This window comes from Xenopus laevis, chromosome 3S, assembly GCF_017654675.1.
Source record: "Xenopus laevis strain J_2021 chromosome 3S, Xenopus_laevis_v10.1, whole genome shotgun sequence".
Lineage (NCBI taxonomy): Eukaryota > Metazoa > Chordata > Amphibia > Anura > Pipidae > Xenopus > Xenopus laevis.
Genome location: NC_054376.1, coordinates 15,773,936 through 15,846,024, shown reverse-complemented (window position 1 = coordinate 15,846,024; position 72,089 = coordinate 15,773,936). Strand labels below are relative to the sequence as shown.

Genomic DNA, 72,089 nt, shown 5'->3' with positions numbered 1-72,089 from the left:
TGTGTTCCAAGAGGCAAGCAAATTATACCTCAGCTTTTTCCCCCACTCTTTCGCTACTGGCGAAGAAAAAGTGAGGTTTGTAATGACCCTAGGGTGATCCCCAAATTTGGGCTCTCAGATTACCCCTTTCAGATCCTGCACGTTTTTCCCTTGATACATTCTTTAAAACCATGGCTGTACTTTATGATGACCCGATCCTGCATCTTCTGCCGACTCAGCGATTTGTAAATTGCACCTGGGGAAACGGGATGCGGAGGTATATTGCACCGAATTCCGCCGGTGGGCAGCGGCAACTGGGTGGAACGACATGGCGCTTCACAGCCAGTTCCGTATTGGGCTTTCTGATTCAGTCAAAGACAGCCTAGTTAACTACCCTCTATCTACTGATCTGGATGATCTTATGTCTCTTGCCAACCAAGTAGATAGAAGACAGAGGGAGAGAAGGGGTTAGAAGGGTACTACCTCTCATTTTGGTGTTACAGATGTTAAATCTTTTTTCCAGAATGTGGTTACCAATGTCAAATCTCCTAATCCCTCTGTGCCTTTACCTCAGAAAGAACCCACTGGGCATATCCCATCTATCTCCTGAGGAAAAGGCCTGCAGGCGATCTTTGGGTCTTTGCATTTACTGTGTGGAGAGGGTCATTTTCTGAATCAATGTCCTAAGAGGCCGGGAAACTTCCAAGCCTAAATGGAGAAGGGGAGCTCCATTTGGGTAAAGAAGTTTCCTCTCCCCAGTCTACCTCTAGGATTTTGATACCAGTTAAGTTAACCTGGCTCTGTCAAGGTGTCCGCTTTTGTGGATTCTGGGGCGGAGGGGAATTTTTTGTATGCTGCCTTCGTGGCAAAATTTTGTGTTCCCCTAACCCCTCTAAATCCTCCTATGAGGATATTAGCGGTCGATAAAAAACCTTTAGGGTCAGGTCTGGTGACTAAAAAGACTGAGGTCTTGTCTTTGTGTGCAGATAACTTGCGCTGTGAGGAACTAACCTTTTATATTATTGAGGGTGCTTCCTCTCGTCTAATGTTGGGGTTACCTTGGTTGCAAACACACAGCCCACATATTGACTGGGTAACAGGGGAGGTTCTTCATTGGGGTCTACCTGCATCTTACACAGATTTTGCAGATGTCTTTTCTAATAGAGCCACAGAGACCTTACCTCCACATAGGCAGTATGACTGTCCAATTGACCTCATCCCTGGGTCTAATCCCCCTCGAGGTAGAACTTACCCTCTCTCCTTGCCTGAAGCCCCCTGTTACCCCCTTCCTCTAATTTTCGAGTTATTTGATCAGGTTAGAAATGCCAGTATTTATTCCAAGCTTGATCTTAGAGGTGCATATAACCTCATCCGTATCAGGGAAGGGGATGAGTGGAAAACGGTCTTTAACACCAGGGACGGCCACTATGAATATTTAGTAATGCCGTTTGGTCCAGTGGCCCCCCCTGGAGGGGGGGTAGTGTAATAAAGACTCACCCTGGTGGTCTAGGGGGGGGACCGCAGGGACGCCTGCCGCCCCCTCTGCGGGGACGCCCGCGGCACAAATCTTCTGCGCCTCAGGCGCCGGTACTTTAGGGAGTGCGCGCCTCATTTGGATTTAAAGGCACAGGCGCGTTGATGTATGACGTCAGCGTGCAATGGCGCAAAATTTAAAAGTACTTAAAGGTACATTTTCTTTTCACACATTGCCCGTTATAGGAGTTTGTTCCTGGTGCTTTCTGAGCATTTGCTATCCTGTTTTGAACCTGTTTTGATTCCTGTTGTGACCCCTGCCTGGCTTTTTGACTATTCTGACCTCTGGATCCTGACCCCTGCCTGAATACCGACTACCTCTTCTGCTTAACCCTTCTGATTGACTTCCTGGTTTGACCCTTGCCTGCCTGACTACGCTTATTTTCTGCCTGCCCCGACCTGGCCTGATCTGACTACTCTATTGCCTAACTCCTTGTACTACGACCTTCTGCCCAAAGTCTCTAGCTAACAGTCGTGCCCCTCTGCCTATCCAGAACATCTAGCCTTGCACCTCTCGTTGAAGTCCTGGTGGCATCCAAGTAGCTGAGGGCTCCTCACTACACTACAGGTGAAGCACGAGCCGAGACCAGGGTGCTTGGCATTTGTTCTGGTGTTGGGTGCCGACCGTGACACACAGGTAAACAGATGATATTATGGATATTTGGCTGCTGCTGGAACAAGTACATATATGGAGGCAATAGTGTGTATTTTTTGGCTGATGCTGGCACAGGTACAGATTGGAGGCAATATAAGGGATTGGCTGCTGCTAGCTCAGGTACATGGGGCAATATAGTGGCTGCTGGCACAGGTACACAGATGTACACTGGCCAATATGATGGATTTTTGGCTACTGCTGGAACAGATACAAATTGGGGCAATATGATGGATTATTTTGGTTGCCGCTGGCATAGGTACAGATTGGGGGTAAAAATATGATGGATGTTTTGGCTTATGCTGGCACAGGTAGAGATTGGGGCCTGGGGGCAATCTGCGGGATTGACTGCCATTGGCATAGGTACAAATGGAGGCAATATGATAGGTGCTGGCACAGGTACAGGGGGCTATATGACTGGTAAGGTGGGAAATGGTAATGCAGGAATGGGTGGGGGGGCACTGATTGAAGCCCTAGTCTAGGGTGCAAAAATACATTGGCCCAGCCCTGCCTCCCTGTGTGTGCCATTCTCTGCTTGCCCAGTGCTGCTTGTGTGTGCCATTCTCTGCTTGCCCAGTGCTGCTTGTGTGTGCCATTCTCTGCTTGCCCAGTGCTGCAGCTGCTCTTTGCCAGTCCTAAATAAATCCCCATTTCCCCCAGCAAGAGTGTCACCGATGCTAGCCTACTGCACAACTCTTTAATTGATATTGTGTCAGCCAATTACATCAGTGACATCATACAAATTTACAACGTTTTTAAAAATTATTTCCTTTTTCTTTGTAATAGTAAAACAATACCTTGTACTCATACCCTGTATTAAGTACGTGAATCCATATTGGTAGCAAAACAATTCTGTTGGATAAGTAAAGTGTTTTCATTTTTATAGTAGACTTAAAAGTATGGTGATCTAAATTACAGAGAGATCTTTTATCTACGGAACCCCAGGTCCCAAGAATTCCAGATAACAGACACTATACCTGTATAAAATATATATTGTCTGTGAAATAAATAATTATTCCAGCATAAACCTACTTTTATTTAACCAAGTTATATAGTCCCTGATCCCTTACCATGGAGTTGCTGGTATTACACTTAATAATTCATTCCGCATATATAGTGATTATTTGTTATTCCTTCTACAGCTCATTATCCACAGGAATTTATGTTGGCACAATCCATTATCTCATGAACTGCATTCTATTTTCTACTCCCTCTTCTCTCCCCCACATCTATGTGTTACTTTAACCTAAGAGCTGCTGCAATAACCATTTATTGCCTTTGCAACCTATAATAAAGGTAACCCACCCCCTACTTAGGCAGTTTGGTAAAATACATAGATCTTTTAATTAAAGTTTAATCCTGTAGCATGCCAGAAGGGGTTAACAAGGCCATCCCACGCCTTGCCTAGCCCCTGGGGACCCCTTGATATTGGAGTGCAGGCTGCAGAGAAAAGAAAGCAGTTCTCTGTATGGAAATGAGAAGGGAGCACAGCACGTGGAGCGTGGGAGGAGAACACTGAGAGAGTTTGGAGTTGGGGAGAGGGAAGATAGAAAGGGGGGGCACAGGGAATACAGCAATCTCTCTCTCTGTATCAGTATGGCAGGAAATGGATTACAGCTTTTGTGTGACAGAAGGACAATGAGAAATAAATCTGAAGCAGGGGGAGTTGGGGACTCATTGCAGAGAGAGAAGTGTTAGATGCACAGCAATGTGCAGAGCTGCCTGTGTGAGTAGGTGTTGGGGGAGTGATGGTGCGTGGGCGTTTAACACTGACAGCTTGTGTTATCACCTATGTGTATGTATACAAGCACCACTAGGTGCAACTAGAAGATGTATGCATGCTGTGTGTGCACAGAATTCCTAAAAGCGCTCCCTTAACCCTGCACAGGTACAGTTAGATCTGTACACTTGCCTTTAGTTTGGCTAGCGCCATGCATACGATAATTTTGCAGTCTGGAATCAAACATTACATTGTCCACAAAAGAATTGTGTTTGCATAAAGAAAAAAAATAATAATAAGCAATTTCTCAATATACATTACATTCATGATTTTTTTTATTGAAATTTCTACTAAAATAGTAGGGGTAATTTATCAGGTGCTGAGCTGCGTGCAGAAACTTATTACAACTGCCATGTTGTCTACACTTTGCACCGTGCCCTGCATTTTAAAAATGCAAAAGTCCATTATAGTGCAGGGCAAGGTACAACGTTCCCCCAATGACTGCCTCCTGACCCTACCCATCTCCTAACTTAAGAGCCCTGTACTTGGCCTAAAGTAAGTGGTTGTGCAGTGCTGCCTTGTACTTGCCATGATTGGATTGGCACACCGGGATACTGGAAAAAATCCTGGTGGGCCCTGTCACCAGCCCCCTTACCATGCGTACCACTCTGAAATGCACTGCAATGCTTAGTGAGTAGCAGAACGGGAGTTGGGTACCCGGTGGGCTCTGGGTACCCCAGTCTGACTGCACAGCTCACATTGGATTTTATATCTGGTGTGAGGTGCAAAGTGCAGTCAGACCCTGGACACAAGGGGGCAAATTTACATAGTTAGTTACATAGTTACATAGTTAAATTGGGTTGAAAAAAGACAAAATCCATCAAGTTCAACCCTTCCAAATGAAAACCCAGCATCCATACACACACCCCTCCCTACTTTTAATTAAAATTCTATATACCCATACCTATACTAACTATAGAGTTTAGTATCACAATAGCCTTTGATATTATGTCTGTCCAAAAAATCATCCAAGCCATTCTTAAAGGCATTAACTGAATCAGCCATCACAACATCACCCGGCAGTGCATTCCACAACCTCACTGTCCTGACTGTGAAGAACCCTCTACGTTGCTTCAAATGAAAGTTCTTTTCTTCTAGTCTAAAGGGGTGGCCTTTGGTACGGTGATCCTCTTTATGGGTAAAAAGGTCCCCTGCCATTTGTCTATAATGTCCTCTAATGTACTTGTAAAGTGTAATCATGTCCCCACGCAAGCGCCTTTTTTCCAGAGAAAACAACCCCAACCTTGACAGTCTACCCTCATAATTTAAGTCTTCTGTCCCTCTAACCAATTTAGTTGCACGTCTCTGCACTCTCTCCAGCTCATTTATATCCCTTAAGGACTGGAGTCCAAAACTGAACTGCATACTCCAGATGAGGCCTTACCAGGGACCTATAAAGAGGCATAATTATGTTTTCATCCCTTGAGTTGATGCCCTTTTTTATGCAAGACAGAACTTTATTTGCTTTAGTAGCCACAGAATGACACTGCCTAGAATTAGACAACATGTTATCTACAAAGACCCCTAGATCCTTTTCATTTAAGGAAACTCCCAACACATTGCCATTTAGTGTATAACTTGCATTTATATTATTTTTGCCAAAGTGCATAACCTTGCATTTATCAACATTGAACCTCATTTTCCAGTTTGCTGCCCAGTTTTCCAGTTTAGACAAATCACTTTGCAAAGTGGCAGCATCCTGCATGGAACCTATAGTTCTGCACAATTTAGTATCATCTGCAAAAATAGAAACAGTACTTTCAATGCCCACCTCCAGGTCATTAATAAACAAGTTGAAAAGCAAGGGACCTAGTACAGAGCCCTGCGGTACTCCACTAACAACACTGGTCCAATTAGAAAATTTCCATTTACCACCACTCTTTGTAGTCTATCTTTTAGCCAGTTCTCTATCCAGGTACAAATACTATGTTCCAGGCCAACATTCCTTAATTTAACCAGTAACCTTTTGTGTGGCACTGTATCAAATGCTTTAGCAAAGTCTAAGTAAATCACATCCACTGCCATCCCAGAATCGAGGTCTCTACTTACATTCTCGTAAAAAGAAATTAAGTTAGTCTGGCAAGATCTATTACGCATAAAACCATGCTGGCACAAACTCATAGTATTATGATTTGCTATGAAGTCCAGTATCTTATCCTTTATTAACCCTTCGAAAAGCTTTCCTACCACTGATGTCAGACTAACTGGCCTATAGTTTTGAGGCTGAGAACGGGATCCTTTTTTGAATAGAGGCACCACATTAGCAATTCGCCAGTCTCTCGGCACTATGCCAGATCTCAATGAATCCTGAAAAATTAAGTAAAGAGGTTTGGCAATCACAGAGCTAAGCTCGCTAATTACCCTGGGATGAATACCATCTGGCCCTGGACCTTTGTTAATCTTAACATGTTCAAGTCTCTTTTGAATTTCTTCATGTGTGAACCATGCATCATTAGTTGTATTACTAGAATTGGGACTGTTAAGAAGGAAACCTTCACTTACTGGTTCCTCATTTGTGTAGACAGATGAAAAATATGAGTTCAGAATCTGTGCTTTTATTTTGTTTTCATCAACCAGCTGACCCCCCTCTGATAGTAAGGGTCCCACCCCTTCCTGCTTCATTTTTTTACTATTAACATATTTAAAAAATAATTTTGGATTTTTTTTACTGCTTGCTGCAATATCCTTTTCCATATCAATTTTAGCTGGCCTTATAGCTTCTATGCATGATTTATTGGCCTCCTTGTACCTTATAAATGTTTCGGCTGTACCAGCTAACTTGAAAGCCTTAAAAGCACGTCTTTTCTTACCCACCTCAACACCAACGCTTCTATTGAACCAAAAAGGTTTTGCTTTGCAACGGCGTTCCTTGCTTACAAATTCACTAACCTCCATAAATTCGCCAGTGATGGCTTCGCTCACAGCACAACACTTCACCAGGCGTAGATTCGCCAGGACAACGATATTTCACTAAAATCGGAAGTTGCGCCCAGTGAAGTTGTGCTAGCGTTACTGCGCTAAGCGGAGCGAAGTTGTACTACTGTTGCCTAATTTTCATACGGTGGGAAGTTAAAGTTCAATGGCACATATGCAGCAAATACATAACAATACACAAGCCCAGGAAACCTTAATAAAAGAAAATACAGTTGTTATATTGCCCTACACATGAGCCCAGTGTATAGTTTATGTGTCATATGTTAGGAAATGTATGGGGGAAGCCAGTTACCCCAAAAAAAAATCCGCTATTTTTCAGCCTATCACCCTGAAAAAGGAAAAGACGCCAGCGTTTTTTGGGACTTAGAAACATTTTCAACTATTTTTGGAGGAACTCTTATCTACTCTATTGCACTTCACCTGGCCTGAGGTAGCAAAGGCAAGTCTGGCGCAAGAGGTAGAGTTCAGTAAAATCCGCATCTTAGTGAATTTGCATAGTTACGTCCATTCGCCAGAGCGCAAATTCACCAGGCGTTAGGGAGCGAAGTAACGCTAGAGTCTATCTCCTTCGCTAACAAAGTTACGCCAGTGACCATTAGTAAATCGGCGAAGTACCAAAATGACATCACGCTGGTGAATTTTTGCCTGAGTTAGTCACTTTGCCCTTTAGTAAATTTGCCCCAAGTGCTCTTTGAATGATAATTAAGGGTTTTTAAAAAAATTTTTTAGATAGATCTACTGCTCCCCGCTGACCAGCATCTTACTTACCCCATCTCAAAAAGCAATCAAATTTGTCTAAAATTACCTAAATGACCCAGCTATGAGGTAGGTCTTGGAACTCTGACTCTATTTGTATACACTAAAGAAAAGAACTGATTTAGCACATTTGCCTTTTCAGTATCTGTTACAACCATGCTGGTACCATTATTTAAAGGAATCACACTCTCAACCAGTATCTTTTTACTATTAATATATTTTAAAAAAAATTTGGGGGTTAGTCTTAGTCTCTGGTGCAATGCACTCCTAATTTTCTACCTTTGCCTTCTGAATCCCCGTTTACATATGGTTATATTGAAGATTAAGTTCCAAGAAACAAGAGGAAAGTGGTCTGTGAAGTCCAGCGATATTCAAATCCACACTTCCCATTAGAAAATAGTAGATACAGAATTCTTTCCCTTGAAATATAAAAGATTTTGTTGTTAATTGTGGTTTACCATATAGTTCAGTCATTTTCATCGGAGCTACATTATTACCACATTATCGGTTTTTCAATTTCCTAAAGGGCATTGGCTGCACAAGTGTCTACAAAAGAGCACACCCTCATTACAACCACTTGTTAGCAAGATGCGCTATAAATTCCCCCTGCTCCCTGATGCCATACACACAGTTACCAAAGGGAAGAACTTGTGGGAGACAGGCAAAAGAAGTGTTAGTGTGTGTGTCTTCTGCCCCCCCCCCTTAAAGTTGCACCCTAGGCATGTGCCTTTTATGCCTGCCCTGGACATAAAACTATTTGTCAAAATTACATATTTTAGCAAAATTCCATCGCTATGGGAATTAATATACTGTCTGCGGAATAGGTTTATATGGCTATATTGACAACAAAATATACAAAGACCAAGGTTCAACTTGGCCAAGGAACTGTGGCACAAAGCACCTTAAACTAAGCTTAGTGCTACTTTATAATGCCACCATGGATATGTGGTTCCTTTATCAGTATCTTAACTACAGTATCCCTCAGCTTTCTCCCAAAAAGTCTTGCCCAAGAAAATCCCAGATTACTGCTCTCAAATAGTAAAATTTGGTATTTTATGTTGTTCATCGTACATTCTTGGACAGCTTGTTTCAAGTTGATCTTCTTCATAGTTAGGCAGGTAGGTTGCAGGAAGGGAACCTCCCACAGTCTGACTACCCTAATATACAGCTTGCAAAAGGGGTGAGCCCAAATAAATAGTGCTGTTGTTCTAAGATTGTACAGACCAATGTTGCATTCTCTTTGTAGCTCCAAATACTTTTTAGCCCCCCTTATTTACTTCATCCAGGTGCTAGGGCCCTCATTCACATTGTCTATAAATGATGGGCAAGCTCTGTGATGATGCTTTAAGACCCTGCCTCTACCTCCCTTGGCGCAATACCTATCCATCTCCCCTCTATAGCTTCGTACCTTTGTCTCTATCACTATTGCTCTCTCCTCTGTTCCTCTGGCTTCCTAAACGCTTCTTCTCTGTCAGAAATAAACTGAACCTAGTAAAGCTGCAACTAGTTGGGTAAATTCTGCAGAGGTATCTCCAACCATATTACTAAAGAGTTAACCTTCTTTATATTTCCTAATCTTGATTAGAGGAAGATACTTCTTCACATAGAGATATGTGACATTCAGTACTATATAATTAACCACCTACGGTACAGTAATATGACATGTAATCTTATCGGATTTCTTATAAAAGGCTGATTAGCACTCACTCTGGGATTCATGACACAAACGTCTGATATAGATGAGGTTCAGAAGGGCATCATTTATTCCACAATAAAAGACTGACTATGTTTGAGGTCCTTTTTGAGTGCATGTATACAAGACTGCTATTAGTGTAGTGAAAAGGGGACCTTTATATGGGTCCAGTGTGATTGTAAAAGCCCTCCAGTAGTTTAATTTCATTGCCCACCAGTAGACACAATTGGGGTTTCCAGCTTATGGCATTGGTGAGGATATCCATTCAGATCTGCAGTTAGATGAATTGGGGCATATTTAATGCATTTCTTATTCCAGTCAACGAAAGGCAATACCCTATATACTCCTACTGCCAAAAATGCCATGGATAACCAGGACTTGGGTTCTGAGTGAATGGGAATGCGGAGAGGTCTAACTAGATGTGGTCAGGTTAATTAATGCTTGGTGGTGTTAACAACAAGTGTAGATACTAGAAGGAATTTTTTTGTTCTACAAAGTAGGACTTTTGCTACAATAAATATTCATTTTTATGCACATGCAAATGGGTTCATTGTGGCTCATGCACTGCGGCCCCAGGGTATAAATACCTTGGATGATTTAAGGAATGTCTTGGGGGAGGGTATTGTAAGTAATGTATCAGTGTTTGCAGATGACACAAAACTATCCAGCCCAATTTATTCCATCCAGGACGTGGCATCTTTGTAACACGATCTTGACAAACTGGCAATCTGGGCAGCTAAGTGGCAAATGAGATTCAGTGTTGAGAAATGTCATGCACCTGGGATGTAAAAATATCCAAGCCACTTATACCCTTAATGGGACTGCACTAGGCAAATCCATTATGGAAAAGGACCTTGGAGTCCTTGTAGATAATAAACTTGATTGTAGCAAGCAATGCAGTCAGCAGCATCAAGGGCAAATAAGGTATTGAGCTGTATTAAAAGAGGAATTGATTCCCAAGAGAAGGTGGTCATTCTTCCACTGTATAGAGCACTGGTAAGGCCCCATCTAGAACATGCTGTACAATTTTGGTCTCCAGTGCTCAAACAGGACATTGTTGAATTACAGAGGATATAGAGAAGGGCAACTAAGCTGGTAAAAGGTATGGAAAATCTTAGCTATGAGGAAAGACTGGCCAAATTGGGGCTGTTCACACTGGAGAAGAGGCGCTTAAGGAGTGATATGATAACTATGTATAAATATATAAGGGGATCATATAATAATCTCTCTAATGCTTTATTTACTAGCTGACACAAGGTCACCCATTCCAATTAGAAGAAAGGAGGTTCTGCCTAAATATTTGGAAGGGGTTTTTTTACAATGAGAGCTGTTAAGATGTGGAATTCTCTCCCTGAATCAGTGGAACAGGCTGATGCATTAGATTGCTTTAAGTTTGTTGGATGGCTTTTTAGCAAGTGAAGGAATACAGAATTATGGGAGATAGCTCATAGTACAAGTTGATACAGGGACTAGTCCAATTGTCATTTTGGAGTCAGGAAGGAATTTTTTCCCCCTCTGGGGCAAATTGGAGAGGCTGCAAATGGGGTTTTTTGCCTTCCTCTGGATCAACTAGCAGTTAGGCAGGTTAAAATATAGTCAAAAGGTTGAACTTGATAGACGTGTGTCTTTTTTCAAACTAACTTACTATGTTACATACGCATCTGCTCCTGCCCTGTGAACTCTGACAGACAAGGGAAAGTTGTGCTCACCACTAATACATTAGTCGGGGACTCTTGTATTTGTCTGTGAACTCTGACACCAGTTGGTTCAGGTGTGTCACGTGTGTTAATGTGAACATAAGTACCAAAACATAAGCAAGCAAACATGTGGTCCCTTTGTTGACTTTAGCATAACAGCTATATCTTACAGGGATTCTGACACAATTTTTATGGTTTCACTTTTATTTCTTGTTTACATTGCAAATAATTCACTCTACCATTTCAAATTTTAATCTTGAACCAACAAATGTATTTTTTATAGCTGTAATATTGGGGTGGAGGCAGCCAACTCAATGCATTGTGCCTGATTCTGAGCGTTGAGAAGGGGCCAGCACTGCTCTGACACAGCTATTGTTTCTCCCGTTCCAATTGTATTTACCATGGCCTAGGTCATGCTCTGAGAGCTATGACCTTGGGTGCTATGAGAATAGCACCCAAGCAGGAAAAGGCAGGGTTAGTGAGCACCTTTAGCAATGCAAAGAAATCCTTTTGCAGAGTTGTCATGTAGCTGCTATCTGGTTAGCTGCCCATTGTTCTTTTTCTAGGCTACTGATGGGCTTCTGGAGAGGAAAGGGATTTGCAGTTTAGCATTAAAGAGGGACTGAAGTTTATCAGAGCACAAGTCACATGCCCATGGCTCCCAGGAAACTTACAATATGTCTAGCCCCATGTCCGACTTCAAAATTAAATATTAAAAAATCCGGATTTCAGTGCAGAAGTCTGCTGGAGCTGCACAATTAACTGATGAATTTTGAAAAAAAAAACATGTTTTCTTAAAACAGTGACAAAGCTTCCTTCTATCTGCCTAGTGTGGGCGCTAGTGGATCCATCACTTATTATGAGATGCCTCCAGTACATCATTATACAGTACCATGAGCGAGATACATAGCAATTGGCACCTTTCTGTACAGATGGATTACCACTTTATCTTGCGTGTCCTTTCAGCCATAGTGAAACCATTTTGCAGGTGTTACCCTTCAGGGATCTCAAACCCTAATTAGTTCCATGTTCATCTTGGCATGTGGTGACCAGCTCCTAGCAATCTCACTGCCTTGTCAGCCACTATCAAATTTGCCCCATCAAACTTATATATAGTGGTCAATGTGGTGATTGTTTGCAGAATCACCTCTGCAGCTGCTAAAATATAGTTCAGTTTGGAAACCTGAGATGCTTCGTACAAAGGGGTAACACTCCACTTGTGCAGCACAGCTTAGTCCCACACAGCATGGACTCTTGACTAAGCTTCCCTTAACCAGCAGTCTGTATCTACACATTGGCAGAATGGCAGGAGGACAACCACTAGTGACAGACAATCATAACCACAGCAAATAAAAATCATAAAACAAAGATATGTTGTGAGGGCAAGGTCTATCCTACACAGTGGCATCGACTGGAAGCTCGTACTTCTGTAATTCTACAATGCTTATCTGTTATCTACTGTGTAAACCTTTGCCTTTTCTCCTTTTTGAATGGCTGTCCCTATGGCTAAACAGCAGTTTGTTTACAATATATAAACTATAGTAATCACAGTTTTTACCAGTGCAGGGCAACAGTACAATATATTTTAATTACTTTAAATCACTCATTTTTTTGGTGACACTGTTCCTTCCTTGATGGTCTAACTAGAGTTTTCAGCACTGTGTTGCTGGGAGCTCATGTGCCAGAAGGGGTTGGGGCAGGGGGCCCGGCTCCACTGCCTGCACGCGGGTCTCGTTACATTACTGCCCTTCTTGTTGTGCCTGAAGTTGCTTTCTGCAGCTAGGTTTATTATCCACTTGTACTTCCAGGTTCTTCTCCATCAAGGACTTGACTAACCTTGTCCAATTAAGCCTATAAGTGGCTGCATATTATTATATCCAGAATGCATAACATTACCGTTACAAACATGAAACCTCATCTGTCACTTACACGCCTGGATTGACAGCTTGTCCAGATTCACCTGCAAAGATGACTTAATTGGCTTTTTGTGATAAGCAAACTCAAATGTATTATTTACCAGTGCCCTCTCACATGTGATTAATGAAAAAATGTAATAACATTGAAAACATTGAACCAATTTATATCATTTAAAACCACCCTTACACATGCAAACAGAGTTACCAAGATCAACATACCTTAATTTTAAAAGCAAATGTTTAAATAAAACGATTCCTACTTACTTCATCATAAACAACAATTACATTTGTTTGACATGATCTAACCTTCATAGAATCATGCTAATTACTGTTCATAATGACATTCTCTAGAACATAATCTTAAATAGGAGACCTCATCCAATGGTGTAACTAGATGTTACTGGACCCCACAGCAAAATCAACTGAGGGCCCCGGAATATTGAACAGTTGACTTATTCTTCCAAGATATATTGAAGTAGCTAAGTAATAAGGGCTTCATTGGACCCCATAACTTATTGTCCCCTGCAACCACAGTGTCTGCTTCCTCTGTAGTTATGCCTCTGACCTTCACAAATATCTTGCCCAGAACAAATGTCAGTTTTGTGGGTCAATAATTGTCAGGTTGATATCAATTTATTTTTAAGGAAATGCAGTTTTTCCTCATTCAAAGCATACCAGCTGGGAGTCTAAGGAATTTTTAAAACAATCTAACTAAGCTCTCAGAGGTCTACTTAGGACCCAGGCATTTGTTCACATTAATTTCACTTCAATACGTAAGTACATTATCTTGTATTAGCCAATGACAAATTGTTTGAGCTGAGCTCTTTGGAGCTTTACAGAGTGGGTCCTGTAACTCTGACTCCTCTATTGTATAACTGAGAAAAAGAACTCATCAAGCACATTTGTTTTTTCCACTGTAACCAAAGTATCTCTATTCCACCTGGCATCTTTTGAAATATGATATACTTAAAAGACTTTTTGGGATTAGTCTTCTGCTGTCTAGTAGCTTTTCTTCTAGTGTGTTTTTGCGACATACTCCATCTCGTACCTTCACCTCTGTGTACCTTTCAAGAGTCAGCAAGTCCTCAGTATGCAAAGCACCTCTGATCCAGAGGCCTATGCACACCAACTGACCCATTCTTTCCCTGCTATGCACAATGCCAAATGCCTTTATGAGATGAAGAACTCAAGGCTATCCTATTTTTGATTTTTCACTTATGTTTTTTTTTTTGTGAAGTTCTTCTTTTTGTCTCTCACATTTCATGCCCTTTAAAGAGTCAGTGATTGCTGAGCATTCAAAGTGACTTTCTTCCAGAGTGAGTGTTGGGCCACTGTTTGTCTGGCATATCCAATCCTTTTGTGAGCTTTGTATGCATTGGATCAAGGCAGGTAGAGAACCAAGAGCATGCTAAATGTCTATTTGGGCTATGATCTGGAAGTCACATTTTCTGTGGCCACAGTAAAAGAGCAGTTTTGGTATTAGGAGTAGGTTAGAAGTACATGTACATCATGAAAGAATCCACTGTAGAGAATATCAAGAATATTACATGTATAAAGGTTTATTTAGAGATACATTGTACATGTTTCAGTTTTCAGATAAGGTTTCATGCCCAGTAGCCCAAACCCACATTGGAATGACCAGAAGGTCCACTGGGTTAATATTTAAAGTGAAAACTAGAAGGGAGTAGACTGGCTAGAAGGATGTTTGCAGTAAGAGAGTGTATTCAGCCAACATAAAGTATACGAGTTCAATAGTACCAAAATAGGCTGGATAACAAAATGAATAACATAATGGCTCAGGAGTTCAAAGTAAGGGAAACAAGAACATGGAGCTTTGGAAAACAGGAACATAAACTGGTTAATATCTGCACGGGAGAGAGTCCAGAAGCAGGATCAGACTGGAACTTGAAAATCAATAATGTAGACCGGGTGTCCAGCAGTTATGGAGACCTATGAACTGGCTAGGAGAGAAGCCAGTTCAGGGTTAAAAAAGGGGCCCTCAGCTGGGAGCTAATTAGGGATAGGCTGCAACTGCCAGTTAATGCAGAGCAGCTGGGAATAATTGACAATGTCAGGGCTAGCCATAGGAACCTCAGAACAGGGTAAGTCTATGCCTCTAATTTGAATAGTGAAGACGTAAGGCAACAGGTTGCAACACGCACGTTCCCTGGTTCAAACCCAGCAGAGGGATGATACCTTACATAAATCTTCTGTATAATTAAATGCTTCTTATCATTCCCATATTTGGCAAAAGTTTATCTAGGTGTTCACTGCAGAGCTGGAACTAGGGGTTGGAAGAGTAGGCACGTGCCTAGGGCGCAAAGCTGGGGGGATGCCAGGCACATGTCCTCTCTTTCTATCGCTGTACAGAGAGGTCACACTCAGGCCCTTCAGTGCTGGTTCCGCTTGGTGCTTAAAAGCCTAAGGGATACGGCACCCCCAAAATATCAAGTGGTAAAGCAAAAAAGGCTAGCACACACAGCGTGGTCATACCCCTGGTGCGTTTATTGCGTCACAACGTTTCGGGGGCGTTCCCACTCTTTCTATTACCCCTTGTCCAGTCGCCTCTCTCTGCTCTGAAGCCAGCTGTGAGGGAGTGCAGCAGCTTCTATTTGCACACCGGTGCCTATCCGGCATATGTGTGCTAGCGCCTATCCGGCCTGGCACGGCGCTGATTCACTGGCCTTTAAAAAAGAGATCTTATTCCTTTATTTCCTATTTTCCTGCAGTTCCTGACAAATTCATTCTATTTGTATCATGGACTTTTCCAAAATAAGTTTATTACAGAGCTAGGTTCAAGAATATTTTTTTTTTTTAGATCTTGCCGGGCACAAAATAATATATCTCTTTTTTTAAACTAGTTACCATAGAAAGTACCACATCAACTAGGGAGAGTCCCAACAGTTTCTAATGAAAACAACAGAATGAGTTTATCAAACATTTATTGCTTGATACACGTTGGCATCTGTTCTGCTTCACTGTGACAGCTCAGGATACCCCACGCTGAGGTACGATGCTGTGCAGATAATTGTGATGTTTGCAGGAGTTATAGAATCAGCAATGTCACAAAATACAGAGTTCTCCTACCAGGTGTTTCATACAGAACAAAACAGGGCACTGTCTGAACTACAGGTAAATGCTGATGGAAAAAAGAGTTCTGGGTAAACCAAATACAACTTGTTGTTAATAAAACAAATTACTTATTTACTGAGGTTAAGTGTAAAGTCCAAAATAATTGTGCCCACTAAAAGTCACAGTGGAATTGTGTAAGCCATGTTGGAACACAGGCATTAACTGTAGGAAATTAGCCCTGATATTGTGAGACTTTAACTCCATCCTCTGGGGTCTCAGGTTCCATTCCAGCTCATAAACTGTAAACTACGTAAGATTATGTCACCCGCAGCTCCTGTGGGTTTACCCTGGGTACCCCTGTGTTTTTTTCGCTCCACACTCCAGAATTATACACATACATTAACTGTGATAGAGTGCTAGCTCCACTGGTATGGAGTATGATGTAAACTGATGAGCTATAGGGTCTCCTGCAAAGTGCAGAATGCAATTTTTAACTGTGATGCAGCATATTTTCCCAGAATTGTTAAGGCAGTGTGAGCACCTAGCACCCAAGCACCTCCCCACAGTTGGTATAAACCTCCAGTGGCTCATACCCCACCTCACCTCTGTAACCCACACTAACTCCCGGGAGGCTGCCCTACACCAACCTCCAGCTGCTTGCAACACCCCCACCAGCCCACAGCCCTTCAACCATCCACCACTAGCTCCAATACAATCCTTTCTTCTATATAAACAACTGGTTAACATTTGGTTTTGCAGTCACTGATCACAATCTGTAGACATCTTAAACAATCTGTAACAAAGCAGCGGCAAACAGTCAGTAGCCAAAACATATCAGAGCATCTCCTCAAAGAGGATCACCTGGAAGACCTAGAGTTGGGTTTACGTCAACCATGGATTTTTTCAAATTATTTTGGTCCATGTTAGCTTGATTAGAGGTGTGATATTATTGTCTAGTATTATCCAGTCCTGTAATATATTCATTATTTCATAATAGTTTTTTGTCATAAAATAAAATCAATTTTATTAACTTTCTAGAATGTGTTCTAGGGATAAGATCATCAATTAGTCCCAACAGACAGACCTTTGGGGACTTAACTCCTAGCAGTGAAAGTTGTTCAGCTAGATACTCCACCACTGCAGACCAGTAATTGGATATATGTATATAGTCCCATATCATATAAACAAAGCCGGAGTCAGTAGTTTAGAGCAGACTACAAGTATCATTTTGCATAATTGGGAAAGCAATTTTTTTGGGGCAAAGATTCCATAATATGATTTCCCAGCAGGTTGTTCCAAGACTTTGGAATAACACTGTAAATTGGGTCCTAAATGCGTGTAGATGTCAAAAAAGATGCAGCTCATCACTCCCTTTCCTGTCCCTGAGGGTATCAAATTGTAGAAAGGTAACATCCTGTAGTAAATCACTAAGCCACAGTCTTTAAACTGTGGGAGCATGGAGTTCCTCCACAATGGGAGGTATGTCTTATGTTGAGGTGTGTCTATATGTATGTTGGAATGGCTTGCTTCTGGAGCTTGTTGGTGATCTTGCACCTTATTGAGCAAAGCAAGTGATATGGTACTCCCTGCAAGTTGCAAGATAATGCAGCGTCAGACTGGGGGGTCCTGGGTCTACCGGGGCTGCAACCTCTAGGGCAGCCACACACCTCCCGGGCCTGCACACAGTGATGACGCAACCCCCCACCCTTACTCCCTCTCACCTACCTTGAATTTTTCTTTAGTGTCTGCAATCTTGGGATGCAAGGGGGGGAGCACATTTAGTCTCAGGTGAGGAGTAGGTTAGGGTCAGCGGGGACCATGAGGGCCAAGCCCCTTTTTTTCCTGGCATTCCGTCGCCCAGTCCGACCATGGGAGAATGTGTGCAACAAAGGATGCTCAATTTTGTATCTAAACAAACACTTTGCAATTGCAATTTGATTTGTAAATGAGCCCTGTAGTCTCTGCTAAACAAAGTCAAATATGTTGGCTTTATAAATACTCACACAATCATGTCGTTCTGCAGCTCACACTTACAGTCATGCAGTTGGGCAGGATGCTTACAATCATAATACTCTGATGCACTCACTCGGCATTATTCTTTAACAGTACTGTCCTCATCATTCAGGAGCATTAAGTCATTTCACATAACAACTGACACTGGCATTCAAATTCTAAACTGGCTCCCACCTCAATCAGTCAAGGTGCATGCACACTTCATAATTCAGTGCAGTGATCAGACACCTCACTCCCACATGTAGCCAGCAGAGGGTAGACTGTATCATCTCCGTTAGAAAATTTAAGCATAAGGCTATAAGTATGTGCCACAGCACAGGCTGCAATACTTTTTTTTAGGAAAGGCTCTTCTGGGGCCTATTTCTAGGATCTGGCTGGCTGATTCATAACTTCATAGCCAGCAGTGTAACCAAGCAGCAAAATGATCAGTGAAAATAAAATGGAGTATTACATTTTAATGCACTAGGTGAGCCCCTTTTAGCCAAATGCTGTAACACATTATAAACAGTTCCAGTATATCAAGGGAAAGATGGAGTAATTCTCCCACCAAAGTTACATTATAGAAATTTTAGCATTTGAACACTGGGCAATTATGATGAAACCAGAGAATTCTACATATGACCTAGGTCCTGACTGTATATCTGTAAATATCATACTTTCTTTTTTTTATTTTACTGAGGGATTCTTACAGGACCAACAGCTCCTTTTATAATTGTGCTCAATGCCCCCCTTCTTGTTTCACAAATTGCCAACCAGTTTCATTGACTGTAGTGGGAGCAAAGGCCCTCTAATGGCATGCAGCAATCTTAAAACACAAAGATGGAGTAAACTTTTCAATGTGGCTATAAACCCTAACTACGGAAATTGTGTTCCACCTTGTTCATTTTCATCTTTTTGACGCACTTGACTACAGCCAATCCGAATGCTCCGTAGGACTTCTGCTACTGCTATGACTGCAATTCCTAGCCCATGTGGGTCCTTCGCAAATGAATGGATTTTAAATAGAAGTCCTGTGTATAATTCAGATCATTATGCTACTGTGTAGCATTAGAATACATTTTCAGGCATTCCCTTGTCAAACTACCTTGAACATGTACCCTGTGCAGGCCCAGATCTATGATTTTGGATCTGCGACTGCTTCTTGCACCCGCATACAGTTTACCAGCTAAGGAGGCCCCCTCTGTTACAAGGAAAACAAACTAATACTCACTTAACATGTAATTCTCCACTAACTAATGCAAATTTCAAAAGTAAAAGTAGTAACCTCAGCTATATGCTGGCAAATGCACAGAGTTTGTCAGGTAAAATGAGAGACCTAGAATTAATTGCATGCCCTAAAAATTTATGATATAATTGGTACCATTGATACCTGGTGGGATGAAACATGTGACTGGACTGTGATTAAAAAAAAAGGACAGAGGGATTAAAAAGGGTGGAGGAGTGTGTTTGTATTTAAAGCCTGAATTAAAGATATGCACTAAAGAAATAACCATAGCTGGCACTGATGAGGGTGTAGAATCCCTCTGGGTAGAGATTTTGACTGGGCAAAAGTTTACAAAGAGAATTATCATTGGTGTATGCTATAAACCACCTTGTATAAGTGTCGAGTATGAAGCAGGGGCGTAACTATAGAGGAAGCAGACCCTGCGGCTGCAGGGGGGCCCAGGAGGTATAGGGGCCCCACGAGGCCCTAATTCATATACAATTTTAATAAATATTGGAGAAACAAGTCAACCTCTAAACATTTTGGGGGCCTAAAAAATAATTTGCTGTGGGGCCCAGTAATATCTAGTTACGCCACTGGTATGAAGCCCAACTACTCTTGCAGATACAAGCGGCTTCACAGCTGGGTCAAGTTGTTGCTATGGATGACTTCAATTATCCAGACATTGACTGGGGTAATGGGGTTGCCAAGACAGAAAAAGGTTTGTAAATATGCTGAATGACAACTTTTTATTCCAGTTCATTCAAAAACCTACTAGAAATAACTCTCTTTTGGACCTTGTAATAACTAATAATACTGAACTCATCTCTAACATTTGTGTGGGTGAGCATTTAAGGAATAGTGATCATAACATGGTCTCCTTTGAGATTATTTCGCAGAAGCAATTCTATAAGGGAGTAACTAAAACACTAAGGGGCCTATTCACTAAAGGTCGATAAAGAGTGTTATTTATAGCATGCCTTAAAAACTTTATCACTTCTTATATTTTCAGAATTAACGATCGATTCACTAAAAGTTCACTTGTCTAACTTAAGAAGTGATATTTTAACATTCATTTTAGCTGAATCGTGTGCGGTATTTTATAGCATGCGTTATTTTGTGCGATATTTTGTGCGATATTTTAAGGCATATGATATTGTCACACGTTATTAGTGCAATCTATAGCACCTAAGACATTCGGGGTGCCACTGGCAGAGTAGAAGTCTCATTTTACAGTATTCTAGTCATTCACTTCCCTGGGAAACAATATAATTCCATGACACAGAACGCAGTGCATTCTGGATCTGCCCAAGGTATCATGAAAATTTGTTAGTGGCTATAGATAAGGCTCCAATTGCTACCCTACAGCTCCTCACTACATCTCCCTCTATTAATCCATCTGATGTTGTTTAGTAACGCCTACTCCTGGGAGATGTTACATTTCACAGTAATTATCGCACTATTTTATGCTTTTATCGCTATAAATATCGTGATACGGTTAGATTACCGTAGAATTAGATTATGTTAGATTCGATTATGCAGAATTAACGATTGCGATATGTCGATTAACATATGCAAAAATACTTTGAAGAAACGTTCCTTAAAAACGCGTCTTAAATAACGCACATAACTGTGCGTTAAGGAATATTGACCTTACAGTATAAGGGCATCTATGCAAAATATTAAGTGGGAAATGCTTTACACAGGGTTAAACACAGAACAAAAATGGGACTTTAAATATTGCTTAATAAATATATACGTCAGTATAAACCCCTTGTAAGCAAGGAATGCCGTTGCAAAGCAAAACCTTTTTGGTTCAGTAGAAGCGTTGGTGTTGAGGTGGCTAAGAAAAGATGTGCTTTTAAGGCTTTCAAGTTAGCTGGGGCAGCCAAATCATTTATAAGGTACAAGGAGGCCAATAAATCATTCAAACAAGCTATAAGGCAAGCTAAAATTGATATGGAAAAGGATATTGCAGCAAGCATTAAAAAGAATCCAACATTTTTTTAATAGTAAGAAAATAAAGCAGGAAGGGGTGGGACCTTTAATATCAGAGGCGGGGGGGTCAGCTTGTTGATGAAAACAAAAAAAAAGTGCAGAGTCTGAACTCGTATTTTTCATCTTTCTACACAAATGAGGAACCAGTTTATGAAGGTTTCCTTCTTAATAGTCCCAATTCTAGTAATACAACTAATGATGCATGGTTCACACATAAGGAAATTCAAAAGAGACTAGAACATGTTAAGATAAACAAAGGTCAGGGGCCAGATGGTATTCATCCCAGGGTACTTAGCTCTGTGATTGCCAAACCGCTTTACTTAATTTTTCAGGATTCATTGAGATGTGGCATAGTGCAGAGAGACTGGCGAATTGCTAATGTGGTGCCGCTATTCAAAGAAGGATCTTCAGCCTCAAAACTATAGGCCAGTTAGTCTGACATCAGTGGTAGGAAAGCTTTTCGAAGGTTTAATAAAGGATAAGATACTGGACTTCATAGCAAATCATAATACTATGAGCGTGTGCCAGCATGCTTTTATGCATAATATATCTTGCCAGACTAACTTAATTTCTTTTTATGAGAAGGTAAGCAAGGACCTCAATTCTGGGATGGCAGTGGATGTGATTTACTTAGACTTTGCTAAGGTATTTGATAAAGTGCCACTCAGAAGGTTACTGGTTAAATTAAGGAATGTTGGCCTGGAACATAGTATTTGTACCTGGATAGAGAACTGTCTTAAAGATAGACTACAGAGAGTGGTGGTAAATGAAACATTATATATTTGGACAAGTGTTGTTAGTGGAGTACCACAGGGCTCTGTACTATGTCCCTTGCTTTTCAACTTGTTTTTTAATGACCTGGAGACATTGAAAGTACTGTTTCTATTTTTGCAGATGATACTAAATTGTGCAGAACTATATGTTCCATGTAGGATGCTGCCACTTTGCAGAGTGATTAGTCTAAGTTGGGAATGAGGTTCAATGTTGATAAATTCAAGGTTTAACACTTTGGCAAATATAATATAAATGCAAGTTATACATTAAATGGGAGTGTGTTGGGAGTTTCCTTAAATGAGAATGATCTAGGAGTTTTTGTAGATAACAAGTTGTCTAATTCTGGGCAGTGTCATTCTGTGGCTACTAAATCAAATAATGCTCTTTCTTGCATAAAAAAGGGCATTAATTCAAGGGATGAAAAGATAATTATGCCTCTTTATAGGTTCCTGGTAAGGCCTCACCTGGAGTATACAGTGCAGTTTCTCCAGTCCTTAAGAGGGATATAAAGGAGCTAGAGAGAGTGCAGAGACTAAGTGCAACTAAACTGGTTAGAGGGATGGAAGACTTAAATTATGAGGGTAGACTGTCAAGGGTGGGGTTGTTTTCTCTGGAAAAAAAGTTGCTTGAAAGCGGACATGATTACACTTTACAAGTACATTAGAGGACATTATAGACAAATAGCAGGGGACCGTTTTACCCATAAAGAGGATCACCGTACCAGAGGCCTCCCCTTCAGAATAGAAGAAAAGAACTTTCATTTGAAGCAACGTAGGGGGTTCTTCACAGTCAGGACAGTGAGGTTGTGGAATGCACTGCCGGGTGATGTTGTGATGCTGATTCAGTTAATGCCTTTAAGAATGGCTTGGATGATTTCTTGGACAGACATAATATCAAAGGCTATTGTGATACTAAACTCTATAGTTAGTGTAGATATGGGTAAAGTATAAAAGGGTGTGTGTATGGATGCTGGGTTTTCATTTGGAGGGGTTGAACTTGAAGGGTTGAACTTTGTCTTTTTTCAACCCAATTTAACTATGTAACTATGTAACCCTCCCCCCCTGCAAATGTGCACACAGTGCTTCAAAAAGAGTTATGATGCAGCTGGACAGCATGCCGCCCCTACAATCTAGCATTTCAAGTTGCATCCTTAAATTAATTGCTGTTCTTTGTCTGTAAGTCACACTTTTACACACACAAGCACACACACCTATATATATAAATACACACATATACTGTATATATTTATTCTCTTTGTAATGTATTGTAAGGACATTCTCTATGGGACTGAGATTTTATAGGCTAGAGACCATTAAAATAGCAGTCATGCTTTCTTAGCAGTTTGAAAATATGAATTAAGGCAACCTTTCACACTTAATCAGTGAGTTCTCCCACCAAATAGATCAGCATGGTGCTTAACTGTTCAAACAAGCACACAATGATGGATTGACACAGGTATCAGCTTTGATGTGGCTGCTGGTTAAAGAAAAGCCGCTCACAAACCACAATTACGTTCAAATATGGAGCTTGCACTTGCTTAAGGCAAAAGGGAGTTCCCTACTGACCACAGAAGAAAAACATCAATGGAAAAATACAGTTTATAGTTTCTTTTTACTTTAAGGGTGGTGACAAATGGGGAGAGCAACTTTGGGCTACTTCGGAAATCTGAAGCGATCCCACCGGCAATTTATATTCTCGCCAGTGGGAAGGCAGTGTGGGGAGATGAGTCACCTGCAGTTAGGGTTGCCACCTTTTCTGGAAAAAAAATACCGGCCTTCCTATATATTTATCATTTTTCCCTATTAATAACATTGGGATCAACCATCATTTTTACCAGCCAGGTGGCAACCCAACCTGCAGTAGAGGAGATTTGAATTCTACCTGTGCCTGATTATTCAGCTGTTCAGCAGGCTGACTTTGGACACCTTCAATATTGTTTCTCCAATATCCTTGTCTTCTGTCAGCTCTATCAATCTTGCCTTCTAGCGGTGGGCTCGGCTCCTGCCATACATGCTCTGAATATTGTACGACACTTTGAAAGGCATATGCGTTGAGAGGGAGCAAGCCAAGCGGACCAGAGCAGTGGGGAGTGATCAGAATGCGGTGCAATGCAGACCAATCAATACTAGTGGCAGGGGGGTTTGATGTGCAGATCAGTGCAGAGGGGGTCAGATATGAGCGAGCAGCAGGCATGGCACCATTGCCGAACACTGAAACCACCATGGGTATGTCAGTTAAACCACATAATCACAAAAAAATATATGGGCAACCATTTGCACATGACACAGAGATTTCAGTGCTTGGTAATGACAGGATATTTTAGGTGCTTCGCAGTCTGAGTTTTAACATGTGCAACAAAATGCCATGTGTGTCATTGCCCTAAAGCTTAACATCCCCCTTTAATATGGCTGACCATCATCCAACTTGGTTTGGCTATTTCCAGATAACTGAGGGGCCCGCAATGTTATCAGATTGCTCAACAATATTATTATTTTATTAAATATTTTTTTCAGATAATTTGGATTCAGGCATACTAGAAAATGTGGTGTAATAAGATCCAGTATGACCATCACACATTAGATCGGCATTTTACTAGATAGTTGCAGACTAAAACCAGTATATTCAGCTCATATTCAGGAGCAGCAGTATTACTTTTAAGTACAGTTTAAGACTGATGTTGACATATTTTGCACCAAAGATGGAACAACCTGCCACAGCCTTGCCTTGGCCAAGGCAAACATATGCACTCCACTATTCAAAGCATTTGCAGTTTAAGTGGATACTGTTCTTACATTAGATGCTTGTAACAGGGGCAAATATCTCCCATGCATTACCCATTAACGCTTTATGTACCAATGACCTTTTTATGTGGGGGGAAAGCCTTTAGTGAAAGCACAAGATAGAGAGAATTGTAGTCAAGCACGTTCTCTTTATTGTCAAGGCCTTCAGTAGAACAGCAGCACATTCACAGGGCTCAATCTCCCAGCCTTTTGCAGAACATTGCCCGTAACAACACACTGCCAGAGGGGACACACACTCACAGGCCGGCTCAATCTGGATCTAGCCTTTTCTCTTAATCCCTGGCTGGTGGGATTCCTGCTGGGAACAATATGACCACTAACCTCTAGTTGGGGCCATAGCTACCAATGCTAGTTACCTCACGGATTTACACTCACTACTATTACACCACTAGACCTCACACTATCTAGGCTCAGTACCTCTTCCAGGAGATGACTCTACTGCTGCAGTGCCCACTGCTTGTCTTGCTTCCCATGACACATCTCTAAAAATCACTTTCTAAAATCTTCCCTTATATAACCTACTATTCCCCACCCACTGGGGACTTTCCCTCACAACTGTTGTCCTCTAGGTCCCCCTAGTGGCCAACCTAAACATATGTATTAACCATTACAAACATTTATATTTAACCATTAACAGTTTACCCTAATACATCTCACCCTCCTGAAAACCAGACACATCCTCGTGTCTGCCAATTAATCTATTAGTCTACATGTTCAAATGCTTACTAATGCATTATGGCATTATGTGCCATTTTGTTTAGGATAAATGAGTATCATTTCAGATAACCACAGAAGTAAGTGCTAGAGCAGTTTGGGGCACAAAGTCATCTCCTTTGGGGTTTATTTAATAAGCACTTGTGTATGGGTCCTTCCTGTACTCTGCACCTATTAGTTTAAAATCTAAAAACAGGCAACGCTATATTCATGGTGGAAAACATGGCGGTTTGCATCAGTTTTTTTTTCACTTTCCACCCTGCTACAAGTTAATGTGCCTTTATGAGCTTTACTTTATTTATTTAGAGAACTGTATACCTTGGTCCTCATGTGATTGTCTCCTCTTTCATTTCGTAATAAAACAACTGTATATTTGCCATAAAACTGTATATTTGCTTTATGGCATGGATTCTAGATAATTTCTACAAGACACAGAGCAAGGCCAAATTCACTCACTGTATGTGAAAGAATGTTATTTGCTGCACTGCTGCCCATGGAAGTCTTTTACTGATTTGAAAGCAGTCTGAAGAGTTATTGTTTGAAGCCAAGTAAACAAAACAATTGAACTTTTAAAGCAAATAAATAGACTTACAAATATGTTAAAAATTTAATTGTTTCTTTTGAAAAGGAGTATTTGTTTTGTGTCCCTTTAATGGACTTCAAACAAATTAGATGTCAGCATTTCCTGAATGTATACATTTCTAAGTCTGTGGTTTAATGGCTATGAGTGATGTTTGGGATGCTGCACGGGACTACACGAGGCATCTGCAATTGTGTTGTAAGTGCTATTTCTATGACGTACAACTAAATCATCCGGAAATTTAAGTAGAGGAGGTGAAACTCTTTGGTGAAGTACATTTCTAGAAGCCCTACTGACAATTAACGTTTATTAACCCTTCCATAAATAGTCTAAAAGATGATAACACATCCCAAATCCATTAACCTATTTATTTATTTTAGTACAAGAGAAATTAACTCCATATTCCAGCTTTATTGCACATCAATCCTTAATGTCCTTCTCATTATCCTGTGAATTTAATCATACATACTCGCCAAAGGGTTTTTTGCACTGATGATTTGCCCTTTAGACACTAGTCTTAAAAAGCAGGATGATATTTAAAAAAGAGGTTTATAAGAATTTCATCCTGAAAAATTGCATATGGTTTTGGTATTAGAGTCAAAGTTTAAATACGGTTGGACATAAGGCGAGTGTTCAGTTTTCTGAAGAATGACCTCAGCTTGCAAATCTTGCACTTCTTCTTTTTGGGATTCTTTGTGTATTCGCTGCCCTTCCCAATCCAATTTTCTTCTTCATCATCATCCTCGCTAGCCCACGGGCCCCAAGCACCCCCATTAAGTTCAGGATTTCCCCTGGGGTCCTCAGCAGGGTAACGAACTGGAATAGCAGTACGGTTATAATGAGCCAATCGCACAAGAAGCTCCTTAACAACTTCAGGCTTTGAGGAAGACAACTCGTGCCTCTCAAAAGGGTCTGCTGTGATGTTAAAGAGCCAAAGGGACTTCCGGGTTCCATCAGTGTGGCGCTCCAGATTCCACCAGCTGCCAGGAAAATTAGTGAGTGTCTGTGGAGGTATCCAGTCACTGTAACCTGGATCTCCAGTAAGGAGCTTAAAGTCTTTTACTCTGATGGATGCTTGGACTGCTGTGTTCCAGATGCCTTGGCCCTCCTCTATGGAGCCTGACTTAGCAAGGTTATACAAGGGGTCAATGTTATGTAATACTTCAGTTCGGGGGGATTCCTTACCCTCACTGATGGCTCCCCACACGTCATAACCATCCAGTCCTTCTGTGTTTGAAATGTTTCCTCCTGCCAACTTAACCAAAGTTGGGTACCAGTCTGTAATATGCATTAGAGCCCGACTAGTCCTTCTCTTCTTTTTGATAAGAGGGCTATGAACAAAACCTAAGCCCCTCACACCTCCCTCCCAGTATGTTCCTTTGCGACCCCTCAAAGGCCAGTTGCTCCCCCCAGAGAATGTCTGACCACCATTATCTGATGAGAAGACAATAACACTGTTGGCATAGTAACCATATTTCTTCAGTGCTTTGGTTATGTTCTTCACTGCTGCATCCATACAAGTTACCATGGCAGCATATTTGCGTCTTGCTACGTTTCCCATCCCCCTATATGGGTAAATATATTCACGAGGGGACTGTAGCGGGGTGTGTACTGCCTGGAAAGCCACATATATAAAGATAGGCTGTTGGGGGTTATGAGAAGCCAAGATCTGGTTTACACGTTGAGCGTACAAAAGTGTAGAGTATTTTCCAGCCTGGTCCCAAGCTACATTTTCCCCTTCATGTAGGTCAAACCCACACACCCCAGGGCCATCGCAGTTATCGTAGCTATAATAGTCCACGTTGCCTGTTAAAGAGCCAAGGAAGGTATCAAAGCCACGGCGTGTTGGCAGGCACTCCTTCTTATAAAAGCCCAAGTGCCATTTGCCGACCATGTGAGTAGAATAGCCGGCTTCTTGCATTTTTTGGGGCAATGTTACTTGATGAAGGGGCAAGCAGTTGGGTTGCCGCGGGCGTATAATGGAGTGTTGTAGCCCAGTGTGGATCTGATACCTCGGGGGAAAAAAGGAGATAATGAGAATTAACAGAAGGGCTATATCTAAAACAACTATATATGAATTAGTCCCCAACATAAAAGCACATATTCATTCATTATAAATATGTATGGTCTTTATTCATCAAATTTCCATCAAATAAACATAGTAATAAAGTAATCAATGGGCAATAAAAAATACAGCTAGGATACGGGAAACCAAATATTACAGACCTCTAAACTATCATGAAAACATCTAAAATTCTCTTTTTATGCTAAAGATGCTTTTTACAGGTAGCCAAATATGGTTTTAGTGTGAAGTATATTGGAAAAATGTAGAATATGAAAAACTTATGTTACAAAAACAAATTTACATTTTTGGTACTTGATAAATGTGCAATTGTGACACATATTTGACTTAAAATCTTTAGAATATTGACATAAATTAGAGTAATGTCAGCCAATAACATTACACTCCACATTACAAATCCACTGGTCAAATGTTTTAATGTAGAGCTTGACAATGTGACATCGACAGTCCTAGTCTGATGTAGAGTCCATGCCTTTGCCATGTACTAGGGTTGCCATCTTTGCATTCGGCAAACACAAGACAGGTGGGATACAACACTTGGGAGCAGGCTGATCACATCAGTGGTTGGAGCAGAGAGAGTGGTGGTGGTGGCTATGTGACATATGAGGGAGTCCTGACATTTGGGGCTATGTCTGTGACATGTAGGGGCAGGTTTGTGACATCAGAGGCATTGGGCAGATTTTTGTTTGGGTTTCACAATGCAATGGTTCCGAAACAGACAGGTAGCAACCCTACCACCAGAGAAACCCACATCTAGGGTCCAGTCTCTACAAACACTAGATGTAGATTCTAACATAAATAGAAATGCCATAAACATATGTATAAATATAAAATAAATTGTATTAGGGCAAACCATGGGGCTACCCTGGGTGGGGGAAGGGTTTAAAGCCTAGGCTGGGGATCCCAGTGTATATTCTTCTTCTTCTTCTTTAAATGTGGGTCACTGAACCCATCTAAAAAACAAATGCTCTCTTACGCTACACATTTATTGTTATTGATGCTTTTTATTACTTATTTCTTTCTTTCTGTTCAGGCTTCTCCAGTTAAAATCCTAGTCTCTTATTGCATGGTTGCTAGGGTCATTTGGACCCTAGCAACCACATTGCTGAAACTGCAAACTGGAAAGCTGCTGAATAATATGCTAAATAACTCAAAAGCCACAAATATTTATGAAATTCTATTGCAAGTTGTCTCAGAATATCTATATCATAGTAAAAGTTAACTCAAAGGCAAACAACCCCTTTAATGTTTTATGTACATGCTATTGGTCAGTACATGTCTTGTAAGTGGTTCCAGTTGCTGGTGTTTTTACTAAAAAAAAATCTGTAATAGATTTGCTTGGTTTTTCTTTTTGAATACAGTGCTATCTTTTATGGGTGAGAGACAGCAGTGGGACATAGACCCCCATAAGCTATCTTAAAAAACTGCAAGCCATAAAAAAATGTTACAGACCATGGCCATCCAGTCCTGAGTTAAAATCCCCCTACTTTGAAATAAATATATAAATGAAGAGATTAGAATCCTTACTTTTAAACATATTTTATTTTCCCAAGCAGTGTATCAGTTTCCTGAGTTAAAACTGAGAACACCTTGATGTTGCAACTCCACTGAGGTCTATAAAGAAAAACTCTATAACCTCCAGCCATTGGAGTTAACAACGAGTGTAAAATTTACCAGGGAAAAACAAATAATAATGTGATGTGGTTTACTGAATTTTGTTGCACAAGAACAGCTGGCTCCCATTTATTCTGTTATTTTGTGCAACAATCAGGGACGCCAGATAAATACACACTATCAATTTTATGCTTCCACACAAACTATATTTCTATACAGTATATATAAACCCAATTCATTATTTTTTTAAATAATTATTAATTGGAATGTGGTGAAAGTTTAAAGGAAACCTAAACCTTCCACAGTAGTGTTGCTCCATTAAAATATTGTTGAACTACAAATTCTTATCTTATAAGAAAGTTTCCTAGAATTATATATTTGTTTTCAATATATGTGAAAATATATATGAGATTACCTAACCCAGGCGGAAGTAGTGGTATGCAGAAGAGGCACTTGCCTAAGGCTCAACAATAGGGGGCGCTGTGCATGGAACTTGTTCTACCTACCCCCAGTTTTCTAGTCTCTGCTTGACCTTCCTCTATATATATATATATATAGTAGTAACAGCACTCACGCTTTACCGCAAGTTCAGCGGTGCACGTCCCTTGGGGATTCCGGTCGGTCCTCCACAATATAGAAAACGTAATGACGGACAGCACTCGCTTGTAATGCTCAAAAGGTATCTTTATATCAAATATTAAAAGATGACATCACCATATGTGTGCACATATAAAAGCGACGTTTCGAGCCTATATAGGCTCTTTATCAAGCCATGTGAAGCTATGGTATCAAGAACAAACATAATCCATGTGAATATTTAAGGATCATCAAAGGAAGTGACATCGCAACATATTCATTATCCTCTATACAGGGTTGATACATTGTATACTGAACAATGGTTGAATTAGATATATAACATTTGTAGAAACAGATATAGTTACAAAAATAAATACAAATTGTAGTCCTTATTAAGGCCTGCTGGATGCAGTGAATTTAACCTTTTAATCCACCATACTTCTCGTTGTTTAAGTCTAAGTTCACGATCTCCTCCCCTAACTAGGGGGGGTACATGTTCTAATATCATAAATCGTAATTGGTCCACAGTGTGCCCCTTTTCTTTAAAATGACGTGACAGTGGTAAGGCAACATTTCCCAGTTTAATGGTGGACTTATGTTGTGATATCCGTGATTTGGCCTTTTGGATAGTTTCCCCGACATAAATCATGCCGCAAGGGCAAACTATCGCATACACTACAAATTGTGATAAGCAGGTGTGGTATCCCATAATTTGAATGGACTCTCCAGTACCTGGATGTAAAAAGAATTTACCTTTGATCACATGTCGGCACTGTTTACAATCAAGACAAGGATACATCCCACTGTTGCGTTGTCCTAAAAATGTGCTTGCGGCTGGTTTACATATTGGCACTACAGTCTTATTCAATTTGGACCCTATAGTTTTCCCTCTTTTGTATGATGTCAGTGGGGGGGAAATAAATTCCTTCACCATAGGATAGGCTCTACATAGAATCGGCCAATGTTTCTGTAGGATGTCATTTATTTGTCTAGAGAGTCCACCATATTGTGTAACAAAGGTGATTCTAGGGTCCTTCACTTTTCTAGATTTTGGCTGTCCTACAGCCTTTTCGGCCTTATCCAATACTTGTGATGGATACCCCCTCTTTTTAAATTTATGTCTCATTTGTTTGATTGGGACATCCCTAATCACTGGGTCACTAACCAACCTATGGACTCGTGTTAATTGGCTGATTGGTATCGAATGCTTGGTGTGCCTAGGGTGGTTGCTATCAAAGTGTAAAATCTGATTTCGGTCAGTAGGTTTGGAATATAATTTGGTCTGTAGCCCTCCTTCTCTATAAACCAATATGTCCAAAAAAGAAATTTCTTTAACATCATGAGTTAGTGTAAATTTGATGGAGGGGTGGAAGCAATTGAGATGATCGTGGAACCGAGATAGGGAGTCAATGTCACCCCGCCATACAACAAAAATATCGTCGATATATCTCCACCAGGCCATGCAATGTTCCTGGTAGAGAGCATCACGATATATGAATAGTTCTTCAAGCCAAACCATGAAGGTATTGGCATATGACGGGGCGACATTAGATCCCATCGCGGTTCCACGTAACTGTAAATAAAATGTTTCCAGAAAAACAAAATAATTCAGTCTCAATATAATCTCTAACGCCTCCAGAAAAAATTGAATTTGTGAGTCTTGATACTGATTACTTCCACATAACATCCATTCACATGCCTTCAAACCCTCATCATGAGGTATAGAGGTATATAAACTGGACACATCAAATGTGGCCAGTATAACTTCCTCACCATCTGAAATATTAAGACCATCCAGTCTCTGCAAAAAATGACCACTGTCCTTAACATAAGACAGAGTTTTAGTCACCAAAGGTCCCAGAATCCGATCCAAAAAAATTGCCAAAGGGCAAAACACTGAATCAATGCCCGATACTATCGGACGCCCTGGTGGGTGGATCGGATTCTTATGGATCTTTGGGAGAGTATACAGTGTGGGTGTACGTGGAAATGCAACCGTCAAGTAGTTTTTCAATTCATCAGAAATTATGTTGTTATTGACCATGGTGGTTAACAACAGTTCTATCTGTTTGGAGATCCCCACAATCGGGTCCCCTTCAAGCACCCTATAGACTCCACCATCAGATAACTGTCCCAAAATCTCATCAACATAATAGGACGTATCCATGACTACAATCGCACCCCCTTTATCAGAGGGTTTGATTGTGATCCTGGTATCCTCCATTAGAGTCTGTATGACCTCCCTTTCCTGTTTAGTTAAATTGCATGGCCTGGTGGAGATATATCGACGATATTTTTGTTGTATGGCGGGGTGACATTGACTCCCTATCTCGGTTCCACGATCATCTCAATTGCTTCCACCCCTCCATCAAATTTACACTAACTCATGATGTTAAAGAAATTTCTTTTTTGGACATATTGGTTTATAGAGAAGGAGGGCTACAGACCAAATTATATTCCAAACCTACTGACCGAAATCAGATTTTACACTTTGATAGCAACCACCCTAGGCACACCAAGCATTCGATACCAATCAGCCAATTAACACGAGTCCATAGGTTGGTTAGTGACCCAGTGATTAGGGATGTCCAAATCAAACAAATGAGACATAAATTTAAAAAGAGGGGGTATCCATCACAAGTATTGGATAAGGCCGAAAAGGCTGTAGGACAGCCAAAATCTAGAAAAGTGAAGGACCCTAGAATCACCTTTGTTACACAATATGGTGGACTCTCTAGACAAATAAATGACATCCTACAGAAACATTGGCCGATTCTATGTAGAGCCTATCCTATGGTGAAGGAATTTATTTCCCCCCCACTGACATCATACAAAAGAGGGAAAACTATAGGGTCCAAATTGAATAAGACTGTAGTGCCAATATGTAAACCAGCCGCAAGCACATTTTTAGGACAACGCAACAGTGGGATGTATCCTTGTCTTGATTGTAAACAGTGCCGACATGTGATCAAAGGTAAATTCTTTTTACATCCAGGTACTGGAGAGTCCATTCAAATTATGGGATACCACACCTGCTTATCACAATTTGTAGTGTATGCGATAGTTTGCCCTTGCGGCATGATTTATGTCGGGGAAACTATCCAAAAGGCCAAATCACGGATATCACAACATAAGTCCACCATTAAACTGGGAAATGTTGCCTTACCACTGTCACGTCATTTTAAAGAAAAGGGGCACACTGTGGACCAATTACGATTTATGATATTAGAACATGTACCCCCCCTAGTTAGGGGAGGAGATCGTGAACTTAGACTTAAACAACGAGAAGTATGGTGGATTAAAAGGTTAAATTCACTGCATCCAGCAGGCCTTAATAAGGACTACAATTTGTATTTATTTTTGTAACTATATCTGTTTCTACAAATGTTATATATCTAATTCAACCATTGTTCAGTATACAATGTATCAACCCTGTATAGAGGATAATGAATATGTTGCGATGTCACTTCCTTTGATGATCCTTAAATATTCACATGGATTATGTTTGTTCTTGATACCATAGCTTCACATGGCTTGATAAAGAGCCTATATAGGCTCGAAACGTCGCTTTTATATGTGCACACATATGGTGATGTCATCTTTTAATATTTGATATAAAGATACCTTTTGAGCATTACAAGCGAGTGCTGTCCGTCATTACGTTTTCTATATATATATATATATATATATATATATATATATATATATATATATATATATATATATATATATATATATATATATATGTATATGTATATGTATATATATATATATATATATAAATCTTTATAAATGTTCTTGTTTAAATCAAGGATAAGACTCGGAGCTAATAAAAATATGTTCCTTAGAGGCCTGTGTAAAGTAGGGCATTGCCACGTGCTGACTTTTCTCTCCGATTCTATACATCTAGAGGTAATGTATGAAAATGAGCAGCCCCAGGTACACACAAGCCTCTCTCTCTCTTTCTAGGAACCGGGAAGCTGAGCGCTAAGGGAATTCTGCCTGGCAGAAACACTACTCCTAAATGTAAAGTCCTTGTGTATAGTAAAGACCCTGTGGTCTATAATTTCTTTCTGAAGCCTTAACCCCTTCCGGCAGGTTTCACTGACTCTCTCACCCTGAACAAATGGAAACGTTTTGCATTCAGCGAAACGCTGTAACTGTACAACATCAAAATGGTTAACAAAACATAGGAAGAAAGCCAAGATAGCTCTTGAAAATTCTTGGCACCACTGACTGGAAGAATAAATGGTGACTTGTTTACTTTTACACTACAGCAGGGATGCCCAGTTGTTGCACTTTGGCTCTTGTTGTACTACAAATCCCAGCACCCTCCAGGGGTTTGGGGGGTATGGAAAGGGTGCAAATGAAGAGTCAGTGGAGTGAAACACTAGTGAAGTTATTTGATATATAAAACTATAGGAGGGTTTATTGGTGCCTAAAACTGCCTACCTTCTAGTTCCTCTAAGAATAAAGGCATGCAAATAATTCAAGGCCATTTTATACCTAATTTTAGTACATTAACAGAAATCTACATAAACGTTTCCATGCACTGATAAACTGCAAAGAGTTATTTCTCTTCCAATTACACTCCCTGCAAGGCATATAAAGGGTCATTTGTGACGGGATAGATGCAAATGCCATAAATTGTATTGTACCTACCCCTAGTGCAAGGACTTGTGCCTATTTTTTTTCTTATTAATTTATTTTATGTATTTATTTTTTTTAAAGCATCTAGCCCAAAGTAGAACGTGCAACACTTTGGAGCACAAGGGAAGCCTTTATTAATATCTGCCCTTGGCACCCTGACAAGGGGCAAGCATGTGGGTGCCCTTTTCATGGTGGATGCAGGCTTACATTCCATTCACTGAAAAGCACAAATTCACTGAAAAGCACAAAGGTGATTGGAAGGTAAAGAGATGTGGTACAAAAAGAGACCCCACACCCTAAAGCCTTTTGTTTCCAGAGAAAACACACATTCTCTGAATCTTGACATTTCTACACACTACTAACTTGTGTCTCTTGTTGAACTACAACATCAAGCATTAAAATGGTGATATCTGTGTATTTCAATAGTAAATAGAAGACCTTAGTTTGGGCATCTCTGCTTAATATGTTGCCTGTCAAACTTCAGTGCCCCCTAATGATCCCAATGCGCTGAGTGAGCATCTGGCAATAAATGAAGCTGTTGTCTTTCGAAGTGAAATCTGTGTTTACTCATCCATTTTCCTTCCTGCTGCCTACTCATGTTACTGCCTTAGTGACAACCTCAATTTACCTAACAGTAAAGGTGATTGTGTTCATTCGGTTGCCTGCTTATCTCCCATCCCCCAAGTGACTGGCCCCAACTTCTTGTAAATTAACATGTTCTGTAATATGTTTCAATGGATTGTACAATTCATAAGGGCTGAAATACGAAATAGCAGAACTTCATTAAGATGTATTTAGCTTCTGCATTTTTCAATTAGACACTACTATACCATGAATTTGCTTATAGTACAGAAAGGTTTTTGGTGTAGAGCACTGTTGAAATGGAACATGGTTTTGGGTCTGGTGAACTATAACTAGCTAAATAGCTACTGCATTCAGTGACTTTCCAAACAGTGGAGCTAGGGTATATCATGCACATCATTCATTGGTTGCACTGCAGAAGACTGACATGCTTCAAGCAAAATCTGCCAATGAATGGAGGGGCGGGTCCATACACTGGGTTTCTACAGAGTATTTTGAAACCTGCATAGTTTACAAATTGGGCATGTGCAAGAGGACTGAATATTTGTAGCGATATGTGACTTATTGAACAAAAATACAGATATATTTGACTGTAATTTTTTTGAAAAAGTAAAATTCACCATGTTTTGGAACATCTGAAGGCAAAGGTTTTGGGCACCCCCTGGCCAAGGGACATATTTGCAAATGTTAATGCAGATTTATAATTTTATTTTACTAATTTAAACAATGAAAATAATTATTGTGGCATGTACACAAGTTTGGACTAGGGATGCACCTAATACACTATTTTTGGATTTGTCCGGATCCTGAATCTTTCATGAAGCATTTGGCAAAGTCCTGAACTGAATCTGGGCCCTAATTTGAATATGCAAATTAGGATAAGGAGGGGTTAAAAAGAATCACGCATCCAGCGCACGGGGAAAAATGCAACATCTTTATTTGCGTTATGATGCATGTAGTCACATGATTTTAAGGGTTCAGAATTGAAACCCAGGTACTTGAATTCGGCTAAATCCAAATATTGAAAAAAGTGGGATCCTGGCTGAATAGTGAACCAATGGTGTTGGTGCATCACTTGCTTGGACACCCTTTCCCTTGTCCATTGTTTTGAAACGTCCCTGACCTAATAGCCATTAGACATTCTTACCTATTGAGCTTAAAAAAAACTCTGACACCCAAAACATTGGGCTGTCACTCCACAGCTATTGGCTCCTGAGTGGCGACTGATTGAGTATGTGGAAATGAAGCAAACTGATACTGAACTATGATTCCACAAAATATCAGCCAAGTCTGGATGCCAAAAAGCTAATGCTGAAAAAGGAATCCAGCTCCTCCAACAAAACATGATCCTAAAACTATTTCAAAATGCACCATGAGCAATAAAAGCAAGCTGAAGGTTTTAGAATGACTCTCAAAGCCCTCTTAAACTTAAACATCACTGAAATCTATGGGTAGATTTTAAACATGCAACACAATCTTAAATGGCCCACAAAGATCTAGAGGTGACCTAAAAGGAAGACTGGGCACAAAATATTACAACAAGTACTGGAAGACTTATTAGGGTCCATACTTTTGCACATGCCACAATTACTATTTTCTTTGTTTCTATGTTCTTATGTTCTAACATGTGTTTGATTAGTTGACTAAGCAGCTCAGCTGACACTAGAAATTCTAAAAAGTCTACATCTAGAAAGTGGATTTAATTATGTCCACTTTTCAAAGTTGACAAACTTATTCCGGTGGTAGATTCTCTATAGAGAGTGAGGCACAAGCGCTTTAAGGACTGCCCACATGAACAGCAGGAAAACCATATCCATTGTTCCTCACTCTGGAACTGGTCAAGGAAAACAAGAATATCCTATTGTATGCAGAAGGGTGTTTTTTTCATTTGAGTACTACTGCCTGCTGTAGCAATTGCTATAGACTTGTCTTTACTGAATATAAAAATACATGTTTTTGGCTGTGTGTGGCATTCAAGTAGAGGTAAGTTCATCATTTCATAACTTGATTACATCAGAGACATTTATGCTGTCCAGTGAGTTACAAGGTAATATAAGTAGCTCTGATCCTTATTTCAAAATTTAATTAGCTGTGCTTACCTTCCAGTAATAAGCTGACTGCGTGAAGGGGTGCATATGGGCTGGATGTAGTAATTCTCCAGTTTAACTCCCTCTGCAGCCAACCGATCTAAAGTAGGAGTCCGGATATCTGAGCCATGGTAGCCCACATCATGGAATCCTTGGTCATCAGTCAGGATAAATATAATGTGCGGTGGCCTAGATGGTGTTCTCTGAAGTTTGGCTGGCTCATCCCCAGGACTATCTCCAAGCACTGCTGGTTTTACCCAGTCCCAAGACATATAGCCAAAACTCAGCAAGCTCACCAATGAAAAACCTGTAAGAGCGTGAACAGCCATTACTAAAACAGTGCCACTGCACTGGCACAATTCACTGATACAATGCCATTAAACCTCTCTTATAATGATATAAAAATGTCCAGAAGAAACAAAGTCTCTTTAGTGTATGGATATCATATGACTAGAGGCTTGGGAAGGTGCCATGCACACGTGCCTCAAAAGTCCAAATCCTGAGACAGCAATTCTGTATTCCCAGGCACAATGGACATTCAAGTGATTGAAACTCGTCACTTAACAGTTAACCTTATAACTCTTCCTCTTAATTGTCTCCAGCCGTTCTTTGAAAGCAGTGGTCATACATCGTACATCTGCTGTACAGTGTCTACAGATAATCCAAAATAATGACTTGATTGTGGTCTTTATCCACTACAGAGCTGTTGGGTTTCCACTGAGAGGGCTTGAATTCTTAATCCAAACTCTCCCTTCTCCCTTTATTTAGCAGATAGCTACAAAATGGGATTTTTTTTTCTAGCCGAGCTGCCAGCTGTATGGGAAGAGTCTTTCACCAGGGAAGCAGGAGGTTGGAATATTCCCCAGCAGAACTTTTCTGAACACACACGCAGGAGGAGAATACATTCCCTGTAGACATAGTGAGACGGCAGTCCAAGTCAATCAGGAGTTGTAGCATCTGTTTGAATTTGGCTCTTGCTGGCAGGTTTAAGGAGCTAGAGCCCTCGATGGGGTCCCTCCCAGTTCCTCAACTCCAAATGGAAAAGCTGGGGGGAAAAAGTCAGTCTGGGACACTTCAGGGTCCTAGAGTGCTCTTGTATATTTTTATGTCCAACTAGCACAGGGAACAATAGTAAAATATATAAGGCCCAATTAGTATCATGTTATTTAACTATTTTAAGGTGTTGTCCTTAAATAAATGAATTCCCAAAATGTATTAAAGTTTTTGTTTGCCTTCCAACCCCCCTTTTTTTAGTTCAGGGTTTTTTTTCTATTGCTTTCCCAAAATTGAAGTATAAAGATTAACATTCCTGTCCCTGAAGCTTCAGTTGGGCAGCTCAGTGATCCACGTGCAGATTCGGAACTTCTACAATTTGCTACATTTAGTTGATACAATTAGTTGATACATTTCTCAGCAGCATCTGTGGGGATTTAATAACTATTGTATCTATTCTAACACCTACCTTTAATGAAACTCAGAGATTCTGCTCTGCAGGGCCAAAGACAAGATACTAATAAAGAGTCGGTGACCTAAACCTAACCCCCCCCCCCCCAGAAAGACATAAGTGAAAAATTGGGGTAATATTTATTTTCACATGCAAAGTTTTATTTTGTGCACCCAGCACAACTTTCAAATAGAAATTTGTAAAGCTGCACGAAATCAGTGTCTGGAAAAAGCATCTTGTAGCTCTGACATCTAGATCAAATCCATTTGCTTTTAGTTTTTATGAGATTAGGCAGCGTGAGAAGAGAATATAGCAGCCCCAGGGGAAACGTTACATGCACTCCTATTTTTTTTTGAAGTTTGGCTCCTTAAGTGCAAAGTTGAAACTGAGAGTGCAGAATCCTTGTACAGGTATGGGACCTGTTATCCAGAATGCTCGGGACCTGGGGTTTTCCGGATAACGGATCTTTCCGTAATTTGTGTCTTCATGCCTTATGTCTACTAGAAATTCATTTAAACATTAAATAAACCAAATAGGCTGGTTTTGCTTCCAATAAGGATTAATTATATCTTAGTTGGGATCAAGTACAAGCTACGGTTTTATTATTACAGAGAAAAAGGAAATCATTTTTAAAAAATTTGGATTATTTGGATAAAATGGAGTCTATGGGAGACAGCCATTCCGTAATTCGGAGCTTTCTGGATATCAGGTTTCCTGATAAGGGATCCTATACCTGTACTATTAGTACAGCAGATGGGAATAGGGTGACCAGACATGGAAGGTGGATGGGATCTGCTGCCAAACTGGGCCCCTAATTGTTCCTGAAATAATAAATGAAATATCACACATACAGTATAAAATAGGTAATCATTTAGGACTCCCAGTATGCTCTTTATAGTTCTGTTACTCCACACCAACAATCCACTGGGTCTTCTTTTCTGAATTGTTCTTCCTGAAATGAAATGGCTATGTTTTTTAATGTACAAATGTAGGGAAGTACAGATATGGGACCTGTTATCCAGAATGCTTGGGACCTGGGGTTTTCTGGGTAATGGATCTTTCTGTAATTTGGATCTTCATACCATGGGGCAAATTCACTAACCTCTGAAAATTCGCCAGCGACAGTTTCGCTCACATCGCAACACTTCGCCAGGAAAAAATTTACCAGGACAACACTAATTCACTAAAATGCGAAGTTGCATCCAGGGCGCTGAACAAGGGCGAATTTGTCACTAGCGTTAATTCGGCAACCAAATCGAAGTTGTGCTAGCGTTGGCTAATTTGCTTAAGGCGGGAAGTTAAGTTTAAATGGACGTATATGTTGCAGGAAATATATTACACTACACAAGCCCAGGGAAGCTTAATAAAAGAAAATAAACTTGTTATAATACCCTACACATGTGCCCAGTGAATAGTTTATGTGCCATATGTAAGGAAATGTAGGAGGGAAGCCGGGTACCCTAAAAAAAAATTACTCTCTTTTGCAGCCTATCACCCTGAAAAACTGAAAAGTCGCCAGCGTTTTTTGAAACATGTCAACTTTTTTTTGAGAAACTCTATTGCACTTCGCCTGGTCTGAGCTGGTGAAGGCAAGTCTGGCGCAAGAGGTAACGTTCAGTAAAATACGCATCTTAGTGAATTTGCGTAGTTACGTCCATTCGCCAGAGCGAAAATTCGTCTGGCGTTAGAGTGCAAAGTGGCGCTAGAGTCTATCTCCTTCGCTAGTGAATTTACACCAGCGCCTGTTACTAAATCGCCGAAGTACCGAAATGACATAACAATGGCGAATTTTTGACAGCTTTAGTCACTTCACCCTTTAGTGAATTTGCCCCCTTAAGTCTACTAGAAAATCATGTAAACATTTTTTTTTAAAAAAACACAATAGACTGGTTCTGCTTCTAATAAGGATTAATTATATCTTAGTTTGGATCAAGTACAAGGTACTGTTTTATTACAGAGAATAAAGAAATCATCTTTTAAAATTTGGATTATTAAGATAAAATGGAGTCTGTGGGAGACAGTCTTTCTGTAATTTGGAGCTTTCTGGATAACGGGTTTCTGAATAACATTTCCCATGCCTGTATCTGATAAAAATGGACCATGGAGAGAGTGTGGGTGAATGTGTGTGCACTTTGGTCGGTACCGGGCCAAAAGATAAAATGCCCCTTGCCATCCCACCACTTCCCTCTCCTTCCTGTCATAACCACTTGTAAACAATGCACACAACACAACCCCTCTGTTTGTCAATGTACTGTGCTTTTGCTCAAAATTACAGAAGTGCCAGAACTTTGGTAGACAGGCAGTAGAGGCATGTGCAAAACAATCCTATTGGGTTTAATTACCGTAATGTTTAAATTATTTTATAACAGACTTAAGGTATGAAGATCCAAATTATAGGAAAAAAACCCTTATCCAAAAAACCAAGGTCTCGAACTTTGTGGAAACAAGGTCTCATACATACAGGGCCGCCATTAGAAATCACGGTGCCCCGTACAACAACATTTTTGGAGCCCCCTGGGCCCCGCCCACACTCACGCCCAAGCCCCACCCCATATTCCGCCCACTCCACATCACAGTTAAAAGACCACACAGACATCAGCGCTAAAAAAGTAACCCCCCCACACACAAGTTAAAAAAAAGCTATTGATGGTCAGGGCCCCCTTATAAGTTAAAAAAAAATTGGGGTCCCAAAAAAAAATTTAAAAAAAAAATGTAATTTTTTTTTTTAAAAAAAAAAATTGGTGCCAGGGCCCCCCTTACAAGTTACAAAAACAATTGGAGCCCCAAAATTTAAAAAAAAAACAAAAAAAAAACATTGGTGGCAGGGGCCTATAGAATATTAAAAAAAAAACACAAACTGGGGTTCAGTAGACTTGAACTCAAGGCTTCAGGACTTCAACTTCGCCTCCTTTCATGACTTCGGGTCTTTTCGCCACTTCAGGACTTAAATTTTGGCTGTTTTCGTGACTTCGGGTCTTTTCGCCGCTTCGGGACTTCGGCTGTACAGCTTTTTGGCACTTTCGCATTCGGCAACCTGCGAAATGCCCGCACGGCTCCACCCCTCGTAAGGGGGGTTTGCTCTTTCAAAAATGCAGCACTGCCGGGCCCCCCTTCAGGCCCGGGACACTTGTCCCCCTTGTCCCCCCCCCCGCATACCTATATATAAATAGACGCCATGTATTTTTTCCAAATATGATTGCATACGATTGCATATGATTTAGGCTTCCCTTGGGTAGGGGTTGATGTGATTGATTACACTTTCTTTCCCTGGCCATCCTCTCTGGTCAGTATGCATGATGTCTATTTCCCCTTCCCAAATTTACCTAGTTAGAAAAAAAGATTGCAACCTATAAAAGTCTTTTTTTCTGGTGAAGCCTAGGCAGTGTTAGGGACAAGTTATCTTTTATCTTTTTAATGTTTTATTTTTATTTGCTGCTGGGCATGGTGCTTTCAGTGTTTCCTCAAATTGGTGACATCAAGCAGGCATTCTTTCCCACATTTAATCCATGGCGCCATTCTTCAGTGACTGATGCTTGGCTTTTCTATGCAAAATGGATCAGACTGCCTCTAAATTAGCTGCTTCCAAGGCCTCAAGTGCTGTTCCTGTGTGTCTTCAAAAAGCTCCCTGTTTTTAGCACTAGTTATTATATGTTGTCATGAGCCAATAAAAAAAAGAGATAAACAGGACGCTGTAAAGAAAGCCTGCTAAAAATGCACTGAAGGATAAAAGGCTGAGTGAGGACTGTTTTTCTGAATATGCTGCTAGGTATATGAAATTATCTGTATCAAGTTATATTACCAAATATATAGACCCAATTTCTATGCCTTCCAGCTCTTCTTTTTTCAATCTGAACTGTTTCTATGGCTTTCATCAAAGAAGCAGTTTCCCACATTCCCAAAGCCTCATCTTCTATTCTTTAGAGCAGGGGTCTCCAACCTTTTTTTAACCATGAGCCACATTCAAATGTAAAAAATTTGGGGAGCAACTCAAGCATTTTAAAGTTCCTGGGGGTGCCAGATAAGGGCTGTGATTGGATATTTGGTAGTCCCGATGTGGCCTGGCAGCCTACAGGAGGTTCTGTTTGGCAGGACAGGTGGGTTTTATGCAACCAAAAATTGCCTTCAAACCATGAATTGAGAAGTAAGCACTAGCTTTGAGGCCACTAGGAGCAACATCCAAGGGGATGGTGAGAAACATGTTTCTTGCGAGCAACTGATTGGGAATCCCTGCTGTGAGATGATATAATGAGTTGTCAACTCAGTTTAAACTTAAACAGTATAATTCCTCTTATCATGGAAAACCATCAAAGAAACCTTAAATGTTGTGGAAGCTGAGCAGGTTCCTTCATCAGTTCTTTAAAAAGGAAAAAAAAATTGCCTGCTCTATAGTAAATTCAGGAGGTGATAGAAAATGAAATGAGAATGAAACACATCAAAGAGGATTCATTTTGAGAAGAAAGTCCAAAATATATAACTTTTACCTGAGACTATTTGGGGTACTCTCCATTCAGTGGATCCTTATTTGGCTGTTCAGAAAGATAGTGTTACAAACTGATGACATAAACCCTTAAAATATTTGATGGATTCTAATCAAAATTAAACAAATGTTAGATTGGCCTCTAACTTTTGACTTGAGGTATTGTTGGATCTTACTCTGCTTTCTGTGGGGTCTATGGACTTTGGAGTACAAGCTTGTAAAGCACTTTGTGTCACATCCTGAATTCCAAGTACACAATATGAAAATGCTTTCTGCCAATTGTGTAGATAAGATAAGGTTTATTGTCATCTCCACTGCATAACATACACAATGAGACAAAATTACAAAATCAACTCATTTGTCCAGAAAGAAATAAGGCTAGGGCCACAGCCTAAGTATTTTTTTCACCTCTTTTTCCTGTGAAACCAAGTTCAGATCTTTTTTATCTATATATAAACAAGAAAGATGCTTATTTATCCAGGAGATTGATAAGCACCTCTAGACATCAAAGGTGCTTACCTTTCTTATGTTTCTATCATACCAGAACCTCAGAACTATCTGTTCTATGCATTTCCAGTTTTGCTTACTTCGCTTCTGCTTTATCCACTTCTACCCAAAACTTTCACCAAAATCTTTGTAGTGGACAGTGGCAGGTTTAAGACTAGATGGTTGAAGACATTTTTGATTCTATTTAAGAGGATGATCTGTCTGGGAGCCCAGATTGATATTTGCCTGGGTTTATTATTTTTTTCTGAAGACAAAGATAATAGCTTAAATTGCTTTCAGTGAACTTTCTGTGGTCTCCAGACCTTCACTTTATTGTTTGTATGTAACCTTTGGGGGAGGGGATTGCATGATGGTTTATATAAAATATAGGTTATTCTCGCACACACACCCATCAACGCATACATTTTTTGAAGCATATTTATTTTACTTGACTCGACACAGAAAATGTATTATGGTGTCTACTACTGGTAGCTGCAGTTCCTCAGCATGTTAGGTAGAAACATTTATGTGTCAGTCAGTAGTAGTTGCTGCACAATATTTCATTCATGAATAAAGTTTAATTTGCATGGAGAAGCCACATTCCTCCACTTTCAGCTCTAGTGATTCAATCATTCATGTAAACATCAGTCTGCCTGCTGTCATCTCCATCTGTCCCTTGGGTGAACTGAGCCACAGGGCTCAGAAATGAGCACTGAAATCTTTATGGCACAAACACCCCTATCAATTATCTGTAAGTCAGCAGCTCCAACAAAATTATATTTCTTCCTGTCTGGCTAAGATCCAGGGGCCCATTTACTTAGCTCGAGTGAAGGAATAGAATAAAAAACAACTTCGAATTTCAAATGATTTTTTTGGCTACTTCGACCATCGAATCGGCTACTTCGACTAACACTTCGACTGAATCGAACGATTAGTACTAAAAATCGTTCGACTATTCGACCATCCGATAGTCGAAGTACTGTCTCTTTAAAAAAAACTTCGACCCCCTACTTCGCCACCTAAAACCTACCGAGGTGCAATGTTATGCAATGTAATTCTAATTAATTATTCTTATTCTTTTAATTGCTGTACTTATGGAGTCACTAATGCACTTTTGGATCTGGTGCAGTATCCTCTGGGTTAATGCACAGATCTGGGGGGATGGGGTGGCCATTAGGCTCTATTTCGTCTCCGAAACCTGGCCCTCCTAAGGGGGTTTTATGTTGTCAGTATTGTCTTTGAAGGTCCACTGGTTATCTTGACCCCTGGAGGGATGGAGAGACAAAGGGACCCTTGAGCTTCGGTGAAAGCGAGTCTCAAGATTATGGTTCTCTTTGTACCTTTTGGCCAGGCTACCAGGAAGTTGGGGCATAGCTTTCTTTTGCACCTGTGTTTGTACTTTTGTCTTGACACATATTTTGCACTTAGATGAAAGAAACACACTCAGGCTGTATAAAATGGAATATATATATATATATATATATATATATATATATATATATATATATATTATATATATATATATATATATATATATATGTATATGTATATATGTATATGTATATATATATATATATATATATATATATATATATATATATATATATATATATATATATATTATATTATATATATATATATATATATATATATATATTCCATTTTATACAGCCTGAGTGTGTTTCTTTCATCTAAGTGCAAAATATATATATATATATATGTGTGTATTTCTTTCTGTTCCAGATACAAATAAGCAAAGTATGGAAGCTTTAGGATTCAAATACAACTCAAAAAATAACTAAATGCCATGCATACCTATTGTGCAGGAATTTTCTTCATTACAATGATTCCTCTTGCCTTTAGCACAGAAATTCCTGCACTTTATGCACTATGTTTGAATTGCAAAGCTCTTTAGGAGTTGTGAACATCACCCCAGTGCTCCAAAAGCAAACATGGATAACTAAGTGGTTGTGCATAAGTGGAGCTAAGTGGAACTCAAGTCCCTGGGGATTTCGAGGTTCCACTTTTGTGCTCATGGGAGGTTGTAAAATCTGCAACCCTTAACACTAAGCCCCAGGCATGAATCTGGCGGCATGGTTGAGGTGTAACTGGGTGTAGTCACAGAATTCTGTAATGCTTAAGATCTGATGCTGCCTTAGGGCAGAAATGTGCTGTATCAATAGTGCATGCTACACTAGAAGAGGTGAAGTTCTGTTTTTAATATCTGGGCATTTAATTTCCATAGGAGGCAAAAAGTGCTGTCTAAGACAGTAACTTCACTTACTTTTTATGCAGAAATAGTCTAAATAGTCAGCAAGTGGTACATTTGTTCAGTGACTACACAAAGACTGGATGAGTATGTTTAAAAGGGAATGGCCACCTTAAAATAAATTGATTTTATAGACAGGAATTTTCAAAACCAATTTACAAATTACTTTGTTTTGGGGTTTTTTTTGTTTTGTTTAAGGGGGTTATTTATCAAAATCCGAAAAGTTCTCACTATTTTCTGAAAATGACTCTACTGGGCTATAACTGCTCTCTCAAAGTCAGAAGTTTAGCTGAGTCTGAACTACTAATATTTTAGAAGTCAATAACAGAAAATGAATCTAAATTGCAAATGTGCTCCGAGAAACCTTTGGGGTGTAAGGTTACATTATGCCATTCTTTAGGTTTCAATCTGCTTCAAAGAAGAATAGGAGGAATATAAATAAATAATAAATAGGGAACGAAAGTGATGGAAGGGTTACTCTGCAATAAAGAGGTTGGTGCCATATACAGTTTTAAAAGTTATTTCTATTTTCTTCTTGTGTTGCTGGATATCTTTTTATAGCAGAGGATATACTTTTTGGCTTGACTTCAAATTATATTTTATTTCTAGCAGACATAAATCACAGGGGCCCCTTACGATAATATACTCTGAAACAGAATATGCTGACCATGCCCTCAATTGACTGTTAAATGTTTTTTGTTAAAATGCCATTTAGTAAGAAATGTGATATGTTCATGTTCAAAGCTGAATGTAGAAGAAATCCTATGATTTCATCAATCTGAACAGAGCAGAAAACTGATTAAATATAAAATTCTCATACAGAAATAGGGATTAGTAGTACTAGCATGGAGCCTCATATAATATAAACATGTTTGTAGCACTTACACCTATCATAATCTACATTGGATACGTTATCCGGAAACCCGTTATCCAGAAAGCTCCGAAAGCCGTAGACTCCATTTAATCCAAATAATCCAAATTTTTAAAAATGAATTTCTATTTCTCTGTAATAATAAAACAGTAGCTTGTACTTGATCCCAACTAAGATATAATTAACCCTTATTGGAAGCAAAACCAGCCTATTGGGATATTTAATGTTTACATGATTTTCTAGTAGACTCAAGGTTTGCAAGTAATGGATCTGTTATAAGGAAAACCCAGGTCCCGAGCATACTGTATAACAGGTCCCGTTCCTATATAGTTATACAGCAGCACACAAGCACAAGTTCTTGTTTTTGCAGTCTGGTTCTTACAATTACATTACCATATTAGGCTTTACAACATTGTGTGTGTATATTTGGAATAATCTGTTCCTTGGTTGCTGCCATAACAATTACTGATACTTTTGAATATTAAGAGGCACTACAAGATCTTCAGGGGAAGTCAAACATAGCGTGCAAATCTTGGCAAAGGTCAGCGGCAATCTCCTCTTTGCACACAAACAGACAATAAAGTTCCTGAGAAGATGTCAGTTGTGACCGGCCCCGGAATTGACTTTGCAGAGATATTCTTCTCTCAAATGCCTGCAGCAGCTGGCACAGCTCCCTTGGGATAGTGCTCGATGTTTTGTTTCACCAAGATATTGGGAAATGCCAGTAGGCAAATTCCTGCATGTTGCCCAGATATACAAAATACACTATTATGTATTATGAAGGAAGCAATAGAGCATGTAAAGGGCAAGGAGGCTAGGGGAGAGGAATTATATCTGGGCTAAATTGTCCAAAAAACACAAAAAACTGTATAAAAAAGCATAATACAGCAAAAGTATAAAACTGTACTTGGACCAAGAGCTTGTGAGTTTAATTGAGTGTAGCACTTTTCGCTTAAGTATCGCCATATTAACATAAGAGCTACAATGACAGCTGCTTCACTTTCATTCAACACATTCATTTCTAATAATAATTCCATTCCACGTCCACTGTAATGCAGGCAAGAGAAAGCTTATAGTGGTATATACAGTATATCTATATATAATCTATATATATCTATATATAATTCCTATGTATACTTGAACTACAAAGGATTCTTTCTTTTTCTCATTTTTATTAAATGAAAAACAACAAGAATGATAGGTTTTATACATTGGGGGATTTCTGTAGATTATACAATTTCCCCAAAAACGATTTGCCCCACAGACCTACCTACTGTGTCTTATGTTAAAGCTCTTCATTTGTTTGTAATAATGCAGGGGTACAGGGTATAAATGATAGAAAACATAGAGAAGGTGAGAGTTTTGGAAACAAGGGACATGGATCAACCAGCAGTTAGGCAGCTTATATATAGAGGTTGATAGGAAGGTTGAACTTGATTGGTGTGTCTTTTTGCAATTTACTATGTAAACAGTGTTTCCTTTTACTGATTTATAAACATAAACTGATTTATTTACAAACAATTGATAAATGTGGGCAGGCAGAATGTGATGTCCTTGCAGAGTTATACTAAATACATTTCAAGTCAAAATGCAGCAAACAGAGTTATGTGATCATCTTCTCTAAAGCTGAAGTAAAATCATTAGTAACAAATTGCTATTCCCAACGTAGATACTTTGAGAAAAATTCCTAGGAGTACAGTGTGTCTATCCGAAGGTAGCCTTGCTTGATTGGTAGAATCAGCTCACAAAACGTCAAATCAGTGGGTCCTGGTGCACGTACCCTGAATGGCCACCTTCCACTCCTCTTGCATCACTTGGTTGAAGTGCAGAACCACAATTATTTTCTTGAATAAAAATGCCTTTATTAGGAACACTGGCAGGACCTGGATAAGCAATGTTTCAAGCTATCTGAAGGTAGCCCACATAACAGCCAATATGTCAGCCGTGTAGTTATAGTCAAAAGTCAACAAGGTCCTATTTTATGCGTTTGTAACCAGTCTACCGTTGAATGATCAGGCATTGATTTTCTGTTGATGAAACTAGGAAACTAGGAAAGTAATTTTTCTGAATCAAACTTTAATTGCTTATTGTCCGCAAAGGAACAGAGCACATGAGTGTGATAACCTGACCCTATTTTTAGGGCCTTATTTATAAAGTAGAGTATAGAGTATTTAAATTAAAAAAAGTCCGACCAAACTAGAATCCACAATTGGACCATATTTATAATTTAAGAAGCACAATTTAATCGGATCAGGGACAAACAAAAAAAAAAATTTTTTTCCTGAATCGCTCGATTTTTTTCTGGCTTTTTCCTGAAAAACCAGAATTTTTTCAGATTTTTGCACCAAAAGCTCTGAAATAGTCGGATTTTTGGGCTAATTCCAGCGTAGACCACAGAAACATCCAAAAATTATAGGGATCTCTCCTATTAAATTATATACAACCTCGGTAGGTTTGACATGGCGGATTTTCAGATTCAGCTATTTTCCATTCTTGGGGTATAATAAATCTCAAAACATTCGAGTTTTTTTCCCACTAAAAATTCGGATTTTATAGTAAAAAAAACTAGAATTTTTCGAGTTTTTGGCATTCGGACTTTACTATAAATAACCCCGTAATGTCAGGAATTGTAGATCAGTCTAGGGTTAGACCAGGACAATGGGGAAAAACCTGGTGGGCCTCAGACCTCATGGGCTCTGCTGAGCCTAGCCTGCTCCCCCTGGACTCTACTCTAAGGGGCAAATTTACTTACCTGCGAAAATTCGCCAGCGCTGGCTTCGCCAACACTTCACCAGGCATAAATTCGCCTGGACAACGCTAATTCACAAAGATCCAAAGTTGCCCACAGGGTACCGAATGCTTGCGAAATTGTGCTAGCGAAAATACGATCAGTAGTTCAAAGTTACGATAGCGTTGGCTAATTTGCATAAGGCGTGCAGTTAAAGTACAATGGCCGTATATGCTACAGCAAATACATTACACTTTACAAGGCCAGGGAACCTTAATAAAATTTATATAGAGTTGTTACAATGCCCTACACATGGGCCCACAATATAGTTTAGGTGCCGTATGTTATTAAATTTTCGATCTTTTTCAGCCTATCACCCTGTAAAAAGGAAAAGACACCAGAGTTTTTTGGAACTTAGAAAAATTTTCAACAAAATTTCAAGTATGTCCTATCTACTCCATTACACTTCGCCTGGTCTGAGGTGGCAAAGGCAAGTCTGGCGATAGAGGTAACGGTCAGTTAAATCAAAAACTTAGTGAATTTGCAGAGTAACACTCTTTCGCCAGAGCAAAAATTCACCTGGCGTTAGAGTGCGAAGTTGCGCCAGAGTCTATCTCCTTCGCTAGCAAAATTTATGCCAGTGACCATTAGCAAATCGGCGAAGTGCCGAAATGACGTAATGCTGGCGAATTTTCGCCAGTGGTAGCCACTTCAACCTTTAGTAAATTTGCCCCTAAAACCCTTACCCACCTCCTCTCCTCTGATCACAGCGATGGAGGAAGAAGGATGTGATAAGTGGAGCAGGGGGTGTGTGGCCCGGGAACACATCATGTCCATCTTCCATAGACTTCATTTTAATCAAATAATTTAAATTTTATAACATGATTTCCTTTTTCTCTGTAATAATAAAACAGTAGCCTGTACTTGATCCCAGCTAAGATAAAATGAATCACTATTGGAGACAAAACAATCCTACTGAGTTTAAATGATTTCTTAGCATGGAGATCCAAATTATGGAAAGATTCCCTTATCTGGAAAACCCTAGGCTCCAAGCATTTTGCATAACAGGCCCCAAACCTGACCTGTTTAATCATATTCACATGAAGCTTGCATCTGCATTATTATTATTTTGACACAGCAGTGTGGCACACTACATTAAACATAAACGAAAACCTGCAAAATTCACCAATAACCAATTCAAGAGGTATAGAGGACCTAGCCCAAAAGAGCTTACAAAATAGTCACAGGGGCACACCTGCCATGAGGAAAAGTGAAAACCTTATCTTAGACAGCATCGCCCTGCAAGTTACCAGGAGTGACAAATAACGCTCCTGGTAAGTTTAATAGCCGTATTTCCTGAAAATAAACCGGAAATTCGGCTCTTCTAGTGCAGAGAGCGCAATTGCATTACGGGCAGCTTATGGGCCAGAATCACCCCTGTCTAGGTCAGGCACATATTCATAGGTGTTCATTTTGAAATACTTTGTATTCCAGACCTGCCTGTCTACTCCATTTTTCCTAGAGCATACCATTGCCTGGTTGCTGTGGGAATTGGACCTTAGCAATCAGATAGCTGCTGAAATTCAAAGCGGAGAGCTGCTGAAAACTAAATAATTCCAAAACCATAAAAAAATTAAGACCAACTGCATATTATCTCAGAATTTCACTCTCTCTCTTATATTAAAGGGGTGGTTCACCTTAAGGTTAACGTTTAGTATGTTATAAAATGGCCAATACTTTTCACTTAGTATTCATTATTTTTATAGTTTTTGAATTATTTGCCTTTTTCTCCTGACTCTTTGCAGCTTTCAAATGACCCCATCTAAAAACAAATGCTCTGCAAAGCTCCATATATATTGTTACCTCTGCTTTTTATTACTCCTCTTTCTCTTCAGTCCCTTTTCATATTCATATTGCAGTCTCTTGATTAAATCAGTCAATGGTTGCTAGGATAATTAGGACCCTAGCAACCAGATTGCTGAAATTGCAAACTGGAGAGATGCTGAATAATAAACAAAATAACTCAAAAACCAAAAAAAAATGAAAACCAATTGCTAATTGTCCCCACATATCATTCTCTACATCATACTAAAAGTTAATTTAAAGACCCCTTTCAATTTTAATTTAAAGGCATATCACTGCTTTAACTACATAATTGCCACCTTGTAATAAGTTGTGCCTGGGTGTGCTAAGGTGAATGCATGTGCATCAATTTACTTATTTCATTACAGTAACTTAAATTAAGGTTCCAACCAAAATGCATAAAGGATAAGCATACATGAAGGAGCTGATTCCGCTTAGCAATTATGTTTGAAAATACCAGTATCATGCCATAGGTTCTATTTAATAGCAACAATCATTGGTTAGGCTGAAAAGTAGGTTGCGTCCGGCTAACCTGCCAACCATGGCGTGATGTACTTCAGATATTGTGCAATGTATTCCTACTGTATAACAAGCATTGTGTAATAAAGTTGCTCCATAAAACTTTTGGTTTGTTTTAATTTCCCAAATGCTTAAGTTTCATCAAGCACCCTTATTTTTAATACTCCATCCTACGCCCAGGAGGCTTTCCCAGAATTGTTCTGTTCATAATAAAAATCTAGGAGCAGATGGAGTGAGGAAGATAAAAATCCTCATATCTCACAAACTTGATTTCTCTCCGTATCAGCCATCATAGTAGAAAGTTTAAATTCATGCCTAAACCCTCATCATCAACATGCAGTCAGCGCGTGATTGTTGTAGGCTGAATCTCTGCCAGCTAATGTTCTGGCAGCATTAAACAGGGATTTAATTACAATAATTAAAAGGTTGGGTTGTGTAGTGTCTCTCTGTAATTCTCCTGACCGTAGCTGAATTGCCAGTTGATTGCAGCTCTTTACATTGTTTTGGTTGTTTAGCTTTCAAAAAGCAACAACACAGGCAGAGAGGCAAAGAGAGGAGGCTGCTCCTGACTCATTTGTTACAGGCACATCTTCCCGGCACACTGGAAAAAAGACTGGTCTTGGCAATGTTTGCAGATGAGCACTGAATGGAATTAGGGAACCAGCATCAGCTCTACATCATACTGATTATTATAGCCCAGTGGTTAAAGAGGTGCTTCATCTTTAAGATAACATTCAGTAAGAATGAATTACTAGGCCTGAGAAGTGTTTATGTTGTGTGACTTGCTTCGAGTGCATCCCGGACATCCTGAGGCTATTGGCAACTCCCTGCAACTCCCAGCAGTGTGTGTCCCTTTAAACACATTACCCTCAGGTGAATCCCGTGAGCCTCCTGATGCACAGACCCCCCCCCCCCTCCAGAGGGTTGCTTCGAACAAGTAACTTATTTATTAAATAATGGCAGTGGATCTGTCTCACAATAGTCAATCAATAACATCTTTAAAGACATTCAGTGCAGACAGTGGAAATCCTTTACACTTGGCATCAGATCAATCCCTATTAGGGGTAGTATGGCCTGGCTTGATTATTTTCCCCAGCATTTGGGATCCCACTGGGTTTTGCTCCTTAACACTTGCTCCCTGCTCCTGAGCTCACCCACTCGTGTCCCTGTCTGGCGGCTTGATCACAGCAAGGGTGCTAAGCCCAACTACTATCCTTGTTGGAGCCAGAAAGCTGCTCACTGCCTCTAACTATCAGAAGTCTCTAAACTTCTGACACTAAATAACACTATCCCTATCTTGGGGCCTGCCACCGCTCAGACTAGGGTTGCCACCTGTATGTTTTGACCCGGACAACCCGGTTTTTTGAAGGGCTCCAAATGAGGAAAACCAGGAAGGATTCCCTTTGATTGATGCACTGATCGAGCAATCGCCGATCACCCCGTCAAAGCACCACCCCTAATGTCACGACCCCCTCCCAGTACATCACGGCTCTGCTTCCATTACGTGACATCCCTGCCCCATGCCCAGAATCAGATCAGGCAAAATGTGGCAACCCTAGCTCAGACCCCCTCCGGTACCCACTTCCCCCGCAAGGTGGGATCCAGGAAGAGAGTGCCCTGAGCATGTGTGCTTTCCCTTTTGTACTTTTAAACCCTGCCACCTACTGGGCAAACATTGAACTACAATATACCCAGGAAAGGCTGCTCGGGTGAATCAAAGGACCACTTAGGTGTCCTAATACAGGGGAATCTGTGGAGCATACCTAAACCTCTACATGACCAATACAGGAGAAACTGTGGAACATACCTCAGGGTCTCGACATGGCCAATTCTGAGCAACTTTTCAATTGGTCACTGACCAATGCTCTGTAAGTCTACAAATGCAATGGATTTGTCATCAGAGTAGGTACCCAAGTGTTTAGGATTGGGGTAGTGTGCAGTTCACTGAAGTGGTTCTTGTGTTCTTCTTATGTTGACTATTGATGGCATGAAAACCAGCTGATTTTCCAAGAGCGCTAGCTTTTTACTCTGGCCCATAGTGCTTATTCTGTAAACAACACACTGGCTCAGAGCACCTTTCTTGTTACCACAGTGGTGCCATTTTTCCACTTCACCCAGGTGTCCTTTGCAGAGGTTTTGAAGGTGTACTGTATTTCACACGCAGGGCCAGAACTAGGGGTAGGCAGAAGAGGTGCTTAGGGTGCAACAGTGGGGGGGACGCCAGGCATGTACTTCTTCTTACGCCAACCCATGCTCCGGGTTCTTGTTCCCCTGCCATCATAATCAGTCCACTGTCCAGATGCATTGACTTCACACATGCTCATGCTCCCCCATGCAATGACCACGTGTGTGCTTATTCATGTTCAGCGGAGTGAGGGGATATTTGGTCTGCAAGGGACCCTTGGGAGCAGAGGAAAAATGGCAGAGGTGCAAGTTGAAGGGGCAGCACTAACAAATTGGCACTGACCAGTATTTTTTAATGGAAATCTCCTTTAAAATATACATATCACCATCTGGAGTTGGACTGCGTAATGGGTATAATCCCAGTGCCATGTCAGCTAAACCGTCTCGTAACAATAATTTTATAAAACAAAAATACCTTTGAATGCTTTTAAACAATGCAAAAAAAATACACTGACTAAAATTACTATTACCTGCATTAATGAAAGCACAGGCTTCTACTTCCCTATATTGTGTATAATAATAATAATTTAGGACAGTCATGACACTCAATCTTTTTGCGATCAAAGTGAAATACAATAAGCCATTAATATGTTAGTCGTCTCCAGCAGTTCCAATGGTTTCTGACAGATTACAACTTCTCCACCAATTCACAGAGCTGGAAGCAGATGAGGGAATTCCCAAGTCTGTCCATAATGAAATGAAAGGAGCGGAAATGTAGTTATCAGTTGAGATGTTCTTGATCAAGGGTGAGATTAAGTAGTGTTAAAGATAGATGGAGTCGCAGCAGAACTCAAATGAACAAATGAAAGGCCGGAGGCATAAAATTACTTCTTTAGTTTGTTCAGATTAATGTCTTTTTCGTGCTTCAGTAACAAATAGTAATATGTGGTTAGTAAAAGACCAACATCAGGATTCATTGGCATTAGTACTGAGAAATATGACCCGTTAATCGCTCACTTGATATCTGAAGTGGGCGAAATATTTGAGAGTGTTTTGAGGGCTTTATGATTGACAGATTATGTCACCCCCCTTAGGCTCACAGTGTCATGCAGCTAAACCTAAATGCTGATGTCAACAACTGCCAATTTAGTCAGACTAAAGGTGACCACACAGAACACTGAAGGTGCCGACAGACCAAGTTAGCAGCTTATTGTCCCTTGTATGTGGGCTTCCCTGACTTATATCTGGCTGAAAACCTCAAGTTGGGCATTTTAGTAAAAGATCTTTACATGGATGGCCCTTTAAACATCATCCAGAGATGAAAAACCACAAGACCTGATAAAGAAAGACTTTCATCTTCTTTTAATCACACACTTTGAAGGTATTGAAAAAATATCATAAAACCTGGGCAGGGAGGAAATATTCTGTGTCAATAATATAGCAGAGCCCTTTAGTCAGATATATTTCTGTGTGTCCAACCAATATTGCTTTGCAGCAAATTATGACAAAGTGAAACAGACCAGATAGAAAATGGTAAATTAATATTCAGTTTAATAATGTTCAATGGAATCTTCAATGTGTCATTAGCTAATTATGTCACTAAATGCTATGTATATTCAGGAGACAATGGCTGTATTAGTAATAGGAATCCAATAAAAAGACTTTCTGTGTTTAGAACAGGGAAAAATAAAATGCAAATGATAATTGGGCCTGTCCCCAAAAAAAGCAAAACAAAGCAATTCTTAAGCATTTTTTTCACAGCTGCATTTCAAGCAAACACCAAGTCTAGGTATTAGGAAGTCGTTATCATGAAAGCTCTGAATTATGGGAAGACCATCCCAATAGGCTCTATTTTAAGCAAATAATTATGTTAAAAAAAGAAAGTATAACTTATACTTGATGGTAATTAAGTTGCATGAGTCCATATCAGTGGCAAAACAATCTTATTGGATTAATTATGTATTTAAATTATTTTTAGCAGACTTTAGTTTTGGCGACCCCAATCACAGAAAGATCCTCTTATCAGTCACAATTTGCAGATTGAAATTCTGACACTTCCTATGGGATTTTTAGAGACATGTTTATGGAAGGGTGAAAGAATGCATCTGGAAATCCTATGGCACTCACAGAAAGGCAGATGCAACTTATTCCGGTACATGCAACTAGTTGGCTATTATCCAACATTTTTTATCATACATTTGCTCTCATTGTCTATAGATTCGCTATTTATATCATTGCCAAAAAGCTTAATCTTTACCTCCTGGGTATTTAAAATACCATTCAAGTGGCACCCTTAGTTTAGTGGTGTGATTGACAGTTTAGTTGAAAGTGCAATTTCAGATGAATGCATAGAGCAGGGCTGTCCAGCTAGAGGCCCTAGGACAGATGTGGCTCTCTGAATGGTTTTTATGGCCCCCAGCCTGCCTTAAAGGTTCCATAAACTTCACTGTATGACATTATGATTTGAATTTAATCTGGCCCATGGTGAGAAATAATTACTTACTACATGAAAAGAACCCTTCAGAGCCAGAACTAGGGGTAGGCACCTGTCTAGGGCACCACGATAGGGGGGCTCTGGGCAGGTACCTGTAAAAGGGTCTTCTGTTTATCCCTAGTCCATGTTTTCTCCCCTCTGCTGCTCTTTCCTCTGTCACTCTCCCCTCTGTTACGGAGCATGAGTGCGCACAAGGGAGAGAACGTGGTGGCCGGCCAGGTTGCCTAAAGTGCCCAGTCGGCTTGGCCTGGCACCCTTAACATTACTAGACATATTTAATTTTTCCTGCGTGTATTTTTTGAGTCAACATTAATAAGATTCCTTATTACAATCACAGCTCAATGTATAAGTACAGTAGCGGATCTGAAGAGCTCAAACTCCCAAAAATGAGACCTAAATGGTGGTGTCAAGTGCTATACTGGAGGGCCCTCGTCTGCCATGGGGCCATAAACATGTATCAAAGCAAATTATCAGCAGTACACTGAGATGGTTGTAATTATGCAAAAAGTGATTTATTTAGCCCAAATAAAACTTACAAAACGGGCTTGTATGTTTTGTATGTTTTTTTTGGGCTAAATAAATCACTTTTTGCATAATTACAACCAACTCAGTGTGCTGCTGGTAATTTGCTTTGAATCACAGCTGAATGGACACAGAGCTTAAAATCCTGCTGTAATGCAGACATTAAGGCTCATTTATGGGGGTTTGTGAGATTGGTGGGGGGATCAATGAGTCGGTAGGTTGAGCTATGATGTCAGTAGATAGAGCACTGATGTATGTAGGTGGTACCATGATGTAAATGTGTTGTTCTCAGCAGAGAAATGGGTATTGAGGTGGATCATGATTTCAATTGGTGGGCCAGGGGCAGAACAAGAGGGTATTACAGATTTTGTAACACTGACCCTGGCAGGTGTTTTATGGGCAAATAGCAACCCTAACCATAACCAGGGGTGCTGTGCCAATACTGAAAGTTGAAAAAACTGATCTCAGGTGGCAGCTGGTTACCAGGGCAGCAAAAAAACCCTGAAATTCAACTCTTTTAGTGCAGAAAGCGCAATTGCCTTCTCTGCGCTAGCACCCTGGACCCCATCCACACCAAAAAGTGGGGAGGGGGTAGCAGCAACAAGCCGCTGCAGGCAGCAAAGGGGCTGGGATCGCCCCTGACCATAACACAACTGTCAGATGTTCCAGTTATATTTACTGTAGATACATTTTTGCAAGGCATGAGTCTTAATGGCAAAGTGAGTGGGGTTTCATATGGATAAGTGGCCGCCTAGGTATAAGGGGAAGGCAGGCAATGACATAAAACTGTGTTAGGAATTCTGAGTGTAATTGTATATAATTGTAAAAATTACACGTGAATCGCTGAATTTTACATGAACACATGGGACTCATTTATCACCGGGCACATTTGCACATGGGCAGCAGCCCATAAGATCAAATCAATTCTTTATTTCAGAGCTCTACCTGCAGCATTACTAAGAAAATGAATCACTGATTGATTGCTATGATTACCTTTTAATACAGAGTGCCTAGTTATAAAAATGTTGTGACTAAGCCAGGGGTTAAGCATTTCACCTACAAAGAAAAGGCTCTGACACACAGGCGTCTTATTTATCTGTTTAAAAATGGAAACTGAGCAACTTAAAATGCATATACTGTAGTTATATACATTTTTGTAATGAACCTATGTGTGTTTTTGTGAGTTCAACATGCATCTCAAATCTGTAAATTGAGGGTCACTTGGCTGTTTTTGATTCTGAAGAAGAAGAGTACAAAAAGGCAAAATTTTACTATTAAAATCTTCGATGAGGCGGAGATGCCACAAAAAACCATATCATTGGTGGAAAATGTTTTTTTATAGTTCTTCCCTGTTTGGCCCCAATTCACCCTGCTCTGTCTTCCTCTCAACTCATCCTCCTCCCAAAATAAAAGTTTGGTCAATAAGAAAAACCTATGTGGTTTGGCACTGTACAAATGTTTGTGTAATATAGCTAGGGAATTATACACTGATAGATATACTGTACATGCATTTACCCTCCAAAACTAGTAACAAATAATACACATCACCCAGGGCCACTCCTGCCATGAGGGCTATGTAAGAACCTTGCCTCAGACGGCAGTGAGCAGCTTGTTACCCCAGTGGACTCATAAGATGCCTCTGGTAACTTTAAAGGAGAAGTCAACCTGTACGGGGAAAAAACCCTGCCACCCTCCCTCCTCCCCCCTGGCCTACCTGCCCCCCGCGCAAATGCCCCTAACTTGTCTCACCCCACGGCGCAGGTCCTCTGCTGCTTAGTTCACGAGCGCCATCTTCCCCCAAACGCTCTTCTTCCTGCTTTGGCGTTTTTTGGCGCATACGCAGTACGAGGCATTTACCGGTAAGGACCTTCTGCACATGCGTCCATAACTGACACATATAATATATATATATATATATATATATATATATATATATATATATATAGATATAGATATAGATATAGATATATATATATATATATAAATAATGGAACATGAAGCATTGAGACTGCTGCTGTCTGGCCACAAACAGTGATATTCAAGAAGCACTATTCTCTCTATCACTGCTTGTAATGCTAATTAATATTCGCTTGAGCTTTGAGCTTTGCGGTTCACCTGTCATCTTTCCATGTGCATTGGACCGGGCACTTTTCATTCAATTAAAGGATTCATTATGTTGCCATACCACAAACATCTTATAATAATACATACTAAATTAACACAAAAATATTTCTTGACATTATTTGTAATGCCTCCTTTTATCTGTGTGCTTCTGTGTATGCACGCATGGTATGACATCAGCACCCACAATCCTTTATAAAGGGGCGCAAAGGATTAAATATGCACAAATATGCACACTATACTGTCTTCATGCTGCCCTTACCACTGGGTATTTGTGTGAACAAAATTGCCACTTTCGGCACTTGTTCACATTATCTCGTTTTACAGGGTACGTAAAAGTATGCTCAGGCTTAAGGGAATTAAGTCAGTTGTGATAGTGATATCACTGACACCCCTTCACCTCCCAAAGGAGTTGATCAGGGCAAGTTAACACCTTATGGATAAACTGCTGTGCATGCTATAAAGGCCTCATACATACTCAGCATTTAACCCTTTTCTAAAACTTCAATAAATCCTTTTTGCTCTGCTATCAATGGTTCATTATTAACATAGTGGTTTATTTGAGCAGAACTCAGCTGATACTACAATAAAGCCAGTGTTGGGATATAATTACCCAGTCTTCCCCCTTAACTCCCCCTGCCTTACAAGTCCTCCTTTCTCTCTCTCTTTACGTACAGTGCCCCAAATGTATAAATACAAGGCATAAAAATACATTTTCTGGCTTCAGATGTGCAAGACCCCCTGTGGATGTTCTAAAATGCTACTAATGCTTTTCAAATTGCAACCATTGCCCAGGAGGCGCATTAAAAACAAACCATTTTCTGTTTGTAAAAGTATTCGTGTAGAACTTCTGTTTGTCAGCATCCTCGTAGCTGCACTTGGGAATGTACAGCATGTTATTCGCATGGAATGTTTGCTAAAATAATGCAAACCTCACCCAAGAAATATGTTCTGTCATCATCCATGCAAGACAGAGTAAGATGTCAGCTATGATTAGGACATAAGTGAAGTAATGGCCTAGTTCTGATATTATTCAAAACGTATTCTTCTTTACACCTAATCATATCAAAGGCCAATTAAAGTTCCAAATGTATATTTATTTAAACAGGTTGTTCGCCTTCCAAAAATTTTTTCAGTTCCGTTGTTTTGAGATTGTTCCCCAAAAATAAAGACTTTTTTCAATCACTTTCCATTATTTATTCTATACTGTTTTTCCAAAATCTAGATTTAAATTTGAATGTCGCTGTCTCTGGTGTTTGAGTCTGGCAGCTCAGTAATTCAGGTGCAGACTCTAAACTCTTACAATTTTGCAACATTTAGTTGATACATTTCTCAGTCTCTGGAGTATTAGCAACTATTGTATCAATTCTAACAGCTGCCTGTAATGAAACCCAAAGATTCTGCTCAGCAGGGACAAAGATAAGAAATGTATCAACTACATGTATCAATTTAGAACAGTATACAGGGTCGGCGACCCCCTTCCCAGAGCTGTTTTAGAAGGTGAAAATGACACTTTACACTTCAGTATTAGAGAAATGGTCAGACATAGAAAATAGAAAGTAATTTAAAAATGTTATTATTTCTGGTGATCTATCTAAAAAACAACTAGTTATGTGAAGGTAAACAACCCCTTTAAGTTGCTGGAATTGATGCATAGAATGCTTTGCCATATATCCTCTCAAATGTTGTCCTGCTCATCTCTTGGTCTTGATGAGCTTTATTGATTGTATATGTGTAAGTACAGATATGAGTGCAAGTGACATCACTGTGAGGAAGGGGATCAGGCAAAATTGTACCTAATAGTTTAAGGAGGTAAATAGGGAAGACAGGGCCGGGCCAAGCTAACCGGGTACCATATGCAACCTGGCCGGCCAGCCGACCACCCACTGTGCACACGCCCAAAGGCGCATGCACAGTAACAAAGCGGCGGTGAGGGAGGGGAGGAAGGGCAAGAGTTGGAAGGGAAGGGATAAGGGAGGGGAGTGATGGAGAGGGGACTAGGAAGGGGAGAGGTAGAGAGGGCAGCAAACACGGACTAGGGGTAGGCAGAAGGAGCTTAATAGGTACCTGCCCAGCACCCCCTTATCATTGTGCCATATGCCTTTTCTGCCGACCCCTAGTTACAACCCTGAGGGAAGGCATATGCTGTAATGCAGAAGGCTGCTGCCCTTTGCAATTTATCCAACATCCCTTTGGCTTTCGAGATACACTTGCTAAGAGATAGAATTGGGGACATGAGATGGGTTTATAAGAAAGGAGCATGGGGCACCACAGATAAGAAAAGTGCAAGGCATTAGGCCATATATTATTGTTTAAAGGCATATGGCTCTATGCCTTGCAGCTACCTTACCTGTGCTGCCCATACTCTTTTCTTCTTGCCTATTGTGACAAATTTATGCTTAACCCAGAGGCTATAAGAAGAGTACCACTGGCGTAACTATAGGGGACCAGGAAAGAGGGGGGCCCAGACTGTGGGGTCCGGTTTATCTATAGCTGTTTAAGGGCAAAGGTATCCCCCCTCCCCAGGAGCAGGGGAAGTAGGCCAGCTAGGCGGGAAGGCGGCTTGCTGTTCCAGGGAGGAATGTGCACCAGGAGCTAGGGTTGCCACCTAGCTTGATGTTGCTTGATGCCAATGTTATTTATAGGGAAAAAACATAAAAATATGAAAAGGTGGCAACCCTACAAGGAGCCCCTGAAGATTTTTTTGCATGGGGCAGATTGTACTTATCCTTGCTCAAATTCATGGTTTGAATAGAATATCACTGATAATGGAAAAACTAAATTTGGATAATCTATTTAGATTAAACTTTTCAACAAGAGAAAAAGACGGCTTCAATCCCTTAAATGGAGGCCCATGAGACCTATTGTTCTTGGGGATAGGTGTTGCTGACTGCCAATCTGAGGGGATGGGTTCTCTCTTGTTGGTTGTTTTCAACCTCCTCGTCTTGGATCAGGGCAGGTATGAGAGGGGAGGAGATAAAAATTTAAAAGGCGAGGTAGTGGGGGGGAAGGGGCCGGATAACCTTTTGTGTTTTCCCACCCTCCCAACACCTTAAGATGTACAGGTTCAGTTCTTCAAGAGGATAGAGTGTCAGGACCGCTGTCCGCACGTCTTTCGTCTTCATGTGGGTAGCAGCGCTGATGCAACAACGCTGGCGTCTTGACATTTGAAAATAAAAGCTCTTCCAGGTCATGGGTTCAATGCCCGATTATAGGTTTTGTTTGGAACATTACTGGGTGCTTAATAATTATTGTTATATTGATTCCTGGACTCTTGACCCTGCTGGAACCTTGACCTTGCTTCTTATCTGCCTACCATTTGGACTTTCCAGCTATTCACTAGCTATCACTGGATGCCCAGTCTGTGGGCCAATAGCAGTTATGGTAAATGTGGGGTAAATGCTTATATGGTGTCCTGAATCAAGGTAAAACGGGGACTGAAAGTGGACCTCAATCTAATTCTATTACAAACGGGAAATCACTTTACTAAATAATCATTGCCTTATTATGGGACAATGGGAGCCCTTACCAAATGCAATTTTCACTGATTAAATTAATGGAATCGTAAAATATTTGCTTATGAATGCTACAGAAATTTTGATTTGGGTCTGACTTTTATTTTAGTCATGCCCCCCCCCTATATTCAAATCCTGGCCAGTTTATCTAAATTATTTAAATATAACAAGGTCACAAATAGAAGTACTTTTATAAATGTACCCATAACGGCTTTGACAGGTAAAACATTGTGTGCTGCGTACTTGAGAGTTGGCAGACAAATGAAACTAAAGCTCCCTGCAGGGTTATTCATTCTGAACAGCTATAAATTATATTCCCAGCTTCCTTATCTAAGTAGCCAGCAACTCTAGAGAATATGTATTTTTCACTCTGCATCCCTGTTTGCTATGTATATTATGTACACTGTTAAATCAAGATCTTTTTTGTGCCTGCTTTGAAATAAATACTGAATGGGTTGCACTGGGGGCCCACCAGGTTCCAAACTTCTGGGGAACCCGCATGCATGCTTGAAGGCTGGCGCTCTCTGTGCATACGTGGATGCAGTGCGTGCCATGCCGCATATAATTGAGTTTTTTTGGGGGGCTGGCAGATCAGGGTAGCTGGTCAGGCAGGGTAGGACTGGAGCAATGGGGGCCCTCCAGGACTGCTACATAAAGGCAGTCCAGGGGGCCCCCTCCTGGCTTACCTCTGCATGCGTCAGTGCGATGTGCGCCTGCGCGACCGCTTATTGTGCTGTGCGCCTGTGTGCACGCCGGTGCACTGCATGCCTCTACGAAACGTGCTGTGCACCTGCTGTCGCACTGCGTGCCTGCGTGGAGGCGCATCGGCACGTGGTTTTTTTTTTTTCTAGGGTCGCCCCATCGGGGGAACAGGTCTGGCCCGGCAGGGGCCCACCAGGTTTTTTCCCGATATCCCACCGGCCCAGTCTGACCCTGAATGCAGAAGGACCACTCATGCCATAAAGTGATTTTTGTAATAACAAGTTTGCATCTGTTCATACAACACTTAGAGATACATTATGTCCTGGATTATTTGAGAATTGTTTCTAGTCTATTGATCCCTAGAGCAATGAATTCCATTTGACTCCTGTTGTTTAATCTGTGTCAGTCATATAGTGCACCCTGGCCCGATGCTTTTATACAGAAGCCAGGGGTAAAAAAAAAGGTAAGCAATTTTATTGACTATATGTTCCCCAGTGAAACTGGTTTTCTTTGTCCTCTAAGTGCAGGGCTCCAGATGCACCTTGACATAGCAGGAGCTAGTATGAGCTCCTTTTGCATGTTATAAATTAGGTGCAAATCTCAATGATTCTTTAACATGTTAGCCACAGGGGAGCTGCTGCCATGAGGCAAGTTGATAAAACCACATCAGGCGGCAGCAGCCCCCCAAGTTACCAGGGGTGGCAAAAAGCCACTCCTGATACCTTTAGAAGCCAAATTTCCTGTAATTAAACTGCAGCCCCCTACCCTACTTAGGAGCAAAGGGGGGTGGTGGCATTGCAGAAGCTGAGGTAGCGAGAGGCAGAGAATCATCCCTGCATTAAATTTCTTCTGCTGCAATTACATTTGATGCATCAAAGTAGAAACAAATGCCAATATACACTCTTTAGTGTGTCCATTTTTGAGCTCTCACACTTCACCTCACCATCATGCATCCCACTTACATGACAGGCGCAAGTCGGGCCTGCCTGGGCACAATTAGCTGTGCAAAGTTTTGCACTCCATGCAACAACTCCCATGTTGTATGCATTCCACCCCCCCCCCACCCCGTTAGTTAGTTAACAAGCTGTAATTTGCCATTGAGTTTCTTCATTTCTTAATGTGAATCAAATGAATGGGTCTCAGTACACAGAAAACAACAACAAACTTCCAGTGAACCTTCTGCTAAAAGTGTCTTTCAAGATGAAACACAGGGAAGTGGTGTTTGTTTTTCTTTTTTACATTTGGGTCTGGCAAACCATCAATGAGAAATGTATATTATTTTTTTTAATCAAAACACAAGCTATGGCAATATAGTTTTGATTTGACTACATTTCTTTTGCCACAGCAAAGGAGCCCCCAATATGGCTTGAGTTCTCCAAGATCTCTTCCAGTGAAAAGAAACAGTCTCTTCTTTAGTTGCTCAGGAATACTAGGAGAACAAGAGTAGTCTCTTCCAGAGACCACTTAACAGAGAGTGGTTAACCAATGGTATGCACGTTTTTCCATCATGGCAGGTAAACCCAAGCTTAATGACCAGTTCAATATGTTTTAACTTCCTTCTCAAAAATAAAGTCAGCCCATTCCTGGGGGGCACTTGTCCTTGATGCTCATGTTTATTCACTTAGTTCTCCTTTCACACATCATGATAATATGGAGTTGGTTTTGTAGTGCAAGCTTCCTTCCCAATCTGCCTCCAAGACACTTGGTTATGTATATTTCACACAACAAAAGCTTCAAATATTCAAAAACATTCAAAAAGTGTGGAAAAACAGAGGCATTTCATAGATGGAATCAAAATGAACAAAGTAAAAATTATGTTCTCCTTATGTGTTTGAGTGCTAAGTTTAAGGAAGCAGATACACTGATTGACAGATGCACGTAAGACTGATCTCTGCTACACTGGGTTCAAAGACAAAAGTGGCGGTACAGTAAGGGACAGGAAAATACCAAAAATGATTGATGTTTTCAATGAACATGTATTGGAATTACAATTTCTTTCACTAGGAAAATATATTTAGGATTACACCCCCCTTTTTTAGGCACATAAGGCTGTCCACATGGTTTGTCTTTAAATGAACTTTTAATATGATGTAGAAAGTGATATTCTTAGACAATATGCAGTTGGTTGTCTTTTTTTTTTTTATTTATGGATTTTGAGTTATTTCGCTTTTTATTCCGCAGCTCTCCGGTTTGCAACCATGCATTGATTTGAATAAGAGACTGAAATACGACTAGGAGAGCCCTGAATAGAAAAATGAGTAATAGAATGTGGTGATAACAAAAGATTTGTAGCTTCTCTATCTAGGACAGACCCTGTAGAATATAAGGGGTTCAGTTAGTTAGGCCCAGATTCTGGGCCAAGGCAACCCTAGGCGGCTGGGTCCTATTGCCCATGCAGTGAGGGTTGCCACCTGGCCGGTAAAAGTGATGGTTGATCCCAATGTTATTAATAGGGGAAAAGTCTAAATATATAGGAAGGCCGGTATTTTTTCCCAGAAAAGTTGGCAACCCTACCTGCTGTTAGTACCAACAAATTTTGCCCACTGTGGAATAAAACATTGTGTACTAGTTGTGTCTGTAAAGAGAAAGTTATGCAATGTGTGGGTTTAATTCTTCTTTAAAAGGGGTGGTTCATCTTTAAGTCAACTTTTAGCATGTTATGGAATGACTACTTTGTAATCTGTCTTCTTATTTATTTTTATAGTTTTTTAATTATTTGACTCTTTCCAGATTTCCAATGGGTTCACTGACACCATCTAAAAAAAACAAATGCTCTGTAATGCTACACATTTATTGTTATTGCTGCTTTTTATTACTTTCTAATCAGGCCTCTCCTATTCATATCCCAGTCACTTATTCAAATCAAGGTCCTAGCAACCAGTTTGCTGAACTTGCAAACCAGTTGCTGAATAAAAATCTAAATAACTCAAAAACAAATAATAAAAAAATTACGTCAGAATGTCACTCTCTAAATCACACTGAAAACTAACTCAAAGGTGAACAACCCCTTTCAACGATAGGTAGCTAGTAGGAAAAGACTATACCTATAACTGTTGATAATTTCACCCCCTACAGGAGGCTTTGGAAATGGCATATACTGCTCATCTGTTTGAAAGTAAACATATTGTAAACTATAAGTTAATGTACCTGGGCAGACTTTGTGTCTTTTATTACATGGGGGGGGGTAAGTCATAAATATATATTAAAACTGCCTATCAATCAGTGTCTCACTGAAACTTTTACACCTCTTGGGACCTGAGTAGTCACAGGGTCTGCTTCTTCTATGGTTATTTCCCTGCAGTTAAAGATACCCTTACTCTACCCTTACCATTCTATATACCAAGGTATCCATTAGATCCTGATATGATGTAGGAGTTTATATCCCCTTAAAGAGCAATTAAAATACATTACAATATATTAAAAATACATCAAAAATATCTTTCCAAATGCCTGTACAAGTCATTGGGCATTTATGTCACCCTAAGCTTTCCCCACAACACTGGCACATGTGGTTAGCTAAGTAGAGGCTAAAAGGGGAGGCTCACCTTTAAGTTAACCTTTAGTTAGCTATAGAAGATCCTATTCCTAGCAAGTTTGCAATTGGTCCTTATTATTTATTTGTTATAGTTTCTGAATTATTTCCTTCCTCTTCTGCATCTTTCAATTTTCAAAAGGGCGTCACTGACCACGGTAGCCAAAAACGAAAAAAAAAAATTCTCTTGTTGCATTGTATTCCTTATCTTTCCTCTCCTGTTCATATTTTAGTCTTTCATTCAAACCACTACCTGGTTGCTAGGGTAAACAAGGCTATACTAACCACATAGCTGCATAAGTTCAAACTGGAGAGCTGCTGGACAAAAAGCGAAATAACCAAAAAGCTACAAGTAAATGAATTAAATAAAAAATTAAAACCGATTGCAGATTATCTCAGAATAGCAAAGTCTACGTCATACTAAAAGTTAATTTAAAAAGTTAATCCAAAGCATGGACCTTCATTGGGTCACACTTTTGTACCTCTTAGTGCTCCTTTAAGGGTATGGGTGCAGGGCAGGGCATAAAGCACCCTGGCCTACCAATGGGAATTGACCCCAATTTCTTCACATACTGCATATTCTTCCTTCTCCCTCATGCATTTTAACTTATTACTAGAATTTGCCATATTACTTGCCTTTGCTGTAAAATTCTGTATAGTCATAGCACCACAATTTCTTTAGGTCCAACAGAGGTGCCATGTTGGCTGTATAGGATATGCAAAACGACAGCTCCTGCTCATCTGTATTAAACAATATAAAGAGAAACAATATGAAATATCTTTAATAAAACAAAACATCCATAACACCTTTCATTTGAATAGACTATCATTTACAGAAGTCTCAGACCATCCCAAAGTGAGAGCATTCCAAATCTAGTGAAGTCAGACAGTATGTGGCCTGCAGTTTTGAAGAGCGCTTAACCAGCCATTGGCTGCAGAACCTAAAGGAGAATTACTGGCATGAATTATGGAAAGACAAAGCAATAAACTGTTTAGGGTTACGTTCCTGAAGCCAAAGCTGTGCAAATGACTGATGTCTGGAAGGAATTCTGCTAAGAAGTTGGTCAAAACTTTTGGTCTATTCCCAAGCATGTGCCTGCCTTACATATACAGGTAATTTAGAAGCTTAATTATCAAACTCTCTCCAAGGAAACCTGGAGGCATTAATTATAATGTTGGAAAAACCTTAGTTACTTCATAGCCATAGTGGAGAAATTGCTATTTAGAATTAAAGTCAATTGGAAGTGCAAAAAGTGTCAATATCTGCATACATCCTTTTGGAGGTTTCTCATTCATAAAATCATCAATTTCCAATGGAAACTTTTTTTAACTGCGATGAGCAAACTTTTTTGGCTGCTATACTTTTATGGCAAAATTAATTAAATGTTCAGATTGGAATTAGAAGCAGATGAGCGGACATGCAGAGTGGGTCCTTAAGATTGGGGTCTGGTGGGCTCTTTGGTTTTGTTGCAGTCCCTTTTAGCTATGCTCTTGCTTTATACAGTTATCAAGAAACAAAGATACCAGCACACAAGGCTTGCTTGCAGGGAAACCCTTGCTTTAATTCAAAAGTGCGGAAGTGCAACGTTTCGTGGACACGCCCCTTTCTCAAGCATCATTTTTATACAGTTATCACAATGTCCACCTTTTTTGCCTGCTCCTCAGTTAATGGTAACAGCACACAGGATTTTTTGTTGACTCACCTTACCTAAATCAGACTGACTTTAATATAATGGTATTTTTAGATGGTTTACCACCTGTGATGGAGGGCTACAAATAACCCCATGGGCCACTGCTCTGAGACAATGGTTTATGTGTTGATTAAACCAACTCAAGGGATATTCAAAGAATTAAAGTACAGGTATGGGACCTGTTATCCAGAATGCTCGGGAGCTGGGGTTTTCCGGATAACGGATCTTTCAGTAATTTGGGTCTTCATGCCTTAAGTCTACTAGAAATTCATTTAAACTTTAAATAAACCCAATAGGCTGGTTTTGCTTCCAATAAGAATTAATTATATCTTAGTTGGGATCAAGTACAAGCTACTGTTTTATTATTACAGAGAAAAAGGAAATCATTTTTTAAAATTTGGATTATTCGGATAAAATGGAGTCTAAGGGAGCTTTCTTAATTTGGAGCTTTCTGGATATCGGGTTTCCAGATAAGGGATCCTATACCTGTACTGCATTTTTCCTACCCAAACAATAGAGTAGAATGTTCCTGTCCCTTACAGTAGGGGATCTAGAATGAAAGGTATATCTATCTTATACATAGCAGCTCACTTTTTATTAATGGGCTAAGCAGGACGGTAACAGGTTATCATCTCATAATTATCTGTGCCTCTGTGTTCCTTTCACAAACCAGACTTTTACAACTGCCAGTTGTAATTATTTACTACATGCTTTCAAAGGAAACAAACTTCATACAACCAGCGTTTTCTAAGGCACCTTGCCCTTGTGATTACAATATCACTGCTACTTGTCAAGGTCTATCATTAATTTTGTAGCAAATGTCTTGTTGCCATGGGACCCTGTATGTGAGAAAGTATGTCGGGGGTAACTGTATTAATTTCAGCTCAATAATAGACACATTACCCTGACCTATCAACAGCAAGCTAGAAAACATCTGTTCGTTGGACAAGGATATCCCTTTTCCTATTTTATGCAGAAAAAAAATTAACTTAACAGTAAGAACAAATAAATAGAGGGTGAATAATAAGACTGAACACAGTATCTATTACCCTGGCTTCAGCTCTAGGGGTTATTAACTACGTGTATTTTTATATCCCTGAGAAACAATAAGCTATTCAAAATCTCTGATAAGAATTAACAGTGAATTTGTTATGTCTGCAATAACAGACATAGGTGTGGTTCCCCTTCCTCTATAAGAACCAAGTCTTAATTTCCTCAAAAATGTGTTATGAAATAATTGAAAGGGCAGGTGGTGGAAATCACTTTACTTCTGGAAAAATAGTACAGGTATTCATGTTGCTGCTCTTATTTCGTTTCAGATAAAGAGGGAAAGGACTGGCTTGGCTCACCGTAGGAATTCTAGATATTTTCTCAAAGTCAGAGCCAATGTTCCGCAAGAAGGATCAATTACCTTTACCTGATAGGCTCCATAACACCTACTGTATTTCTGCTTGAACATACCGGATTTCCACTTTGCCAAAAGTTTAATGAAACCACAGAAAATGTTACCCAAATTACAGTTAAGGCATATTTCACAAGCAATAGCATATACAATGCCCTACTTTGTTATAGAAGCTCTTCCCACTATGCTACAACTGTTCTTCATAGAAGCAAAAAGGTTCCCATATTGCCAACAATTGGAAGAAATTAAAAATGGAATTTCATCTCCCCTGGCAACCTGTCACACACTTCTGCCTAAGGCACGGTTACCAATAAGGTTGCCAGTAAGGGTAAGACTATGGATGAATAAATTACTGCCCTAAATATTATTATTGGAAAAGTTTAAAAGCCTTTCCAAAACACCCAGTTTTATCAGTGTAACGAACTTACCTGGTGGTCTAGGGGGGAGACGACAGGGACACCTGTCGCTCCCTCGGCGGGGACGCCCGCCTCGACGAGCGGCTTCCGTTAGGCCGCAGGCATCTTAGGGCGCGTGCGGCGCGCTCTGGGGTTTCTTAAAGGCGCGCTGACGTTGTGACGTCAGCGCGCAAGGGCGCGCAATTCAAAAACTATTTAAAGCCCATTAGGGCTGTGGGACTTTGCCCGTGATAGGATTTAGTTCCTGGTGCTTCTGAGCTTTGTGCTATATTCTGAACCTGTTTGATTCCTGTTTTTGACCCCTGCCTGGCTATTTGACTATTCTGACTTCTGGATTCTGACCCTTGCCTGATTATTGACTACTGCTTCTGATTAACCCTCTGGTTGACTCCCTGGTTTGGCCTTTGCCTGTCTGATAACGTTTGTTCTCTGCCTGCCTCGACCCGGCCTGATCTGACTACTCTTTTGCCTAACGCCTTGTACTGCGATCTTCTGTCCAAAGACTTTGCTTTACTGTCGTGCCCCTCTGCCTATCCAGAACCCTCATCTTGCACCTCTCGTTTAAGTCCAGGTGGCATCCAAGTAAGCCGAGGGCTCCTCCCGAGGCCCAAAGGCGGTCACACTACTGGTGAAGCACGAGCCGAGACCAGGGTGCGTGGTGTTTGTTCTGGTGTTGGGTGCCGACCGTGACAATCAGTCAACAAACAGGACAACAAATAAATATTTTTATATCTCTGACCCTGTTGTAGAGAAGGTGGGCCCAAAGCCTGAAAAGTCTGAAAATCATTGATCTAGAGTTTACATTGAAAACAGACTTTAAAATCAGCTTCGAACATAGGGCATAGTTACAAAATTAGCTCTGTTAAAAGAAATAAAAAATATTATTTCTTCTATAAAAGCTGAAGGGTTTTATTTAAACATTTCTGCTTCTTTATTGAATGGTTTCTTTGGAAAGTGACCAATATAACTAACAGAATTAGCAAATGCTCCGTGTTCTCTCCAACATTCATTAGATGACCTCCATGATGTTGGCACCAGGCAAGGTTTTAAGCATAATTCCAGGAATGCAATAGTCCCCTTGGGTTATAATAATCAAAGGTAAAGGATTACACCAAATAAATATTGGTTCTTGCAACTGACCAGCCTTGTTGACTTTAATTCAGGAGAGAGGGTAAAGAAAAACAGAAGTTCCGCATCCCTGTGAAGATGGAAAGCAGACAGCATG

At 40.2% G+C, this 72,089-nt stretch overlaps 1 protein-coding gene across 1 annotated transcript; it reads right to left on the bottom strand.

Moving 5' to 3' along the window:
* Positions 1-26,109: 26,109 nt before the first annotated feature.
* Positions 26,110-38,677, bottom strand: arsi.S (arylsulfatase family member I S homeolog). Its single transcript, XM_018254954.2, has 2 exons — positions 37,701-38,677; positions 26,110-28,108 (listed from the first exon to the last, which is right to left on the bottom strand). The coding sequence occupies exons 1-2, from the start codon at positions 38,015-38,017 to the stop codon at positions 26,701-26,703; spliced, it is 1,725 nt and encodes a 574-aa protein (XP_018110443.1). The 5' UTR covers positions 38,018-38,677; the 3' UTR covers positions 26,110-26,700.
* Positions 38,678-72,089: the final 33,412 nt, after the last annotated feature.

What these genes read in the sequence shown, in the direction of transcription:
- arsi.S (XM_018254954.2), bottom strand. Translation starts at nt 38,017, where the DNA reads ATGGCTGTTCACGCTCTTACAGGTTTTTCATTGGTGAGCTTGCTGAGT. An exon ending in AGTCAGCTTATTACTGGAAG is followed by an intron (nt 28,109 to 37,700) that starts GTAAGCACAGCT and finishes TTTTCCCCCGAG; the next exon opens with GTATCAGATCCACACTGGGC.